This window comes from Punica granatum, chromosome 4, assembly GCF_007655135.1.
Source record: "Punica granatum isolate Tunisia-2019 chromosome 4, ASM765513v2, whole genome shotgun sequence".
In the NCBI taxonomy this organism is placed as follows: domain Eukaryota; kingdom Viridiplantae; phylum Streptophyta; class Magnoliopsida; order Myrtales; family Lythraceae; genus Punica; species Punica granatum.
In genome coordinates, this window is record NC_045130.1 from 39,576,891 (window position 1) to 39,633,683 (window position 56,793).

Genomic DNA, 56,793 nt, shown 5'->3' on the forward strand with positions numbered 1-56,793 from the left:
CTATTTTCTAGCATTAAGCTTGCGTGCCTTTTCTGAACAGTATAAGAAAAAGAAGGGACAATAATAAAAGAAAAATTAAAGTTTGCAGGAGAAATCATAAAAATTAGAAAACAGAGGACCAAAATTTAGAAAATGAAAAAAATGGCAATGTATGATGATTTATTCCTCTGCACCGTCAGAATTTTATTTTTTTAAAAAAGGAAAAATGTATGTGCTTGAAATTTCTCCGACTCAAACAAGAATTTTTGTTTTTATAAAGATATAATGTGAGTACAAGTTTTTATCCATGAAGTATATGGATATAGGTAGTCTTTTTTAATCTTTTTTTTTTTGGGGTAATTCGACCAATTGGGCTCAAATAGGCTGCAACGAAATATTACACAAGTGGGCCACGAGAGTAAGTTTATTACGAAGCCGCCCGTTGGACTTGGGGGAATTTAGTTGCTGGTTAAACATGGACGTGATAATGTTCAGGGGAAAGAGAGTGCTAATAATTAATTTAAAAATTCTCCTAATTCAAATTTTCACTCACAATGACATGAATTATGATTTACACGATATTCAAGGACTATCGAAAGATATGAGTGAAAATTTACAGTGTGTTTGATTTTAGAGTTAAGTAGAATTGAATATTGATTTTAATTGAGTTGTAATGATTGTATTGTTAAATTATGAGAAAAAATGTGAAAAAGTAATGAATAATTGAGAAAAAATAATGATTGTATTGTTGAATTGTGAAAAAAGTAATGGATAGTTGATTGAATTTAAAATTAAAAATTGAATTGAATAGTTAAAAAATTTAAAAAAAATGAAAAAAAGTAATAATTGTATTGTTGACTTTTTGTTATATAGTGAGTAGAGTTAAAGTTAAAGTTAAAATTTTAAAAATATAATTGTAAAACTAATGGGAGTATTAATTTTTAGTCAGCCACTTAAGAGAACCATGCTCCAGCAGCCTCCGTGGGGGGTTGGGCCGTGGATTTTGTAGTTCTTTCTATATTATATTTGGGCTTTCATGTTTCACTTCAGGCCCCTTTCTTACTTTTTTTTTAGCAGCCGAAAAAACTTCTCAATGCTTCTAAAGGGAAAACCAGACCAGTCTCAGAACCAATATTACCAAACCAATTTTATTAGTCGTGGAATTGGAACTAAGAGGTCCTTATTGGATTCTCATTCGTGGAAATTATATGTTCATTTATTTCGAGAATAATTTCTTATCTTTACACTAGGTGATGAACCCGATCCCTTATAATGAAAAAATAATCACATATTTTATTTTAAGGGTAAACTGATGAATAGATAAAGTTGGCTTTCATGAATACAGGAAAAAAATAATAATTCAAGATCATTAATAGTAGTGACGTCACCCTGTATAATTGGATATGTAAGCTTAAATCTATATATAATATATACTTGCAAAACGGAGACAGAGGATCATTATCGTCGATCTAATCTTTAAATCCTCAGCTCTTCATGGCCCGACCCTTCATATATCCTATGACATTAATTAAGCACTTTCATTTATTGCATTGTTGACATTTATTAACCCGGCACAATAATTGAATTTTGAAGTTTCTCAAAAAAAAAAACATTAATTAATTATTTATCCTATGCACAATATGATAGAATTATTATCTAATAATCTATATATAAAATATATAGTCGAATAATAATTACGCGCAACGCATGGATGATGTGACTAGTTTATACTATTTTGAAGATTACTAGTGCATATCTGCTCTCTAACATTGCCATTGTAACCTTTTAAGAAACCCCTCTACAAGAAACTCGAGATTTTGTCATAATTTTGTGTTCGTGTCTAATATATATATATATATATATATATATATATATATATGAATGTATGTTATGAGGGAAGAAACTATGAAGGATTGGGATGTGATTTGAAGTACGCAAGGACCCCTACAAAGGGTGCATTGATGTATGTCGTCGGTTCAGAGTGCGTAAAATGGAATCGAGAGTCATTGTATTGGTCTTGTATGTCAGGTCCCCCAACAATGGCACCGGTCAGCACATTTGGGTTTGGAGAGTAACTCTCGAAGTAGGGCGTCCCGTCTACGCAGCCTAATTTTCCCGGGTGTTGATCGAGCGAAGGTAAGGTAGACCCTCGGTGGTGTATCTTTTGAGGGAACTTGTTTCCATACCCTACCATGTATGACATGTTTAGGGGGTTACTTCCTAGGATATAGTCAACCTGCATTAATTAGAAAAAAAACATTATTAATTCCAAGCCCTTCATAAATTTTCTTCTGTTATTTTTTTTTAAGTATGAAAAAGTAATTAAAATATGTATATATGTATATATGTATATATATATGTGTGTGTGTGTGTGTATAAATACCTGGCTTCTAGCAACTTGTATGAGCCTTTGTGGAGGCACGAACATATTGTTACCACATTGGACTGTTCGATTTGAGTTATCAAGATACTTGGCATATACTAGAAGAAGGTACGACAGAGTGGTTGCATGCTGCATGTTACTTCCTCCAGGTTTGAACATGAGCCCACCTGAATCAATGCATGGCTTCAACAATGTCATTTATTCGGGGAATCGATTGACTACACTAATTCGGGGAAAACTGCATGCCTATCCCAGCATCGGAGAGACATTTAAGCAACATGCGACTAACCGGCAGAGTACTCGACGGACTTAGTCGGAGATTCGGGTAAAATCGTGCACACAAACCAATCTGCATCGGGCAAGAAGAGGCTGGAAGACCCTCGTTTCATTAAGAACTGCAAGTACAGAAACCAGCAAATAGAGAGGGATTGATACGTACGTACGTTTGGAGTATTAAACCTAACGAATCAAGATCTTAAATATATGGAATTTAATCAGGTGACCTTCGAGAGTAGGACGTTAATTCCGGCATTCTTCACATCCCATCCGAATTCAGCAGAGTTGGCAGCGTATGGACTGTGGCTTAAAGCATGGGCGTTCTGAACGACATATTGCAAGTAGGACGGACTCTTAGTCGCCTTGAACAGCCATGCCGCGGCCCAGAGTAATTCATCCTGCAACAAATTAAGTTTCATATCACTATATATGATTCGATTTAATTAATATATTTATCATGCTTTGCAATCACCAATGATCGATGAAAGAATTAATCACCTCGTAGCCACTGAAATCGCAGTAGAATGGGCAGACCCAAGGACCGAGAGTTATGTTGTATGATCCTCTGTACTTGTCTGCAAACTCAAATACCTGATAGATCGAGTTCGAACGAACAATATATACTCTAGTAAGATAAGATATGGACCCGCCACAATATAAATTCGATAAGACAAAATGGCTTAGGGGCGATTTCCGTACCGATTTGGCCCTATCAAGTAGAGTCTGAGAGTATGCAGGATCAACGCTTTTGAACACCAAGGAAGATGCAGCTAGGGCTGCCGCGATCTCAGCTGAGACCTCTGAGCCGGGGAGCTGGCTGCTGACAGCATAGGGTGTTCTCGGGGTGTCCATGTCCTCGGGCCTCTGCCAGCAGTAGTGGTCAGCATGGGGATCCCCGACCTGAGCGTATACGATCCCAGGATGGCTCGTGGCCTTGAGGAAGTAATCAGTGCCCCACCGGATCGCATCACGGGCATGGGCCTTGTCAGGTCCCATCGACCAGCCGAACTCCAACACGCTCCACGCGAGCATGGTCATTGAGAAGGCCATCGGGAAGTTGAACTTCACGTTGTCTCCTGCATCATAGTATCCTCCCACCAAATCTACCTGTGAAAATTCAATTGAAATTAAAGGTTGTTTACTGTAAGGCATTTAATTAATTTTGGTCCAGGATACAAAGTACTCCTATATAATTATTAATAATTAAGCATATATACGGGAAGTCCAATAATGGGCTTTGATTAATTTAGTTCGAGTCGGGATGACTCATTATTAGGGGATAAAACTTTTCTAGCGTGAATCTTCTCTTTTTACAATACTCGAACCCGGGATTTATTTAAAGGGAACAAGCATCGAACAGATTGAATCAACTCGCATTAGTTATACATATATATATCATCGTGTGAGAGCATGAGATGAATGAGTGAACTAATCAAATTGATCCCAGCAACTGCACTACTACCAGTCATGAAAAAACAATGAGAGCAAAGAATTAATAATTGATTTCACCTGGAAAATTGAAGTTGGTCTGATTTTCTTCATCTCAATCACTAATCATTCAATCCCGGCCCGATTAATTAATAAGTTGATTAGTTAACTCTCCATTATCTCCAGATTAACGGTTGATTAGTTGTTTGTGAGCTTAATCAACAAATATCATAAACGCTTCAAATTAACGAGGAAAAGAAAAGGAAATCAATAATTTGGAAAAGAATGATATAACGCAGAAATTGAACTATTCATATGAACCTATAGCTACATCCTGTCACTAGATCGCTTGAACCACAATCTTGCAGATCAGAGGGCCAAAGCGTGTGCGTATGTATTTACTTTTATCCCAAGTCTTTTTGCATATAAGCAAGTATACATATAGTATTAGTAATCTCAACTCGAAGAATGTTTTTATTGGATAGATAATTGATGAGTGATATGTATAATACCCATAATTGATGTATTAAATGATGTTTAAGGTACGTCTTTATCAAAGGACCGGAGTACGTCTTTTTTCATCCTCGATAATCAAAGGCACCAGACTTCAATAGAGGCTGAACTAAGTGCATGTTAGATTCAATGCTCAAAAGTAGAAGTATGTTTTATATGCGTATGCCCTTAAACGAACTGTGACCAATGACCTATCAAGCTTTATATGGTTTAAATGACTCTTTTCTGGATTTGGTTCGAACGAAACTCGTCGGCAGGGAACCACTCGTGCATGAGAGAGAGAGAGAGAGAGAGAGAGAGAGAGGGAGATCGGAGATCAAGCGACATACGTACCCCAACTTCGAATCCATCCCGGAGGCCGGAGTCCTTCCTCCAAGTCATCCTCTGGGTCGGAGGCAACTTCCCTGATCTTTGGCCCTCGAAGAAGAGGATACTCTTATACAATGCTTCCACATAGTCATGCGCAGAGCCCACCTTCTTCACCATCATCATCATCCCAATCATCAACAGCAACAACCCGTAGGGCGCCACATTTCGAACCCGAGCCAGACTTGAAATCGCCTTCGCCATTATTAATATCCTTCCTCCAGTGTGGTAATAACTAATTTGTATAAGAACTATCAATTAATAACGCTTTTATACAAGCTGGGGATAGTTAATTTTTCGCTGAAATTGTATTGGGAGAGGAACAGTCATAAGTATGAAGAAAGGGACCCTATATATATATATATATATATATATATACGTATGTGAGTGTGAATTGGATTGCGATGACATCAGAGTCTCCTTTTAGTGAACATGAGGGACATGAAATATTGAAGCATACCCTTAATAATATTTTCGTGTAATATAATAAGGGTTAGTGGGGATAAGGTACTGTAGCTAGATAGGGTTCTTTGTATTTGGAAAGTGTAAGTACGAATAAACGTATCCCTTTTTCATACGTAATGTGTCCCATTAATAAATAAATGAACAAATAATTAAGATCCTTATCAAAGGAATGTTGTTGGCCTACCATATACTTCACTATATATTCTCCCATGCATGACATTCGCATAATTCCACTTATTAAGGTATCGGAAAAGAGAATCAATTGAAATTCCCATATCTATTGAACCTTTCCTTATATAAATATGAATATGTATTTATATATATTCCGGGCGGTCCTTTTTATTATCGGTAACGACATCGACTGTCTTCCAATCCATTTGCTTTATCTCACGAACACGAGAATCGTACTTCAGATCACCGGTTAATTTGCCGATTTAATTAAACCTTTTTTTTTATTTGATGGAATGATATTCGATTTTTATTTGCTTATTGTTTTTTGACACCGTTTCATGTGCTTTTATTTATAGGAAGAAAACAACATTTAAGATATTCCATTTAACTAGGAACATATTGCAAATTTTTTACGGGATTTTTGCATTTCAATATGATATATTACCAGTTTTAAGCTACTATTTATGTATATATTCCATTTAGCTTTCCATTATAGGATTTCTTTCTACCATAAAATGTGGATTGACTTTGGGGAATATCCAGTAAATATTGGACAATTAATTAGTGATATGCTTGGAGTTCGAAAATCAAACGGATCTTATATGGTGATATTATGTTACGGTGACAAGTGCAACGCAGTACTACACTTGAAAGTTTCAACCGTACTACTACAATAGTCATGTTGATAAGATAACGTGGCCATATAAAAGCCCATAATTAAAGGGTCTTGCCCTTTTGGTACATTGCTCAATTGGGCCGAATAAATTTCTCCTTACATAAACAGCCCACAAAGGAGAGTTTGTTTCGAAAATGGGCTCATTGGACCAGTGTAATCAAGATCCCTTTGGACCCCCACTACCATTTTATTCCTCCAAAACGTGACTCCATGGTTGTGCATCCCTTTTTATTTTTTCCTCGATCAACATACGAGATACTCTTGTCGCATTAGTTGAGATTAAATTTTTTCGTTTGAACGTATGTTTGGCGCTGACATATGCAATTTACATCAGTTAACCAGGTAAAGAAAATCAATAATATCCTTGACAGGTTATTAGATTATTGAACAGTTAGTTCAATTCTCTGGCACCAAAAAAAAAAAAAAATTCTGAATATCTTGACCCATGTTTTTCTCTGAACCACGTAAGCCTTATCGGCTATAAATGAAGCTAATTCTTGTGGTTGCAATCCCCTTTTGGCCAATTCAGTTGTAATCCTAGGTAAAAGAAAATATGTATACGGACAATTTTAGAATCTACCCGTGTATAAAAGGCTCCAACTCTCCTTTTCCTTAATTTCCTCTTAACCAATTAATAAAAGTTCAACAGGAGAAGTGAAGCCGGAAATGGCCATGAACAAGACAACTGCCGCAATTTTCGTCCTCGCAGTGGTTGTTATGCCTTTCGTTGCCACCGGTGAATCAACCGGGCAATGCCTGAATGACTGCATGGCGATGTGCCTGCAATCAAGAAGCTCGGCCGATAAGAAGTATTGTCACGATGCATGTGAGGAATATTGCATATATGGAGAAGCCAACCTCTCCAACACCGACGATGCAAGGCCTCCTGTCGCAACCGTCCATCGCATGAATGCATAATCGTCCGTACGTATACGTGCGTGCTCATAGGTTCACTCTTTTGATTATGTTGTCCAAACCCCATATTAATCCCTTAATAAAATAATCTCCATGTAATATATATTCAAATAAATATATATTTGTGAATGATATTTAAAAAAAAAAATTTCTTTCACGAACTACACCCTAAGCAAAAATGTTGATATTTACAAAAATAGCTGATAATTAATCATAATCTATTTAATATATCTGCGATCACACGATTATTGCTGCCTTCCCCAACTCTTCCAACTCACATGATACAACCTACGAGAATTGAAGGCCCTGTTTGGATTCGAAGTTAAAATCACCATGATTTTAACTTTAATTTTAACTCTACACTACACAACAAAACACACATTTGAAAAGTCAAACTGGTGGATCCCATATCTTATTCAAACACACAATCTCATTATACACAATTATCTACTACATCCATTTATTTTATTTAAAGTCAAACTGGTGGGCCCACAAACCCTTGTCTTCTCCCTCAGTTAAAGTTAAAGTTAAAGTTTCGTTGATTTTAATTCCGAATCCAAACGGACCGGAAATATATCTTGACATTCGAGGACTCTCAAACTCATTCATTTCGAGCTATCGATGTTACGACTGCTTAATCATTGTTTTTTTTTCCTTACTTTTTTTGACTTTTGTTGTCTGGTCTTTTCATTTAATGAATATTGTCTGATCTAGTTAATATTCTAGTTGTTAAAAAAAAAAAGGAACTATATAAAAAATTAAGAATAGCTGGCGCCTGCCTAAGTTATTTTTTATTTTTTTCCATTTTATGGGGAAAAAGCTGGCTAGAGTTTGCGTAGCAAAGAAATTACAGAGGCACATGGGGGTATCCCGAATATGCAGGTTGTTTGGCCAGCAGCCCATTCTTTTTTTTTTTTTTTTTTTTTTTTCGATTACAAAGAGGCTCAAAGTCTAATATAATAAAAAAAATTATAAATAATTAACAAAGAGACAATGATTGTCCCATTCCAACCCTTTCTTTAAATTTTTGTTATTATTATTTTTTTCCCTTTTCCTTTTAGCACCAAAATGAAATTCGAGTAATTACTAGTTAGGTATGTGACGATATTTTGAGATCATATACTCGATATCCGTACACGAGAACATCAGGTTAGTGGTTAATTAAAACATATAAATGGATATATGTAGCACTAATTAAGTTCTTGACGTACATGAACTAAATATATGTATATGTATGTGTGTGTGTGAATGCATGTTGAGTCAAATGATCTCTGAAATGAAAATATGGAATGTATATTTCTTTGAAGGTATAATTTGCTTCTGACCGGCCCATCCGGCCGTCTCCTAAATACTTGAGAGCCAATTTACTCAATCCCCCTGTGAAAAATTATTAATCGCCATAGGAAATAAAATAAAATAAGTATCTGATAAGCCATCCTTAGTACGGAAAAGAATACCAATATTCTGTTCAAAGTTCGACCAAATAATCGCACACACCATTAAGGAATTTGACAAATTAATTGAAGGTGGAAGCAGCTGTCTTTCTTCAGTTTCACACATCCATTAGTATATATTATCTTCGAACCCGCGGCTTTTCTACATTGAATTTTGTTAATTTGAGGATTTTTCCTTCATTGATTATAAAAGATGTCCACGCACTTTGTATAAGGGAATGAAACTCTAGATGAAGATGTATAAGTTGTTTTCTTATCGGTGAGAATCAAATTTGAAACCTATTGATTATTAAGAGAAGGCGTATTACACTGCATTATGCCATTTTCTATGTTAATTTTGAAAATTAATCAACTTGATTAATTACTTGAAACAAGCTCAAGGCATCGCCGACAATCAATGGAATTTGACAAATTTATTTAAGGTAGAAGCAGCTGTTTATCTTAATTTCGGGACATCCTTCGCCCCCTCCCTCCTTTTTCTCTTATTTTTCTGAATGGCAATTGAGATAATATATGTTTGCTAAATCATGCTCAATTGGGGGGTTCGGCACTTGTTACATTTAAGTAAGGTCTCGAATTCAAATTCTTGTGAATGTAAAAAATTAACGCTGTGAGAGCTTTATCCCTTAGCAGGACTACTCAATTCGGCTAGATTAATCGAGGCCCAATTGGACTTCCGAATACAAAAATTCAGACCGAAAAAAAAATCATGCTCAATTATACGTATATATATGAAACCATTCTTCATTTTAGGTCCACAACTTGGAACAAGAAGTATGCGTATTAATCATTATTTGAATTCAATGGACAGGCGGCATTTAACAAAGCATAGTAGTATATATTCGCAATTCGGGCATGTGGGTGGGTCTTATATGACAGCACTGGCAACAATATATATGTAGAAACCTTTTTGGACAAAACCATGAAATATCATCGATATATTGACCGAGACATTAATCATTTTAACGATGTTTTCAGTGATGTTAGTACGCGCTCTTTTGAGCTTGATCAATTTAATAGCGAAAAAATAAAAATAAAATGAAAGTATCTGTTCAATATGGATCATCTTATCACTAAATTAAGGCACATCATGGGAAGACATATTATGATGCTACAAAGTGTCAAGCTATATATAGTTTCCGGAGCCTTGAACAGAATATAAATCTTGAGAATCACAATATTGGTGTATATGCATGTTGAAAATAATATATAGTTTCTGGCTCTTAATCTCCCTGCCGATGGGGCTTAGCAAAAAATGTAAGCAAAGAAAAGGGGAAATGTCACGTACACACAACACTAGGTAAAGACATCGATGATCATGGAAGATATATTGCCCAAAAATTAATAATATCACTTATCTTGCGATTGCAAATTCCGTTCCTTTGATTTCTTGTCAAATGGGTACCGTGTCCACAGCTTTGATATGATGATGATGATGATGATGATGATGATGATGATGATCAATGTATCCCAACTTCATCATATCCCTCTTCCCCCACTACTTAAATCAAAGAAGCCTCAACTTTTTCACCTCCCACATCTTGTCTTGCGTGATGAAAAGAGTACAATATGGAACTACTTCATGACATCAAGATCTCTCTATTATCTCTCCTGTTTTGCCTTGTTATTCCAGTCATGTCGAATTCTCAGCTGGATTCCGGCGATATAAACTGGTGGTGCGACCAAACACCACACCCTGAGCCATGTAAGTACTTCACGTCCCATAGCCATAACCACCCCTTGCCCCAGAACCGGTTTGATTTCCGGAAGATTATGGTCCAAGTGACCATGGAGAGAGCCCTCATGGCGCAAAAGCAAGTCCTCCGGTTCCGGCCTAAGCGCAACAATAAGCGCCAAAAGGCGGTTCGGGCCGACTGCCTGAAGCTTCATGACAACACGATTCTTCAGCTCAACCGATCCCTGGATGGCATCGCTGGTGTGAACCAAACATGCTCTGACTTCGACATCCAGACGTGGCTCAGCACTGCTCTCACCAACATCGAGACGTGTCGGTTGGGTTCCCGAGACCTGAATGTCTTGGATACCATGATCACGCCTGCGACATCGACCAACCTGTCCCGGCTCATAAGTGACAGTCTGGCCGTTAACGGGGCTCTGCTGGGATCTGAAGATGAAGACGTACCATCAGGTGGAGAGGAGTTCCCGGGTTGGGTTTCGACTAAAGATCGGAAGCTGTTGCAATCTTCTTCCATCAGGCCAAACCTCGTGGTGGCTAAAGACGGCTCGGGGCATTTTCGGACAGTTCAGGCGGCGATCAACGTGGCGGCCCGACGGCGTTCTATGAGCACAAGGTTCGTTATATACGTGAAAAGAGGTGTCTACGTAGAGAACATAGAGGTGGGAATCAATAACAACAACGTTATGTTGATCGGAGATGGCATTAGATATACCATTATTTCAAGTAGCCGGAGCGTACGAGGAGGCTATACCACCTATAGTTCTGCCACCGCAGGTACGTGCCATATATAAGTACATACATATACACATACATGCACATATTGTCCTCATATTTCGTGAGACTAGGAGGTATCTTTTGCAGTTTATTCGCTGAGACTATCGTCCCTTGGACATCGATTTACCCCGGTCACACATTGAAATACAACTCAACTCGATAACTTTAATTTGTAAACTCTTGCATATGTGATTGATGGCCGGGACTTGGTCTAGGAGTAGTTAGTTTAGATGGCAAGCAAGTTCATGTGCATAGCAAAGCACGTTCACCTACTTCAAAAACTTACGGCATCACTCCGCAGATGATTTTTACATACGTTTGTACGCATGCATGATTAATTTGCAGGAATTGATGGTCTTCGCTTCATTGCTCGTGGCATTACATTTAGAAACGGCGCGGGCCCTTACAAGGGCCAGGCTGTTGCGTTACGTTCTGCCTCCGACCTTGCGGTCTTCTATCGATGTGGATTTGAGGGATATCAGGACACACTCTTTGTCCACTCCCAACGTCAATTCTTCCGGGAATGCTACATCTACGGCACCATCGATTTCATCTTTGGGAACGCAGCCGTCGTCTTCCAGAGCTGCATAATATATGTCCGGAGGCCACTGAGGGGCCAGGCCAACGTGATCACGGCCCAAGGTCGGAATGACCCTTACCAGAACACTGGGATATCGATCCAAAATTCACGGGTCATGGCTTCAGCTGAACTACGACCGGTGGTTCGAGCATTCAAGACGTACCTGGGAAGACCCTGGCAGCAGTACTCGAGGACGGTGTACATGAAAACCTATCTTGACTCGTTGGTGAGCCCGTTTGGTTGGTCGACATGGGACGGCTCTGATTACGCTCTCAACACATTGTACTATGGAGAGTACAAGAATTTCGGGCCCAGGGCTTCGACGAGATACAGAGTGAGATGGAAAGGATTTCATGTCATAACAAGCGCAGCTGTGGCCTCGCGTTTCACTGTGAACAGCCTCATTGCCGGCAAATCATGGTTACCATCCACGGGCATACCCTTCGCCTCCGGTCTCTGATGGTCATTAAACTCGCAGATCCTCTAGAAGCTAAAATGTCGTCTCATTAAATCTATTTGTTAATTATTGTTTTCTTTATTGTTTTCCGGTTAAGCATATGATTATTGGGTCCTTGATCTCTTGTACATTGTGGTACATAAATGTGATTATTTATTAAATTTATTCTTGCACTGATGAATCTAGGATTAAAATCTAAGATGAAATATGTTACAAGAGAGATCTTTTAGAACACCATCATAAGTATCAATGGGCCAGGCCCAGTAAGATTCTGATGAATTGATCATCAGGCCTAGCTCATAATTGCCATGACGCGGTCATTTTGGGCCGTGAATTAATTTCGACAGTGTGAATTGCGACTTATTACTTTCTTTTATAACTGCGGCTAGTTATTGCAATTTGCAGTTTTTTAAAGCATTCTTACGATATACCAATGTGGATTGATACAAGCAATTTGATATTCATTTTCTTAAATAAAGAAATTCAGTTGGGAGAGCTTTACTCCAGTTACGATATCCCGTGGATTGAGTTTTGTGAATGGATAAAATCCAGTTGAGAAATCTTTACTCCTTAGTGAACCCACTCGACTCGAACTAAATTAGGCGGAATCTATTGGATTTTCGGATACTGAGATACATGCCGAAAAAATAAAATCCTTACAATGACATCTATAAATATGGATGTATGTTCCGATACCTTCTCTTAGAACTGGTAGCCGAGACGAAGTTATTGAATTTTACATATATATATATATATATATTTTTGGGTGGATTGAATTATATTAGTTTTTGATGGTGCAATGTAATAGAGAAGATCATACAAAATCTTAGCATATCTTGTATTTTAGGAATGTATATATGCACATTGATGTATTTCCTTTTCTACATTCATGTATAGCTTCTATATAATGCAATACACTCCACCTCACACATTCAAGTGAGATTCAGTCATTCTATAGTTCAATCTTTATGGCATTAGGGCCATACACGGATAACTCTGATTGGCTTGATTGCTTCTGCTCACCTCTCGTACTTTGTCTCTCATCATTGTTGACTCTACTTCCTCACTCGATTCTTCCTCATCCTCTTGTCCTTTCATTTAAACCCCCTAATATATCCCTACCATCCCCGTCAAACTCAATGGCAAGAACTGCCTATATTGGAAGGTTGTTATGAAACCTCTGCTCGCTGCCTATGACTTGTTGCACCACGTTGAACAACGAGCCATCGCCCCAAGCAAGACTATCACCAAAGCTGATGGTGTTACAATGCCTAACTCCGACTATCAGAGATGGAAATTCTGGGATAATTTCGCTCTCACTTGTACGATAATCGCGGTCACATAGGATATTGGAGTGACTATTCTTTCTGCCAAGACGTCCCAAGAGGCCTGGACTTCAGAGGCAACCTCGTTCTTCACTCAAACTATTGCACAAGAAGATCTCCTCGATCAAAAGTGGAGAGACCTGAAGAAAGGCAATCAACTGATGGCTAAATTCATTGGAACCGTGAAAGAACATGCTCTTCAATACGCCCAAATTGGAAAATCAAAGACACCAACGGAAATCAATCGTCGTATTTATACGGGTCTCGGTCCTAATTGGGAGTCGATTGTCCTAGCACAGTCAAAAAAGTGCTTACCATGTGTACCAGCGAGCTTCAATCCTTGTTGGTCGATCGTGAAGAGCATCGTCTTTATGATCAAGCGCCACCATCAACTGCCCCTGCTTCTGCAACCACACCTCTATTTGGGATTATCGGCTTTACTCCAGCGGAACCTCTCTACCTAGAAGGTCGGAAGGGCAGCAGTAGCGGCAAAGGCAACTTCGGAAAGAACAACGGTGGCAAAGCGAAGAATTCCGGTGACATGGGGACCTCTGGAAGCTCATCCGATCGTGGTCAAGTAGCGGGGAAATTCGGGAACCCTTTTTTGGGGGAGGAGGATACGAACATGGCGCATGATACGGGCACGGACAGCAACTTTCGAGTTATTTAACTCAACTCCACTTATTTTCAATTCAACAATACAATTATTACTTTTCCCTTTTTTATAATTTTTTTAACCATTCAATTCAATTTTTAATATTAAATTCCCTTAACTATTCATTACTTTTTCCACAATTCAATAATACAATCATTACTTAATCATTACATTATCTCAACCATTCATTATTTTTCAGACTTTTTCTCATAATTCAACAATACAATCATTACAAATCAATTAAAATCAAAACTCAACTCTAAAACCAAACACATTCTAATGCTGCGTTTGGTTTGTAACATTTTAAAATCAGATTTTAATTTTGAAAAAGAGTGGTATAAATGAGACCCACCCTTTGACTTTGTATGAATTATTTTTTTTTATTGTTGGTAGAATTTTATTTTGTTATTGGTATAATTAAATTAAAGTAAGATTTTAAAATTCAATTATGAATCCAAACAGAGTATAAGTATTGCACAAGCGAACCATTGGATCGCAAAATAATGTGACATCTTCAATATTCAAAACTCCTCATTTTAAAAGCAGTAAGAGTCAATATTCAAACTGCACCACCAGAAAATCGTACATAACGATAATCCAGCTCTATAATTAGTTAGATCTCTTCTCGAAAAAGTAAAAAAATGAATAGAAAATGAAAGGAGTGGGAAGATGATGATGATGAAGAAGATCACATTGACATTGTCACGCAGCTTTCTTCCCTTCCAAGGGAATGACCGGATTAGGCTTTGATTGGCAAGTGATCTACAGATCGAACTAACGAGGTAATAATTCCTCCAAGTCAAACATACTTTGTTCAAAAGACAATTCATCTAAACATATTTACATATATTTACGATAAAAACAAAAAAAGAAATAAAAAGTCGGCTCATACATGGCGCGCCGCGTGTGCATGGACTGTTCCGGTTGTAAGCTTCTGCAGCTTCATCCCATCGACATCAGCATGAGTATTCTATAGTCTCAACGAATTCGAATCTAGTTGGGGGATTAATTGGAAGTAGTTATTATGAATAAATCGCAGCAGAATATTGCAGATAATTTTAACACATAATGTAGTGGGGGATTTTATAAGGATCGTGGAATGTATCACCGCTGGTTTCCGACAAATTATCCTATCCGCAAAAATAGATCGTGCACACGAGAATTTCTTTCCGTTAATGGAGAAGTGGGGACGTCCGCCAGAAAATACAAAGTTGGAGTCAACGATATCTGTGTGTGCGTGTACGTATATATTATGCTGGACCACGCTGATCGATGAACATGCATTTCTGATGAGGAAATTTTATCTAGTATTGTTTTATGCATATGTGATGTATATATGTATTACAACTAGCTTTGTCTTGGATAATACCACCATATATAAAAATAAATAAATAAATCTAATCTAACGAAAACGAATCTTTGGCCCCAGAGAAAGAAAAAAAATGAATCCACAAAAAAAAAACAGAGAATAGATGTCAGAATTCACATTAATTAATTGCTCTCAGAAACACTAGCCGCTTTTCCCGTTTCTTGATCTCAATATTCACATTAATTAATTATTTAAGCTCACGATGATCCACGTTTGTTCATTATCTATGACAAACAGCATATAACATGTCGGTTTTTTCCAATTCTTTAGTGCTTCATACTTAAAAAAAAAAAAAATGTGTTCTCTTCATGCAGTGGGAATATCAGCAGTTAGCATTAACTGAATTTCTTTTCATAAGAAACGTTACATGTGAAAGTACGACAGAAGCGTGCATCAGTACGAACTTGCAATAGCCATTTTCATACACTGGGAGTATCAGCATTAAGCATATACCACATATAGTTTGAATTTTCGTGACATAAGTTGATGAGACTTGAATTTTATGCTACAAGTTCAGCACAGTGGGCTCGAGTAAAATTATAATTAATAAGTATCCCAAAGATAATCATCCTCCGTAACTAAATCCATCAAATTGTTTTTTTTTTATAGAAAGAATTAAAATCCTTCAAATTTCTAACCTTTATTTTCCACCGACATATAATGATCTTTGTTGAAACTGAGCCTTGGGATTTGTTGTACTTATTCAATATAATCAAAAATTAAATATAGTTAACATTTGTATAGAATTCACATGCAAACATCTTATCATATCATATCATAAATAAAAAGAGGACGCTGACCATTTTTTTGTTTAATTCCTTGTTTTTCTTATAATATTTTCTTCTAGTACTCATATAGAAAGAAATGCATCAGTGTTTGGAATTTTTCTGAATTTCAGTCCAATAAATTTTATTTTGAATTTTTCAGTTTTATAACGTTTGCTCCATCAGACTTTTTGATTCTACCTAAATTGACAGTTACTATTGTTGACATAGACTTCCTATCGTCAAATTTGTTCCAAATAACCATTAATTGTTCATGTGACAGTGAGGGACCCCCACCCCAAGATGAGGTCACGAGGGATCAGAGAAAGGGGGCTCCCCTTTCTGCTCCCCACACAACCCCGATCCGAGAGCTCCCAAGTCGCTTGGAGAGAGGGGTGGCTGGAAGGGAAGCCCTTTTACCCCAAATCCGATCTCCTATGTTCTCCCTCTGTTTTTCGAAAGAAAGAGAAAGAGAGGGAGGGAGAACGATGCCCTCGGCGAGGTCATCAGTAGTGGGATGGGTGGCTGGAAGAGAACCCTCACCAGCCATAAGGCAAAACCATAACAACTTATATAATATAGAGTAGGACTAAATATCTTTGACAGGACAAATGTTATAGGATCAAAATATTCAAATTGAAATTTATAAGATTAAAGTTCAAAAAAATCAAACTTATAAAAATTACGTTGAATTTCTTCTTACTCGAATGGTATAAGAGTACTAAAAAAACTCGACCAAAAAAAATCATATCCATAGAGTTAATTATTGGACAGCCTCGGCAAATAATCGGGGCGGCCATGCGCGATGCCATCAGCGAGGCGGGAGGGGTGGCTGGAAGGGAGTCCCCAGTCTCGTCCAAGCCACCAAGCCATAAAGCAATTCTGTTACGACCAATTAAGAGTAAGACCAAGTATATCTGATGAGGTAAATGTTTTAAGATTAATGCCTTGTTTGGTTCGTGAATATAATTTTAAAATCACAACTTTAACTTAATTTTATCCGCAATAAAACAAAATAACTCATATAAAGTCAAAGAGTGGGCCCTATTTATACCATTTTTTTCCACAACAAAATAACATAATTTATACAAAGTCAAAGGGTGGACCCCATTTATACCACTCTTTTTTAAAATCAAAATTTGATTTTAAATTCTATTATGAAACCAAACACAGCGTAAAAAATTCAAAATGAGATTTATAAGATTACAGTTCAAAAAAAATTCAGACTTATAGAAATTTTGATGTATTTCTTCTTACTCAAATGGCATGAAAATATTTTGAAAAAAATTTACGTTGGGAGAACTTTACTTCTTAGTGAGTCAATCCGGTTCTAACTAGATTAACCGGGACTTATTGAGCTTCCGGATACCATGGTGTATATTTAAAAAAAAAACATGAAAATACTTAAACAAAAATTCAACCTAAAAAATAAAAAAGTATATCCATGGAGCCAATTATTGGACAGCCTCAGCAAATAATATGTTTTTATTCCATATTTTTTTTTTCTGGGGGAGGACTTAATGATAGTCACCGCTCGCAAAACCTGACTTCCTCTTTTATTAACGCGTTCGAAGAACTCTGCCACCCTGTCCCCCGAAGACTTTCACCACCAGCTTATAGTATATAAGCCTACCATAAGGTCGTGTTCAACAATAACATCGAACCCATCTCACTCAGATAACGTTAATAAAAATGGCGACTAATCTAGTATGCTCCTTGCTCCTGTTATTCTTTACTTTAGTCTTATCAGTCCTTTCCCCAGCTCGATCGGCCACAGGCTCCTCCCCCTCCACCACCCTGATCGACTGGTGGTGTGACCACACACCGTACCCTGTCCAGTGCAAGTCGTCCCTACAGAATGTCCAACCAACCATACTCCCTAGGCGGCGGTCTCAGTTCAGAAAGATGGCGATTGATGCTGCAATGAAATGGGCCCTACAGGCCCAGAGCCATAACAAGTGGCTTGGTAGCAAGTGTCGTAACCACAAGGAACGCGTCGCATGGGCCGACTGCATGATGCTATACCAGTCAACCATTGCGCAGCTGAACCACACGACCGAACCGGGGACCAACGCCACGCCCTTTGACATACAGACATGGCTGAGTACCGCCCTCACGAACCACGATACCTGCCGTGCTGGGTTCAATGAGCTCGGTGTCTCTGACTATGTGCTTCCACTCATGTCGAACAATAACAATGTCTCAAAGCTTATTAGCAATGCTCTGGCCATCAACAATGCCACCCTTACGCCTCAAACAAATAGCAGTACGTTATATATGTTAGATTTTAGAGTACGTATATATATCATGTAAATATTTATCATGCTTTCAGCTAAAGTTGCTTTTCATCACATATATCAGCTACGACCAAAGAGGGCTTCCCGAGTTGGCTATCGACTGGTGATAGGAAGCTACTGCAGTCGTCAACACCGACAGCAAACCTCGTGGTGGCCAAAGACGGGACGGGGAACTTTAGGACAATTCAGCAGGCCATCGATGCAGCAGCGAAGAGGAGCAGCAGCGGGAGGTTTGTGATAAATGTGAAGCGTGGGGTTTATGAGGAGAACATATCCATTGGCAGCGGAAGCGGGCTGAAGAATATAATGCTTGTTGGTGATGGGCTGCGCTACACCATTATCACCGGCAGTCGTAGCGTCGGAGGCGGCTCCACCACCTTCAACTCCGCCACCGTGGGTAAGTTTTCTATTTTCCTTCTTGCTTTATCAAAAAAAAAACTCAGAAATTCCCGCAATAATCATACATGAGATGGTTTATTAGGGTCTTACCTTATATGTGGTGACTTAAAATGATCTGTTCGCTTTCAGCTGTGACGGCAGATGGATTTATTGCTCGTGGAATCACCTTCCGCAACACTGCAGGACCACAGAACCACCAGGCAGTGGCGCTGCGATCAGGCGCTGATCTCTCGGTCTTTTATCGGTGTGGCTTTGAGGGATATCAGGACACGCTCTATGTGCACTCTCAGCGGCAGTTTTACAGGGAATGCTACATCTATGGCACCGTGGACTTCATATTTGGGAATGCCGCTGCCGTGCTCCAGAACTGCATGATCTACGCAAGGAGGCCCATGAGTGGGCAGAAGAACGTCGTTACAGCTCAGGGTCGTACTGACCCGAATCAAAACACAGGAATCTCAATCCATAACTCGAGAGTCATGGCTGCACCTGACCTCATGCCGGTGCTCAGCTCATTCAGATCATATCTAGGTCGTCCTTGGAAAGAGTATTCTCGCACAGTTTTCATGCAGACCTACCTCGATACCTTAATAGATCCTGCAGGGTGGTTACCATGGGACGGTAACTTCGCCCTGGACACATTGTACTATGGAGAGTACAAGAACCTCGGCCCAAGAAGCTCTACCACTGGTAGAGTCGCCTGGAAGGGTTATCGTGTCATACAGAGCTCTACAGAAGCTTCCCAATTTACTGTCGCCAACTTCATAGCCGGTCGATCGTGGCTACCTGCCACTGGCGTGCCGTTCACTGCAGGCCTTTAAATATGAACTTTTTTTTCTTGGAGTCGTAATATGTTTTTTTTTTCGGTTACAAGGAAGACTTATGGACCTAGTGAATTAAAATAGAAATCCTAAATATCTAATAAAAGGGCACAAGTAGTCCCACTGGGTATCGAACCTAAGACCTCTTGATCACTAGGTGAGAGGTGTACCACTGTACTATTCCCTCTCTTGATACTCGTAGTATGCCATTTTGAAGTGTATGTTCGTACCAAATTTCTCATGACTCTAAGGTGGTGTTGATCAATTAATTGTTTAAAAATTAAGTACTTAATTAGTTAATGGAAGAAATATATAGAAAGAAGTATTGGAAAGAATAAATTATATGAATTGATATGATCTAGGAGATTTTATGGAATATTAATTATTATGTAATATTATGTTTCTATATTGGTTGTAATCATGATCTATAAATAAGAACAATCTCCACACAATTATGCGTGTGAGTTTTGTACAAATTCCCTATATCATTTATGTTATCAGAGCGGGATGATCTTGGTACTGATTGAGATTTCGCTAAGTACATTCTTTGTCGGCACGTCTGGCTTTAACTGGGTGTGCTCATCAACCTCAATTTTGCGTAACACTTCATATTTGTTCTACCTCAATTCTCTCAGGGCAACCAAGCAGGGGCGAAGCCAGGAATTTAACTCGGGGGGGGGGGGGGGGGGGCAAAATATAAAACGAAAATAGACTTATATATGAAACTATATCAAATGTATATTAACGATAGAAGTTCATTGAATTAAAAACTAAATAATTACAAATGTCCATTTTGAGGTCTCATAACCTGAAAGCTATTTAAGATTCTTTCATTGTCAATGTTACAAAAAATATATTTCTCAATATAAGTAATCAAATAATCGTTCATCCAAGAGTCTCCCATCTTATTACGGAGGAGGTTTTTCACAATTTTCATTGCTGAAAAAATTCTCTCCATCGATACAGTAGCAACTGGTAATATCAACGCCAACTTCATAAGTAAATCAGTGGATAGACAATATGCCTTCTTGTGGCAACCAACTTCTGAGAAAGATCTCCGATACTCTTTAAGTTTAAGAACTCTTCATGAGATCTCATATCAAGAATGTAAGTCTCAAGTTGATTGTCAAGCAACTGAATATCAACCTTAGAGAACTCCGAATGATAAAAACGAACAAGTTGAATCAATTTGAACTTATCAAAAGAGGCAAACGAATCATTTGGGCTTAAGCAAGCCACGCAAAGAAGCAAATTTGTATTCATCTTATTGAAGTGACTGTTGAGTTCTTGAAATTGCCAATCAATCACACTGTTAAAAAGCTCAAAACGGAAATAACTCAAGTTTGTCAAGGCTTCACCTTTCCATCACGATCGTCCTAGAGCAACATACATTTCATTCATATTTATGATATCAATGTCATTTCTGTCAGAAAATATAGATACTTCACTAATCAAAGAGTCTCATCCTTCATCCCGCATATCTTGCAAACGTTGCTTTGCCACTTCAATCAAAACCATAGCATTCACAATATCTTGATCTTTCCTTTGTAATGCTAGAGACAACTCATTCGTGATTCCCAAAATAGTTTTCATCAAGTGCAAGATGAACACAAATTCAAAAGTTGGCATAACACTCAATAAGGAAAATGCTTCACCTCTTTGATCTACAGTTGAACCATCTTTCTCAATGATTTGGAGAACTTCCATAACCGATGAGAACATGAAAACCAAACTTATCAATGACCGATAATGAAGTCCCCAACGTGTATCACCTCCTCTTTGAATACTTCTCTCTTGATTTGAACCCTTACCCATTGAGCATTCACCAATTTCAAATGCTTCCAAGACGTTGTTTTGTTGCTTCTCTCGAAGAAGATCTATACGCTTGCATGAAGCTCCAATAAGAGTAGTTATAATAGTCACTGAGTTGAAAAATGCAGCAACTTGCGATTTCTTTTTTGCCACGGCAACAAGAGCTAGTTGAAGTTGATGAGCAAAACAATGAACATAATAAGTAGAAGAATTCTCTTGCATGATCAAAGTTTTGAGTCCATTAAATTCCCCTCGCATATTACTTGCCCCATCATAGCCTTGCCCCCGCACTTTAGACAAGCTCAAATTATGCTTTAGAAAAAGAAGCTGAATAGCCGCTTTTAATGAGGAAGCCATAATGTCACTAACATGAACAATGCCAAGAAAACGCTCAACAATACACCCTTCTGAATTAACAAATCTTAGAGCAACGGCCATTTGTTCCTTGACCGAAATATCACGAGATTCATCAAGTAAAATAGCAAAGAATTCATCCCCTAACTCATGGAAAATAGCATTAGTGGTCTACATAGCTCAAGCACGGATAAGATCCTTCTGAATATCAAGGGATATCATTTTTATATTTCCTGGAGCATTATTCAAGACAACATTTTTTATAGCGTCATTGTGACTAGCAAGAAAATAGAGGAGCTGAAGAAAGTTGCCTTGATTATGCAATTCTTCTGCTTCATTGCGGCCACGAAATGCCAAGCCTTGAGATAGAAGAAAACGAATGCAGTCAAGTGAAGCAGTCGGACGAAGCCGATATTCTTTACGTGCTTGTTCTGATTGCTTCTCAAAAGCAAATTTGATATGTTGTTGTTGATTCATCAAATCTTCGCATCTTCTCCAAGCTTTGTTATGAGCACTATTCGGACCTCCAACATGCTCACTGAATTTTTCTTTTTTCTTCCAATTTGTATATCATTCCGACACAAATACTTCACCACTTGCTTGCGCTCCAATGTCCGACCTATAAAGATAGCAACACAAACAAAAGGAGGCATCTTTCGCAATACTATATTCTAGCCAATTTTTATGCTCCTCAAACTATTTTGAAATAAAGCGCCGGAATATATTTCCGGATTTCTTTTGAGGAAAATCGTGTCCTTTCGGTTGACATGGACCTTGTTGCAAATAATGCCTTCTAATTCTATCACGATCATTAGGATGATAATCAGAAATTTTTTTCCTAAGCTCGGGATCCGAAGGGAGATCTTCCAAATTGATTTCCACATGTCTTCTTTTTGAGACGTCATTATTTGCTCCAGTCGTTGATGTTTCTTCTGTGGTTTATTTCTTCTTTATAAGATACTTATTCATATCTACACAAGAAAAAAAATCAATCTAAATATAGCACCCAAAAAAATTCAAAGAGACAAGGCGGAACAACAAAATCAACAGCATAGTCACTAATCATAAGAAATTCTGCAGACAAACCTAACTTAGTGGGCTAGATAGAGTCCCTGAAGGACTGTTTGAAAATGATGAAAACATTGAGTGTGTGCAACTCTTACAGCTGACTAAAGTGGGACAAAGACCATAATGCACAATCTAATGATTCCTGTGCGTAAATTACTCTCTAGACAACTATTCATAGATTTTTCGGAATAAATCAATTTGCAAAAGTATCAACAAAAAAAGCTTTAAGATGTCCCAGCAGAAAGCTTTAAGATGTCCCAACAGTCAAGATACAGATATGAGGGGTTAAAAAGAAAAAAGGACATGCAAATGGAAAACAAGGAATGGGGGAGATCCGAGACTGCCTCCTTTTGCATTGTGTTGGAAAAATCACGACTCATCCGCTTCATAACTTCTGCAAATCACTATGTTTACCGAGAAATGCCATGAGCTTGACACGACCTAACACTACAGAAAGGACTTCGCAACCATAACCAAAAGAAAATAAGTGCCACAACCCACTAACTTCCAACGAGAAATGTACGAGCAAACAACCAACCAAAACCAAAGTCAAATTTGAACGAACAAACAACAGAACGGTTAACCCTGACACAGCAAGGTTAACTCTAACGCGCTGATTTTACCGACGGACAAGATTCGACAGACTTTGAGGATGTGGTCAACCACGAGATCAACCAGTGCAAACAAGCTCGAAAAGCCAAAAATGGTGCTGAATTACACCACCGAACAGGGAATAGCATGGAAACCCCTCCATCCGGACAAGCCATGACCATGCATGATTAGCGTTGTGTGCAACGAAAGACAAAGCTTAGGGGCCTTAATCTCCGCTCCCGCAACCCCACACCCACCCCCCTAAACCACACACACACACACACTCTCTCTATCTCTCTGAAACACACAGACACACTACACACAGAACAGAAACATAGCACGACACAGCATTTGCTTAGTGGCCCCTTTTGTCAGCCTCTAAGAAATTATAATTATCATTTATTTATTTAAACTGAAAATTAAGAAGAGAACACATAACGATGGGAGAGAGAAGTTAGAAGAGTGACCCAACCCAAGCCAAGAAGAAAGCCCTTTGTCTTATTTGATCCTCATTTCAGCTGCTTACATTAACATTTCGCCCATTTTTGTGTCTGTCCATTTCTTTATTCATTCCCCAAGATTAAATAAATAAGCAAAAGATATCCCCCCATTATAGCGGCATACCCAGAATAGGGTTTCCGAGCTAGAGCAAGAACCAGAGCAATAGAACAGACGAAGTAGATGGGTACCTAGATGGGTCACTGCTTCACCGGAGTCTGGTCCGTCTAAAGATAGGGCCGGCGAGACAGCGATGCTCTCTTTATCAAGGTCGTGCCTTCGGCTTTAATAGTTGCAGAACTTCCTCTTCTTGTTCTTGTTCTTGTTCTTCTTCTTCTTCTTCACCAACTCCGTTCTCGGTTGTCAGTTCCAATCAACCTTCCAAGTTTGCTTCTGAGTTGTGTCAGTGAGTGTCACAGTCACAGAAGTTCTGTGGTTGGGGTTTGGTTCTTGACTTCTTGTCTAACTCTAAGTCTTGTCTCAAACTCTCAGTTTTCTTCCCGCTCAAGTTAAGTCAGTTAAAATTAAAACTGATTTTTTTAATAAGGGGCTTGGGATCTAAAGGGGGGCAACAAGGCATATTTTAATATTTTCAGGGGGGGTAAATATTTGACAAAAGTATATTTTGGGGGGCATTTAGGATTTTGGGAGAATCTCAGAGGGGGCAATTGCCCCCCTGCTAACTCATTGGCTCCGTCCCTGCAACCAAGGCTCTTCCATCATTCCAATTCTCCAAAACCTCTTTGATTCAACAACAAGCTCTCGTGCTTCCTTCCTCCTTCTCCCCCATACATAAGCATATTATAGAACCTCTACTATTTTTCACTCACTCACGGTGGTCTTAACCCTCTTTCAGGGCCATCCTCTCCTTCCAGGCCGCTCTTTCATTCAATGGCCGTCTTTGCCGACTCTCTCTCTCGGTAAACTCATCAACCTGGCCCTCTCTATGTTAGGACTCAGTCTTCTATTATATCTCCTCTCCTGAGTTTAGTTGAGCTATGCTCCTCATTAATCTTTCACAGCGAACAAAGTTCCTTTCTTTTCTTCTTGTGGGCCACTCTCACTGCTACTCCCGAAATCTAGCTACGATCTTATCATCTTGAGCTCCCTCTCAATAGTATCCCTTCTCATCTTTATTTCGACATCTCTTTCAAGCCACGATGGACCGACCCATACCAAACAAGTTCCAATCACAATTTCAACCTCTCTATTTCAGGGACTGTTTCGCTTATGGGGAAGCAATACAAGTCATCACTTCATATTGCATTTCCACTGGTCTAGCATTTTGATTTCATCACTCTCTCTTCACAACATGTTTCATGGGACAAATGCAAGCTCAACGTCTGACGTCTCTCATTGTGCTTGTGGGGGAGTATTGGAGAGAATCAAGGATATGGATTGATATGATCTAGGAGATTATGTTGAATCTTTTATATTTATGGGATGTTAATTATTACGTAATATTATGTTTCTATATTGGTTGTAATCATGATCTATAAATAAGAACAATCTCCACACAATTATGTGTGTGAATTTTGTACCAATTCTCTACATACTTTAAGAAGGAATGAATGAATAAAGATGAGAAAATTTTTGTAAGGGATAAATAATATCAATAAGTGAAGAATGTCTCATTTCATTAAGTCAAAATTCTTTACATATTTAATTAAGATATTTTTTACTTAATGATTAAATAGTTTTGATCTTTATCTCTCATGTTTCCCTCTTTCTTACGTTAATTTTCTCTTATAACTAACTTGTAATTAACTTTTAAGCACTTATTTAATTAAGCTGAAATAAACACACCCTACACACAATAAAGGTGAGTCATAACTAACTTTTAAATACTTATTTCATTTTGTCTGTGTTAAATAATTCACCATATTCAATAATAACATGTATATATAATAACCCTCAATTACATTTATACATTAATTTCCAATATAATTATATAATTGATTGATTTTTTTCCTAGTTGTACATTATTAACGAGGGTTAATACTGTGATTTGGTCTATAACAAGAACAGAGTCAAAAATTATGCTCGAGGAGGGCAACACACGACTCGCATACCTTGTAGCGAGGATCGCATAGAATGCTTAATTTAATAGGTGGGGAATACCCGTAATTTTACCAGAAAAACGAAAATGTTACATTTAATTTAATAACATATCTTCTAAATTGATAATAAATTTTTTGAGGAGATATTAATTTGTCTCGGACAAGGGTAATTATATACTAATCCTTGAAATTTCCAAAACTCAATATTAAAATATAAACTATTTCTTTATTATAACAAATTATTAGAATTTCTATTTCATTTTACTAGGTTCAAGGGTCTCCCTTATATCCGGAAAAATACAAATTATTTCTTTATCAATTAAATAGGATATGTCATAAATTATCAATTTTTTAATAGGATGCAATTAGAGATATATGTACTAAAGTCAAATTCTCGTTCAATGAAATTTTCTGAATTTTCACTTTTTTTCAGAGTTAAATCTGAGTCGTTGAACACATGCATGTACCGTACATACATTTAAAGTACATATATCATAGAATTTTTCGCTAATGCTTGGCCCCAAATAATTAGAGCTAATACTTAATTACAGACTTTTTTTGGTAAGATTAATAACAGATAGCATAAGCTGGAAGCATGGACCATTTCGGTTTCCAGAACACAAAAATTAGACCGATTGCCATTGAAGATGGGCTTGTGGGCCCATGGCGTAACATATCTCACTGATCTCCCTATCCATAATCCCAAAATGGGCTTTCGGCACCTTAGCCCACTGAATATATTGCAATATCAATAAACAGTTATTACTTTTTTATATATAAATAACCTTATTTCTGAACCAATTTACATTGGCACCATTTCACAGCTACTAAATGCAGAAAATCCACCGCATTATGTGTACTAGCTTATTGCCGGTGCATGAGTTGCGCAAGCATATATTTTTTTTTTCAATCAATTTGAGTTGCACGAGCATTAATTTTCAAAGTGAAATACATTAGAGTGGCAAAAGAAATGCAAAAAAAAAAAAGAAGAGGAATACGTTAGGGTTAAGCAGGATTTTCTTATTTTCTCCGGTTAGAGATATTATATAGACTAGGGTATAGTCGTACGATGCCACACTCATAATAATTTTTCAAAAAATTAATAGTTTGTGTAGTAACTAATATAATAATTACTTATGAGTAAGATTATGAACACTTGATTGACAGTAAATGCTCCAAAATTTTCAAAGATTTTACCAATTGATATTTCATATGATATAAAAACTAAAATTTCTTTCAAATCTCTTAATTGGAATTTTCAATATTTTCAATTGCAGTATTATGACCGCAATATAATAGACCTTAAGTAGTCCGCTAATTTTAGGTGGACGACCTTTCTTGCAGTAAGTTTGATATTTATTAAAAACATATTGTAGCCAATGCCAACAAGTTAATACCCAAACAAGAATTAAACTTATTCAATATATTAGTCTAACATTGCATTTTACAGTAAAAATAAGGATATTTTTGTCGTAACAACCTAAAAGAAACAACTTAAATATGAATTTAAAATAGACCTTTTTATCAACATGGATTGATTTTAGGTGAGTTGGAGCTTATTATCCTTAGGTAAGACCTCAAGTATGAGTCTTGTGACTAGAGAAAATCATGATCATGAGAGGTTTATCTCCTAATAAGTCAAACTCGTTTGAATCTAAATTAATCGAACCTAGAGAATTTTCAAAAATCAAGTGATACATATCAAAAAAAAAGCACAAATATAAAGAGGCTATTTAAATTGTAAAAAATTGAAGTAGGCTTTCATGTTTGTTGGTTGATTTTAGGTCAATTGACAGTTTAAGTAAAGCGTCGGGAGCAGGGACAAAGGCAGAGTATGATGGGCGAGGGGCTATATACAAAACAATATCAACGTAATATATGCAATTATATATTTTTTGGTAGACATATATGCAATTATATTTAATTCATTGAAAGTCAAAATTGAATTTTGCACTCTCCAAACATTCGTTAGTGTATATATAAAGTTTTGAAATTTCAGTCTTTTACCCTATAAAAAGTGGATATGCCCCCCTCATATTTGTTATTATATAATCTAGCCCCCAAATTTTCTTATTTGTCCTAGTGAAAGTTACAAATTTTTTACTTATATCCCTACTAAAAAAGGAATTCTTGTTTCAATTATTAACGTTCGAAATTCCAAAGACTATTAATAAGATTGTCCTTCCTTAAAAATGAAATCTCTTTTCCAAATTTGTCAATATATAATCTATAAAATTTGTTGTAAGATAGAGGATATTTTATTAATTTAAATGTAATTTTCTTATTGTTTGTAAAGATTTGGAAATTAAGTCTACACGTTATTTTGAGAATGCAAAATTCAATTTTTACTTTCAATAAATTAAATATAATTGCATATATGTCTACCAAAAAATATATAATTGCATATATCACGTTGATATTGTTTTGTATATTGTCCCCCAAGAGAAATTTCTAGCTCCATTCCTGATTGAGTGAGTTTTATGATTGGAAAAAATTCACGATCGGGAGAAGTTTATCCGTTAATGGGTCGAGCTCATTCGAACCTAGATTAGTCGGATCTAGTGGACTTCCAAATATCAAGTGGTACACACCTAAAAAAATATATTGATATACTTAAATTTAATAAAAATTTGAAAAAGGAAAAGAAAAAAGAAAATTTTAATTTATTTAAAATAAAAAGGAAAAAAATATGAGAGTGACACATAACTTTTCATGCAAGAGTTTTAGTATATAGAGATGCAGCGAGTCTCCAAAAAAGTTCTCAATCAATAGTATTTTCATATGATAGAAATGCGAGAAATGATATTAGTAATATTGTAAAGCATAAAAAAATTAGAAAAATTAATATCGTGTGACTTATTTTAAAATTAATATAACACGCTAAATTCGAAATTGTCTTAATTTAATGAACATATAGACGTGGAGGAAAAAATGAGAAACTTAATTAAATGAAGTATAAAAAGACAAAAGTCTAGTGAAATATTAAAGATAGTGATTAAATAATATCTACATAAAAATTAGGAGAGAATTATATATAAGTATAGAGACATAATTAAGTTTATAAAATAAAAATATTAATTCATATTTGTTTGTAATATGTATTAGCATGTAATTCTAGCTAATTCTTCTTCATTAAGTATCTCCTAATTTTTTTATAGGTTACCATTATAGCTTATCATTACTACAATTTTTTTTTTCGATAGATGCAATATACTTCATTTGATCCCGATACTTTTTTACACATAACATCAGTCTAGGATGCACTCAAATATTATGAGGATTCTTTAATTTGGTATAGAAAGCAAAAAATATATGGGGGTGCATCATAATGTTGAAAAGATGCGCCATATTATAACAATACAACAAATCTATAAATACAAAATATTAAAGTTATTGTAATTTTTACTAAGTGCAAATTTAATTGAAATTTCCAATATTAATCTTATCTCGAAAAGCATATGTGAATGCGGGAGAAAAGATCAAAATCCATTTTAATGGTATATGGAATGAATATAAAAAGGCACAAATGCATAAATAACTAAAAATTTAGTTGAAAAAAACCCTTGTTTGAATCAAGGATCCCTCTGTATACTGTTCTGAATCCTTTAGTTGTTCTTATTTCATACTCATTATTATTATGGGTATAATCATCAGTATTATTATTCCGAAGGAGACACATAAACCAAAATTGCAATCATCTATGGTATTGCCTGCTGGTAGGCTATTATTAAGTTTTCACGATAGACCTTTTCCATTAGGATTAAAGGGTACTATCATATAAAAATGCTCCATATATTCCTATCATAATCATAGAATCATCAAACATACTAGTGCCCATAAGCGTGTGGAGCAAAAAAAGTTGAGTGATTTCCCGATGTGGATTGCGCCATGCATCAATGCGTTTTGTATATTTTTTTTTCAGTGAACAATGCGTTTTGTATTTTGAGCTGGACTTTTAGCTAGGAGGGCATCACTTATGTAAATACTGAATGACTTAACTAGTTTAAATATCTGATTCATAGATGTAGAGAAATCGGATAATAAGCTTATATCTGTTGCTGTCGAGTATACATAAAGTTCAAAAAGATGGAACATCTTTTATTGGACTAAAAGGTTTGAGAGGATGTGGGAAATAGGTAAATTTTCTTGCCTTATGCACACACAAATATATATGTATGTATATAAGGCTGCAGGTTAGATAGGGCTGGCTCATATAGATTGACGTATGCGTATGGACTACGGCTACGGGTATTTCATACTCAGAGCTCGAGTACAATATACTCCTTGTAGCTGGCTAACTCCTGAAGCTTTTGTTTCTTCTCTCATCTCACTTTCATCCTATATACATAAACTAACATGCAGATTGCATGTTATGTTATATATTCTTCTGGTGGATATTCGATTGCATATGTTCCTAATTTTCTTCGGGTAAGTTTACATATGTTGCAATAATTTCTCTACGTTTTTATTATTTCTATCTTAATTCCCATTTTCTAAAGTACATCTTCGACTCTTTTTTTTTTTTTGCGGTAATATGATACTGACTTTGACTATTTCCTTTTTCAACTTAGCAAACGATATATAATGGATGTCGGATATATATAGAGTAAACTCATATACGTGCGTGGACAAATTTCAAGATAGATACTTGGTCGAGCTCAAAAGAATTAAAGGAGAAGAAGAGAAAACATTGCCACCTTTTTCTTTAATTTTTTTTCTTTGCATTCCCTCAAGGCAGATTTATCACGTGTCAATTGTAATTGATTTATAGAGAGCACTAATTTTAAGAAAGTGTATGTATATATACACATATACACATATATATATATATTCATGATATATGAACATCACGATGTTTTAATTAATTAAGATGAAGAATGATTTCATTTATCGAATAATGCATGGCTTTTCGAAACTAAACAGAGAAAGAGAAAGAGGAATAGACAAGTTCTCTTAATTAAAGGCTTCCGAGCTTCATTACATAGTGCCTTCCCAAAAAATTGTTAAATTAAACTTCGGAATCGAGTGAAAATAAAAAAAATTAGAAATGAAAAGAAATCGTCGTATAGGGGTTCGACAACAAAGACATTGACAATTTATCAAAGCACACGCCCTCATCTAATAATAAAAAAATTTCAGATTAGCTACCAATGAAACTATTTTGTGCCCATTTATTAGATATTAGAATTTCTATTTTATTGTACTAGGAAAAAAAGTAGTTTGACAATTTGATAACAAAATTTGTTTTTACTTAGCTTAACTTTTCTCTCAATTCACTAACACATTCATTTTTTTAATCTTTTTATTCAAATTCTCTCTCATACTTTTTCTTATTTATTATTTAACTTAATTTTTTAATATTAAATTCTCTCAATTATTCAATATTTTTTCTTAATTTCAACACTTTTTCATCAATTCAACAACACAATCATTAATTTTTTATCTTTTTCTTCAAATTCTTTTACATTTTTTATTTTCTTTTTCAAATTCTCTCACATACTTTTTCCAACTACTTTTATCTTATCAAATTAAATCAAACTTAATTTCATTATCAAACATTATATAAATATCCTAAAAAGAGAATTACTTTTTTCCCTTGCTCGATAATAAACACGTGCTAATTAAGCTTGAACGGGGCAGAGCATCAAAATATCAGGAGCACGTTTTGATTGGGGCGGGGCCTCTCCCGGACCTAACGGGTGGGGCCCACGGTTGGACCAAATGGGCGAGTACAAGTGAGCCAAGTCACTTCCACCCCCACAAGTTGCCAGCTTAATAATGGTGGCTAGCCCACGCCGGACCACAAGCCGCCACGTTCTGAGCCCCCATCATTCTTTTCATGTGGGACCCACCAGCCACCCACACCCTTGCTGGTACCTCATCGGCGCGGCTCCGGCTTCCACCAACCTACGCCGACTCGCTCGCTCCTAATAGGTCCACCGGTCGGGATTCACCGAGAAGATTCTCTTCTACCGTTAAAAAAAGAAAGGGAGAAAATGAAGAGTCCCTGTTTGGAGAATTGTCCTTGTCTGTTGATACTCTTCGGAAACTAAATGAGAAATATATATATATATATATATATATATATATATTATAGACAGATAGATGGCTCTAGCCTCTAACTACGATGGTCACGGGCGGATATCGTTTGCCCAATTTCCCTCCCCTTTTGTTGATCAATAGATTCACTACATAGGCCATATGATATACCACATTCGGATTATCATGACAATTTCAACTAGCTTACTCCTAATATATTCAATTGTCAAATCTTGTCCATCTGTTACAAAGACATGATCACAATGTTTAGATGAACGTACAGATTCTCACGCATGAATTGCAACTACGGTCGATTGATTAATATGTCTATCCAAACATGTTAAGAACTCAAATTTTGTCAGCGGAATATGCGTGGTGTGTGTATATACAAACACCTTTGGTTTGTCAATGACAAGATGGAAATGTGACCAGAGGACAGGATTGAAAGTTCAAGCTGATAACGACATGAATGAGAGGTGGTTGGGAAGCTTGAGGTTTAAGTAGAAGGAGAAGTCGAGCTCTGTCCAGTAACGGGGTCGACGACTGAGCTGGGAGGTGGATGAATATTAAAACCGGGCTGTGGCTGGAGGGGGATGATAATAATGATGAGGGAAGGAGGGGTGACTGGTGAGTGGAACAGGGAAACGTACTTCTCACGAGCAAATCTGATATGTTATTATACACTGAGGCTACAGACTGAATCATTTGTTATATATATAGCCCAATTATTATAGTTCACGATTTGGGGTTCTTAGGCATGATCAAATTGAAATCCCACATCTCTTTTTTTAAAATTTGTCTTGAATTAATAATCCTTCAATAAAAGAAACCGAGATTATATAAATGTAGTTCATGAGTATATATTAATTACCTTCATTCATGACAAAAAGACTCGATCGGCTCACAATAAAAGAAATGAAGAGCCAGTATTAATATTTTAAAAAAAAAAACTTTAGCGAGATATTAAGAGGTGGTGAATGGAAACGTTGGCAGTAAAAGTTTCTTTTTCCAAACAAATCCATGCATATTGAGTTTTCGGACGTACATACACATAAGATATGTGTGCATATATATATAGTTATATTCATCATAATGCAGTGATTGATTCGAAATTGGCTAGATAAAAGAGGTTGTGCTTGCTATATATATCTAGCAGCTTCTTATAGAAAAGTTAAGACTAGCTTTTTGAGTAATATGCTATATGGTAGGATACTAAAGGGATTTCATCAGCTTTTTGGGCTCCTCAAGACAAATCCTGAGAAAACCGAGTTTTACGGGGGAGGACTTAGTGCAGAGCAGGTTACATCAATTCTTGACAGCATTGGGTTCAAGAAAGGGGTCCTCCCTGTGAGATATCTCGGTGTTCCACTCACTCCAGGTAAACTATCCACTCAAGATTGTACCGAGTTCGCTGAGAAGACAACCCAGAGGATTAAGAGTTGGACCGCCAAGCACCTTTCCTATGCAGGAAGGGTACAGTTGATCAATTCCGTCTTGTTCGCTATGGCCAATTATTGGCTGGTGTTTCATGTCCATGCTTCCCAAGAAGGTTATCCGTTTGGTTCGCCAACAATGTAGAGCTTTCTTGTGGATTGGAGCTGAGAAGCCAAAAGGACAGGCTAAAGTGCGTTGGAAGACAACATTTTTTTTTTTTGCTAAATAAAATATTTCATTAATGAGAAGTAGAAATTACAAAAGACAATGGATCTAGGTTTTGATACCCTTCAAAAGTATATAGTGAATGAAAATTTGATATTGAGCCAAATTGGCCCAAGTCATAAGTAAGGGTATTGTATGTCATAGGAATCCATGAGCATAACCAATCCGAAAAGAGTTTGAGAATGGAAGTTATATACGCTATTATGTTCCTAATCTCCCACGGAGAGTTATGGAGGTGCAAAATGGCGTCAATAAGTAGCAAGGCATCGCTTCATAGAAAAATCTTCATCATTCCTCTTCTTGCAGCTAATGTTAGGGCGAGGAGAGTTGCTCGAGACTCTGCCTCAAGCGGCTTGTCTTCATTGGAGATCTGGAACCATGTAAGTATTTGTGAGCTATTCGGGTGTTGTATGACACCCGAGAGGCATCATCTACTATTGTTCTAGGCTGCATCTGTACTGATGATAAACCATTCCCGCCCTGTGGGTATTTGTGATTCTGTGAGTTGCAGGGGTTGTGTATGTAAGTTTCATTCTCCTTGTTCCGTGTTGCGTCCACTCATGTTGTACTCCATAAAAGACCATTTGGTTCTTTTGATGGTTTCATGGAGGTCTGCTGGTTTACCTGCATGCAAAACATCATTTCGTGAGATTCATAATTGGTAAAGGATAATTGCAGCATATAAAGGGAAACTGGTCTTGTCTAGAATGTTCAACATAAATGAAGAAGGACGGCAAGCAACAAAATTAATCAAGTCCCTAGCACTAGTGTTTGGGATAATAGTAGAAAGCATATTCCAGGGTGATTTCCTCCAAACAACACGATACATTCTCCGTATAGGTGATATAGCTTACCGGAGCCGGTTTGGCAGAGAGGACAGGGGGTGTTCTTTTCACTAAACCAAGGGAGACTTTCACTAGCTATTCTCCATAGGTGGAGTTTGAGACATCCATGTATTTTTAGATTCCAAATGGCTTTCCATACTATTCCGCTATGATTTTAGAACGTATGTTGTTGGTCTATGGGGTAGAAATATTTGACAGAATGCTTCCCTAAAGTGTTTGGCGTCCATTGTGCTGAGTCTTCAAGTTCGTCTTGGGTGAGGTGGATTTTAAGAATGTGTCGCACTGTCTCTTGCTCAAAAAGGCTTGTTAGTAGTGGAATATTCCATCTCTTTGGTTGGTGCAGTATCAGGTCGCTTACTTTCAGGTTCACGTCTTAAACTACATTTAATATAGAAGACGGTTTGTGATTGTGCGTACTTGGGATCCATGGATCTAGCCAAGCTGAGATGGTTGTGCCATTACCTACAATGAAGCAAGTACTTGAATGGTGTCTTTGCACCATTGGAGGCCTTTCCAAATTGATGAGGGAGAAGAGCGATTTGTGGAATTTAGAAAGTTACCGTGCTTTGCCTTTATAGCTCTCCATACAAGACTGTTGGTTGTTTTTATCAATGCTTAGGCTGTTTTTGGGAGCATTGCCTTGTTTGAGTCTTCTGCTCTTCGGAAGCCCAATCCACCTTTTGCTCTTGGTTGGCAAATCGAGTCCCAACTCTTTGGCGCATAGTAGGTGCCCTCTTCTTTGCTAGTATCCAACCAAAATCGTTTTGTTACCTTGTCGATGTTGTTTAGTGTTGATTTTGGAAACCGAAACAATGACATGGTGTAGATAGGGGTACTATAAACAATGGAGTTGATCGGAGTTGCTCTACCTGCGCCAAGAGAGTGCTTTGGTCTTCCATGAAGCAAGTTTGGCTTTGATCTTGTCAATGAGAAATTGGAATGATTCTTTCTTCTTTCTTTTAATGAATAGTGGGTTGCCCAAGTATTTTAGATCGTCGTTTAGCTTCCTCATACCTAGGATCGATTTCGTTGTTCTTCTTGTGTTTGCCGACCAATCACAGAATTTGTCTAGGATACTTTTTGTGGCTCTAATGTTTGCTTTCGTTACTCTAGTTAGGATTAGAAGATCATGTGCAAACATTAGATGAGATATCTATGGCCCACCTCTATTTAATTGAATGCCTTTGATGGTGCCATTTGCTTCTGCTGTGTATAGAAGTCGAGATAGGATTTCCATTGATATCACAAATAAGTAGGGTGAAATAGGATCTCCTCGCCTTAAGCCTCTAGATGGTGAAAAATGACCGTGAGGTGAGTTGTTGAGTAGGATAGAGAAGGTTGGAGTTGAGATGCACTGATATATTCATGATATAAAAGTCGAGTGGAATCCTAGTTGTTGAAGGATCTTGATGATAAAGTTCCATTCAATTTTGTCAAAGGCTTTCATAAAGTCTATTTTCATCCTTATTCATCCTCTACGAACCTTTGTTTTCCTCATCGTGTGAAGGATCTCTTGGACAAGTAGACCGTTCTTGTTGATCCATCTCCCTTCAATGTAAACAATTTGGTTCGGGGAAATGATTTTGTGGAGAAGTGGCTTGAGTCTGTTAGTAATGATTTTTTAGACAACTTTGTAGTTAACATTGCACAGACTAATGGGCCTTAAGTCTTTAAAGGTGGCAGCCCCTTGGCACTTTGATATGAGACAGAGAAAAGTATTATTTCACTCCTTGAGAATGTGATTTGAGTTGAAGAAACCCTTCACTGCAGAGAAAATGAGAGGCTTTACTGTTTCTCCTTAGTGCTTGTAGAATAGAGATGGAATTTCATTTGATCCTAGCGCTTTGAGATTTGGAATTGAGTTTAAGGCAGTTAGGATTTCCTTATCATCAGGAATTCGAGTTGAGTTTTCATTTTCAAATTCTGTGATGATTTGGTTGATCAGCCCTTCGATATCCTCGGGAATTACTGGATGGGGGGTAGTGAATAGGTCTTGAAAGTTCCTAAGGAAGTAGTTCCCTATTCCATCATAATTTTGCCTCCATTCCCCATTTGTGTCTTTAATGGCTGCAATGTGATTTGAACTCCTTCAGATGACAGTTGAGAGGTAAAAGAATTTAGAGTTCTTGTCTCCTTCCTTTAGCCATAGTTCCCTCGATTTTTGGTGCCATAGAAGATCCTTCCTGATGAGGTTTTTGGCTGCAATGTGGTTTGAACTCCTTCGGACAACGACATGTTTACCCAAACATGAAGGGGGTCTGGGAATAAGGGATTTGGAAAGCTGGAATAAGGTGGGTGGCTTGGATGCATACTTACTTGATTAAGAAGAGAGGTTTTTGGGCACTCAAAATTCCAGGGGTTTGTTCTTGGAGCTGGTGAAAAATTTTGCAGCTCAAACCAATTGCTCAGCTAATGATGTTTGAACGAGCTTGGAGATGGTTGTCACACTTCGTTTTAGTTTGACTCGTGGCTCCCTGTGGGGCCTTTGATTACTTTTTGTGCTAATGGTGTCCAGTGCTTTCCTACTATCTCGAGGACAGCTACTATTGCATTTGTCTTCAAGGATGGAGCGTGGTGTTGGCCTAGAACAAGAGACCCTCAAGCTCGTGAGATTATCGACCTAGCTACACAGGTTCCTATTGCTGCGACTGATGAGATTGTATGGAGGGTTGATAAAGCATGTAAGTTTTCTCCCTCGAGCACATGGAGTGCCTTGGAGGCCTCAAGGAGAAAAAGTGAGATGGAGACATGTTTTGTGGTGTCCAGGGCATGTACCGAGAGCCGCTTTCATATGTTGGCTCACATGGTTAGATAGATTGACAACAAAGGTAAAAATGCAACGATGGAGACCTAAACCATGTCTTGAATGGGAATTTTATGGTCTTACAGCGGAATCGCAAGACCATCTTCTCTTCTCTTGCCCGGTCACCGGCGGTATATGGCTAAGCATCATGAGCAGAATACGAGTTCATCAAAGCAGCATGTCCTGGCATTCTGAATCCGAGTGGATAATTTCTTTTAAAGGTAGGAAACTTGATAGTATAATTTTGCGTCTCTTTCGGAGATATTATGTATATACTGTGTGGCACGAGAGAAACATGAGAATTTTTAGGAAATTTGTTTCTACAGTCTCTCTGTTAGTGGGAAAGATATTAAATCATGTCAAGGAGAAAGTTGTTTCACTGCCAAATGTTCAATTTAAGTTACCGCGCTCAGTGTTTGCAGATAGGATATGATTAAGTTCTACTCTATAAATGGTTTTGTGGCCTGCGTACCAACATTTTGTATACTGATGTATAGGGTCCAAGATAGGGCCTGCGTGCCTTGAAAATTTTGCTGTTTCGTTGCAGTTTTGATTCTAGATGAGTGTTTGCAAATCTTTGGTTATATGAGTATAATACTGACACTTATTCAAAAAATATGTTATATGGTAGAGAAAAGCCTTTTTGCTGGGATATATGAACAAATTAAATGTACACATTACCAACATATACATATATATATATATATATACATTGGAAACATTTGTCTATGTATATATATTACATTTGCAAAAGGATATTAATTTTCTAATCACCATGACATGCGAATGAAGTAAGTATACAACATTAATTAGATCTTATTGTAGACATAGGAAGTAATCAATGAAGGCAACACTATCTGCCCCCTAATTAACCACAATTAATTGTATCAATCATGGGTGTAATAATAGAACTGAACGACCAGCTTCTGCTTAATTAGGCGTAATTTTAACCCAAAGGTTTATACTCTACAGCAACGAGCTAGCTGGGCCGCCATCATGTCGTTCAACAATTGCATTAGTAGGATGATCCAACGTGTTCTTATTCCTCTTTTCTTTTTCTCTTTTTCTCTTTTTCGATTGAATGAATATCTTTCCAATAATTTCCAGAAACCAAAGAAGCATTATTCCCTCGGGTTAACTGACTACATCATGGTCGTCGTCATCATTTTATTGCAGTTAAGGCATTTAAAGGATATATACATGCGAGGGGAGATTGGAAATGGTGGGGACGAGGAAATTGAGTTCGGGCTAATAATGGGCCCACCCTGCCCTGCCTATATCGAGAGAGAGAGAGAGAGAGAGAGAGAGAGCGAGAGAGGAGTCTTTCTTCTTTGGCTGCAGGTGGGGATGTTCAATAGTGTCATTGCAATTGTCCTCACATTCATTACTGTTGGAACTAACGAAAACTTTTTGAGGGCTTCCACCACATACACCCCTTTGAATTGGATTGGAGAACCAGTGATCCCTCAAACATATGTATTTATATATCTATTTATAGAATATGATTCATAAAAATATGTGTGCTCGCTTGTGTACGTGTACATATTATATATATATATATATATATATATACATGATTAAAAGGCTTAAAATTTTGACATAAAGTATATCGCATAGGCGTTAACTGGAAAATTTACCATACATGCATATATTCACACGGTTTCATACGCTGTATACTTGTGGTCGGGTATATATGTGAAAATTATTTGATGTGTAATTTATAGAATTACACTATATATATGTGTGTAAAGTAAAGTCAATGCAAATGGATTTTCAACCCAAATAATATTTCACATCATTTCTTATTTTTCGATATAATTATGAAAACAATAGCCAAAATCAATATATATATATATATATATATATAAACACACAATGTTTCGACACTTGCCGATTCAGCTTTCTAGCCATGTGTACAACAATAGACATGAGATATTGTAACTATGTACTACATGTATAATTTTTCTAGCTATAGCTCACGATAGATCAAATATTTGTTGTAATATTAGCCGTGTTCCGAAATATGTACAAGGTCCGTCACGATGTTAATGTTTAGGGATTAATAAAAGTCTCTATCAGTAGTTGCTGGTGAAGGTGGCACGAGAATATTAATCCACGCCAAACATATAGTTCTCTCAGTCTCTCTCTAATTACTATTGGCTGAAGCCCTATAAATTTTGCCACAACCTTTTTTTTTTTTTTGGTGCAAAAATCTTGCCCACCAATTTAGCTGAATCCGACAGTGAGAGACATTGAGAGGTCATATATATATATATATATATATATATATCGAACAGTAATGAAACAAGCCAAAGAAAATCAAATGAATAGATCGAACAGTAATGATGATGATGATTGTACATCATTAGGGTTCGTGTTGTTCTTTTGCTTCCATCTTTCCCTTCCTATATAACCCCACTTGTTCTCCATTCTTCCACCCTTTCAACCTTTTCTGGCAGCCCCCCGGGCATCCTTTTCCCATTTCCTTCATTCTTCTAATTTCCTCGGGATCTGAGCCGACAATTCGACACACAGAGACTGTTTAGCTTATTTTAGGGCTCAATTCCCGAGGATATATATTGCAAGAACAGTACTATGTTTCTGATTATCTTGATCTTTCCTTGTCCGGCAACTCTCTGATCTATTTTTCTTTGTCTCTGTTTGTCCAAATTGGTTTACTTTGGGGGAGTGAAAAAAGTTGACAAAGTTGGTCCTGTGATTCTATTGTTCCTTGTTCTTTGGAGGACGATTCGGCTCCAACAACCAAAAGCTCTAGGTATGTGCATATATACTCTTCCATCTCTTCATGTGTTCCGTTTTCAATCTCGTTCATTTTTTCTTGGATAGTTCATTAGATTTTGTTTTTTTGAATTTGTCATTTTCTAGTTCTTGGAAAGTACCTTTTTTTTTCTTTTCCTTTTTGTAATAATAAGTATGTTTTGAAACTTTGTGATTGCGTTTTTATATTGCTCTTGATCCTCCTTGTTGAATTTCTGATCAAATGGCATATAAGGTTATACATGGAGGATCGACTGATATCAAGCTTTTGGATACATAAATATTAAACCTAATATTTGTCTATAAAGCACAACAATCCGAGTAGATTTACACACCTATTATTCTCTTTAACATCCTTGTAAATTTTCATTAATTCTTGATACATGATTCATATGATCCTAGATATAGAGTCATAACAAGTGCATCTAATTATATCAATAATTACCTACCGAAAAAAAAATTATATCAACAATTAATGTGATTTCTAGCTACATCCATTTTTTTCCTATAAAATTTGCATAAATATATGGCAGACAATTTCTTCTAAAATTTTTTTCCTGATAACTGGTAATATTTGTTTTCCTTATTGTTTTTCAAATATTATAGATCCAAATGATCATTTCAGGTAGTTGTGTGTTTGAGTTACATGCAATGTAAGATTTATCGAGAGGAAAAGTTTCGTTTGGTGTTCATCAATGATTATCTGTTTTAGTCCATAGGGAAACTTTGCTGATCTACGTAGGAGAGATGTTATAAGATGTTCTCCATGAAACAGAAATTTTCAATGAAGAAAAATCCTGATCGCAGACAAAATTCCTCGGTAAATCATCACATTGCAATTAGGGCTTACCGATCAAGGAGATAAGTTTATATATTCATTTATTTTTTACTTTTTTGGGATCTAAGACTGATGTTTGTCTTTTTCTATAATAATATCGGGTATATATAGATATTTATGAATCTTATTCTTTGGGATCATTGCATAATTAACCTTCAAGTGATTATATATTTGATCAGTTATGTTTGATTAAGAGCTCACTGATATATCATCCCTTATGATATAATCTCACCCCGAGAGAGGAGACATAATGATTTATACTGTTTTAATTAAGCTTTAAGAAAAGAACAGTAATGATCTACTTCTCCCAAAACATGCTAATTAGGCTTCAGTTTATGTTCCTAGCTTATTTAACTGCCTTTCTTTTTTTTTTTAATGGGGTACCTGGATGAAGTAATTTGTGAAATCAATACCGATACTTTTAACAAGATTTTATGTGTCTTCGTTCAAATTAACTATACTAGCTAGGGCATGTGATTCTGTGTCCATATATGCTGATTTTATTTCTCCTAATAAATGCATACAGGATCCAAGATCGAAGTGGGTGGATATGAATGCTTTCTCACGTGTCCCCCCGGGTTTTCGTTTCCACCCGACTGATGAAGAGCTTGTTGATTACTACCTCAGGAAAAAGATTAATTCAAGGAGAATTGACCTAGATGTCATCAAAGACGTCGACCTCTACAAAATTGAGCCATGGGATCTTCAAGGTGATGGCATGTTCATTATCCTTTAATAGTGAAATCGATATATCAATGCCATGACAAATCAAACATCTTGCTTGGAATATCGTTTAATATTTTAATTTTATTTTCTGAAAAATTTTGAACAGAATTATGTCGAATTAGCGTGGAAGAGCAGAATGAATGGTACTTCTTTAGCCACAAAGACAAGAAGTACCCAACGGGAACTCGGACCAATAGAGCTACTGCAGCGGGGTTCTGGAAAGCCACAGGACGGGACAAGGCAATATATTCTAAGCATGACTTGATTGGCATGAGGAAGACCTTAGTGTTTTATAAAGGTCGAGCACCAAATGGACAAAAGTCCGATTGGATTATGCATGAATATCGGCTGGAAACCGATGAGAACGGCACTCCTCAGGCAAGAAAAACCCTCAACCAAATGTCCTATATATGTATCCTTTCTTTGTTCTTTGAAATATTGTTTGCATATATTCTCGTGTAATGTATCGATCTTGCATTTGATCAATTACTTATGGTCCTTTGCTCAAAAGTACATATTTGTTGCGCAAATACCCAAGAGTCATATATTATTTGTTTGGTATTTACATGGCACAGGAAGAAGGTTGGGTGGTGTGTAGGGTTTTCAAGAAGAGGATCCCGACGGTCCGGAAGATGAGCGAACACGGCTCTCCGTGTTGGTATGATGATCAATCCCCATTCATGCCCGACCTTGACTCGCCGAACCAAAGCTCAAACCCTAGCAATTTGGCTAACTACCATCATCTCCCTTATGCATGCAAGAAAGAGCTTGATCTTCATCAGTACCAACTTCCCCAAGAACATTTCATGCAGCTCCCTCTCTTAGAGAACCCAAAACTACTCCTTGCACCGTTCGGCCTTGACATGAACCAATCAACTGCCCTTCAGTCTTCGTCATCGCTCACCCAAGAACAGAACTTGCACTCGCTCTTTGGCAACAACAACAATAATAATCACGAGCAAGAGGTTGTGGATCAAGTCACTGATTGGCGAGTTCTGGACAAGTTTGTAGCTTCTCAGCTGAGCCAGGAGGATGCTCCTAATGTCAACACTAACGGGGCAGCTGCTAGACAACTGGGCAAGCAGGATATGATCACAGATGATGGGTCTCTACAAACCTCTACCAGTTGCCAAATGGATCTGTGGAAATGACCCCCAAGATACATATTTAACGATTAAATTACTCTATTGATGCATGGTATATACTGAACATAGGATAATATTGATTCTACTAAGATGATAAGAGGAAGTTGTGCGTATCAGCCAACACCTTGTACATTACATAAAATCGAGAACCATATATTGCAACCCTTATTTTAATTGTTTTGTCCAGCTTGCTAGTCATTGTTTATGGTAGTTGTATTGTCTCAAGCAAGATTTCTAACTTTAGCAGCACAAATTTACATCCATACAGTCATTGGATCATATGGGTTCCACATTTAAAGTACGGGACACTTTCAATATATTGGGGGTGGGAATAATGCATAGCTGGTCCTGCTATATATAACCTGTAGGATCTTAAGTTGAAATGCAATTTGTATTTCTATACAACACGTTTTACAATTTTTCCTTTTGTCAGTGAAAAGAATTACAGATTTTTTAGGTGTAACGAGAAAGTGTCTGTTATACTTATTGTACTACCGGAAATTAATGAAAAAGTCACATCTTTGCCAACAAAGTTTATATTGCTTGCTGATCAATCTTCTTTTTCTATTTTCTTTTTCCTTTCTCGGCGAAGTTTATTGTCTATTAATCGCAAAAGCATGTAGAAGACACAGTTCTACTTGTCTGATCAAATATAATAAGCAGACCGTGTCTATGCAGTGTACATACGATATGAAACTTAAAGTACGGTTTGCCAGTTCACCCAAAAAAAAAAATGTTAAGTTTGCAATGATTTTAAGGACAGTTACCTCCCTAAGGAATATGAATTGAAGTAATGTATATAGCTACAGATAGTTAATGAATGAAGTTTGGTATATGGGGTTAAACAAGGCCGTGGATTCCAAGCAAACTCTTAGGATCATTACATATGTCTAACTTTGCTGGGAAGTTTGCCAAGCTCAAAAACATATATATAAAGCATTCACATGATTTCTTGCTCTTTTTTTTTTGGGTGGGCAAATTTCTTGCTCTTTTTAATCTTGGAAGGCACTCAAACCCCAATAACTACTGAACCATCCATATATATAAATATATACATATATATAAGATCCTAAAAAATTATTTAATGTGTATCAAAGAGGATTTAATGCAGTAGTACACGCTCTCTTCTAGTAACCTGGAATTTCAAAATTTGATACTTGGTGGGACTACAGTGTCCCTTTATTAGTTTTAGAGAAATGCCTGGGATCATTCAGGTGTGTCCTCCATGATATATACCTCCAAGTATGAAACCCGGCTTTGTCAGTTAAGATCAAACATACATGCAACGTGTGCTGCTTTCAGTTAATATGATGCAAATGGAAACGTTAAAATCTTATATCTTATGATATGATAGAATTATCACGTACTTAGCAGAGTGAATTTAGATAATGGACGAGTTACCCGGAAACTAGTATAGACAAAGACAATTCATTAAGGTAAAGATGCATATATACGAACCCTCAGGAACCTTAGAAAGACCAAAAATAAGAGGATCTTCGTATATCATATATGCATGGTAGCTATGTGGGTGTTATGTCTATGTATATACACATAAATATATACGTGTCAATTTTAGAAGTATAGAGAGAAAAAAGAAATCCAACCATTGAAGAACCTGCAAAAACATTTTGATCCAGAGATGAGAACCGGATAGGAGAGCAAACGTGAATAGTTGCGTATGCAAAGAGCTGCCCCCGTTAATCTGTTCCCTCGCGACCCGATTTCCTGCCCCTTGCGTTATTAACTCTCGAGGAAAACATCGAAGAGGAGATAAGTCAGAAGCTAAGCTAGTGAGTGAGACTACTGATCTCTTCCAGTTTGAGAATGGGAGTCAATCGCCAGGTCAAATAATCCTTTTTAAAGCAAACAGAAAAGTTCTGCATGCGACATATGAAGTAGTCATGCACTCATTCCGAATGAGTGAATGGTCGGAGAGAGTGCTATCGGAAAGGAATCCAGTGTCACAGAAAGAGAATTCAATGGCCTCGCCAAGTCAAGTCAACGCTTTTAATACAATCATTTTGACTCTCATGATGGATGAAAATTATTTTTTCTTACCAAGCCATATCCTCTGGCCATGGTTTCTTTAGTTTTCTCTTGCAAACTCTCCATCTCTATCTAATATTAATGGCATCCTCCAACACACTGATTTGGTAACTCATAGCATTAAAAAAAACGGAGATTTGAGAATCAGAAATATATTCCTTTTTTCTTTTAATGAGATCATGAGGTGTTATTGACAACTTAACTATTTGTTAAAATTAATATTCTTTAGACGATAATTATCATAATTACAAAGTGCTTATGAGTTTCGAAGTCTTAAATTGCCAGTACAGTAAATCCATTAATAGTTCCCTTCAACTCAATTCCCGCATGGTATGAAAGCATACATGTCCTCTCTCCAAATAAATGCTCTCTCCCCAAATAAATATAAGACATTATCCATTCAACCTTGGCTGATCTTCCGTGAAAATTGGTCGGCTAGAGCTCCTCCGCCTTTTGCAGCGCATATATATATATATATATATATATATATTACTAGCTGCACAGAGATGCATATTTTTTTCTCGATGTGCACCATTTAGTATTCCAAAGTCTATGGATGTCGACTAATTGCAGTTTGAGCGTGGTCAATTCATTAAGATATAAAATTCTTCCATACAATCGTAAATTCTCTCCATTCATAAAACTCAAACCCAATATCTTTATTTAAAGGAAACAGACATTGCACCATCTGAACAAAGTCCAGGTTGGTGAAAGTACATGTTTATCCAATGAACTTGTCGGCCCATTCTTGAAAGTTCTTTGCATAGAGAAAAGATTCAAGTATGGAATGGTAATTCTAATTTATGCTCAATGATGCATATGCATGTGAGGGAGTGCTTTTACAAATAAAAAGATTAATGGATTGTATAGAGAGAGGGGGAGGAGGGGGGTGGGGGGGACTAATAGGAGACAAGGAGTGTATCCGCCGACTGGTTGATGTTTCCTTGGCGTGTCCCAACTTGTCTCAATTATTATATATGTGAATATGATATGCTTATCATTGCTTGTCTCCTTAGCGTGTCCCACAACTTTTGTATCATCTGCTAGTCACCTGTCCTATATATGTTATGCGTCATTAACTGCAGATAATTTACTCATTAATTAGTACTTTTGGGATCGACTTTATATGATCCAGAACAACTCAACTTCCTTATTTCAGATCGAGGAAGCATTGAGGCTCCTTCTTGTCAATGTAAACATTAAGGACCGAAAGTGTTAAGACTTTGGAATCTGTTTGCTTAGTTACTCGGGTTGATTGAGTTTTTGAATATCATGTGGTGTGCGCCTAAAAACTCGCTGGACCTTTGAGTTCCAGAATAATCTTTTACCTGGGCCAGGCCCAAGCTATTCACAAACTTCAACATACAAAAGCTCATTATCTTTGGGCTAATATTCATGAGAAGCCCAGTTATACTGGGCTAATACACATGTAAAAGCACAGTTACATTGGGCTGGTAAGTGATATCCATGACTGATAAATAAATGTATAGGCCCATCTGGCAAGTCGACCCATCTCTTGCGGGCCCTTCCTTTTTGAGGCTATCGTAAATTTGGGCGTTTTGATTTCGGCCTCAATTGAGCCTACCATACATGTGAGATTTTGACATTTTTATTCCAGTCATAGAATCAATTGATCACACAGCAGATGGGACTTATGAACTATTACTTCAATCTTCATGGTCCCTACAAAAATTGGAATCATGAGGGCACCGCAGTATGAATTCAGTTGCCTCCAAGAATACAAAATCACTGAAAAATGAACTGAATAAGCCTACCCAAGGCGATATATAGATGCAATTACATCTCATTGAAGGGGAAAGGATGAATGAACGCAGAGTTCATCTCCCATATCTTGAGTGTTGCGGTCACGTTGAGGTCGGTCGCGTTGTTGAACAAGAAGAGTTTGGCGTTCCCGTAGATAGCTTCCGTTGGGTATACTCGAGATGTTATGACTCTCCTCCCTCCTTGGGCAAAGCTCTCCACGATCGAATGATCGACCTGAATCATCAGATGTTTCCATGTGTCAACGAAGTAATTATATACACTTGTGTACTTACTATATCAAGTTCATGGTTGATATATCGACACTGACCAGAATCCTCATGGTGAACTTTTCTCCATGGAGGACCGGGACAACCGTACCATAAAGCCTCCGGAAGACCTCAGTAGCCTTTGACGACCTGCGCATCGGAGGTAGTTCGATCATACATTGCACATATATATACTTCAAGAACCAGATTAGAATGGGCAGTAGGCGAACCTTGATTCATCAGTGCAGAAGAGTGTCATGAGAGAGCCATTAGCAGTCTTTACGATGCGGAAGTAGATGGGTGTGAGCTCAGATAACGATTCATCAGCAAGTACTGCTAGGCCGAAGGGACCCAAAGACGTCCTGTTATTTGCAACACTGCATTCTAATTCAGTTGGGGTTTCTCCGAGCATTGCCTCCAGTGAATCGCTTTGAATCTCGAATTCGGCGCTTATGTCGAGCTGCCAACATTGACAACAGCTGAGAAACAAAATTTGATTTAGTTGCGCTTAACTAAATCGATATCACACGAACCTGTGTAGCCATGCCAATGTCTAGAGGCACAAGTGACCCTGGCTCCAGTGCAACATCTTCAAACTCGGTGCAGTTGAGTCGCAAGCTCTCAATCTCTTCCACCGGCCACTGGAGGATGTTTGTTCTGGTCTTGTTGTCGTAGGTCACGACCCTCGGGATGGTCTAGAGGAAACATTGGAGGCCTTGGATTTACTTCATTTTGCATAAGATTTGCCTGTTAAAGAAAACGAAACTGCGGGATAACTTATATATACCTGAACTGAAGCCCAACCTTTGGCAAGGTCATCGTACTCCGTATCGGTCTCGTTGATCCAACCCCACAGAATCCGCCTTCCCTTGTTTTGATCATAGAACGTCTTGGAAGCATAGTACCTCCCGTAGTCCACCTGCAGCCCGATGCCAACGTCCATTTCCTGATCATCTGGGGTCCATGTGACATTCTCCGCATTGTATGTCCCGATTGCGTAGTAATCCAGCTTCAAATTATCCAAGCTAGCCTTCAGCACGTGCTTAATCCCAGGCCCAGTGACCGAAGTGTCCAAGCCATTTGTCGAGTTGGTGGAGATCGGGTAGAAGTCGACGCACTCCCACATGCCGGTGCCATTGACCGTGTGGAGTGGGTGGTCCAACAGGTTGTAGGTCTTGAAATCGGTGGTCTCATACACTAGGGCGATACCTATTGTCGTGTTGAGCCTGGAGCCGATCAGGATGTGCCATGTCCCGTTGGGCCCAGCCCAAGCCGTGGTCGGGTCGCGGAACTCGTCTGTCTCAATGCCGGTTGGAGGGGTAATGACTGGGTTGTCAGAGTACTTGACCCAATCGAGGAGGAGTGGGTCAGAGAGGTTCGCAGGGTAAGCCAAGTTCTGGACCTGCAATAACATAATTAATTTGATGTGTCACGTTGATTATCCATGTTAAGTACTCCAAGGCATGCGACTGGGCCGAGCCTAACTTCTCGTATATATGGACCAGTCAAGCCTATATCCTATTTTAAACAATATGGCTAATATCCAGAAAAATGGTTTAGTGCTAATCAAGTGAAAAATCTTGTAATTCCGAACTAATTAATTACCTGGACTGCATCGTTGGTATCACCAGTGTACAGCATGACGATGGTACCATTAGGGAGGGTGGTGGCAGACCCGGTCCAGACACCATTAATATCGTACCAGTGGTCAGGGACCATGGCGAGCGGGAGGTACAACCAATGGATCAGGTCCCTCGATATCGTATGGCCCCACGTGATGTTGCCCCAAACCGCCGAGTCCGGGTTGTATTGGTAGAACAGGTGGTACCACCCCATGTGGAACAGCGGACCTGCATCCCATCGGCATGACCATTGCTCAAAACTAACATGAATTGAGTGTGTACATGTCTTTCTGAATTATCTTTCGTTCAAAAAGAAAATATATCCGTAAGAAAATTTTTATAAAGTAAAAAATCGTTACTCACTCCTACATGACCAAATAACCGCAGATTTAGTATTCTTTTATAATCAAGTATACATAATTCCCAGTAAAAAATAAATAAGTCATATATTCTAACGCTAAAAAATTAAATTAATAGGACTGAGTAAAAATTTAGGTTGTTCTTGTGCGATCTTTTCCGAAATCAAACAATCGGTTCTCAACCGAAAGCAATCTAACTTGTTGCCCCGGTCGGGCAAGACAGGATCTATTCCCTTTTTTCTTTTTGTGTTCTTTTTCCTCTGGGCATGAGTTCGGCCAATAGAATTACTTGTCGAAAGAAGAGTTGGGTGACAAATACATATATCATAGATCAAACTATAAGTCCAAGGAAAGTTCTAACCTACAATTCAAATTGTGGGTATAACTTTTTTCCAAATGGGTTAGGTAGAGCATCTTAGATCGATCACAATCTTCCCAAAATCAAATCAAATCAAATCCACGTACGTAACTTATTAGAGGCACGTGATATGCTCCCTATATGTTCATACATATAGGTAGGAGAGAGCTCATACTAATTATTTATAAATAAAGAGAGACAACTAAAATAACAAACAAAAATAATGACTCCATCGCGCAGATCTGAAATTGACATAGCCATATCACAAGTACCGACTGAGCCATATCTTCTTTTTGGTGAGGATTAAATGATCAAAAAGTGACTATCGTTTTTCTCATATTAATAGCCATTCTCTCGGATGTTACGACTTTATATAACCACATATTAATTACTTTCATAAATTTCAGTTGTGTTCTTGGTAATCTGTTAGGCCCATGTGTACGGGGTCCATGGATCCTTCAAGAAGATAAGAAATGCCATAACTACATTCATATGAAAATCGAACCTAAAGTTTTTTCGGTAGGTCCCACCTATCGCAATGGATAATAATTCCCTATAATTTGTTGAGTTGTTATATATATAGCATGGGAATGGGAAAGGCGGTCCCACCTCCACCACTCCAACTTCCAGGATCCGATAGCACAACCACACATTATGTTGGAGGCCTTGTGATTGGTCAATAATTCCTCAACTCTTTTCTCTCTCTCTCTCTCCCTATCCCTTTTGATCAAGCTCAGGCCCAGCTGATATTGTATAAGTAATTACTGGTCAAAAAGCCATAGAGAGGTCACCACCCAATTTATTTTAACGTGCCAAAATCTGACACCCACGTCGATGTCTACGCGTGTGCATACATGTATGAGTATATATAAGAGTGGCCCCAGTTAATAACTACTCCCTATCAAAGAATAATCCACCTAAAGGAATAATGTTATTGTAATAGATCTCAGGAATTCTGTATTAAGTGAATATAAATCCATATTGTATGGCGTTTTAGCATACATTATATTTACAAATCTGGAGTAAATAGTCAAATTATAATATATATATATATATATATATATATATTCAGGTTAGCTGATTATTAACTGAGGGGATGATGTGGTGTGAGAGGACTTACCATCAGGATCTGAAGCCGATAAATTCCAAGTTCCATATAGCGGAGACGGGTGAATCCGAAGATCCCGAGCCAATAAAAGATAAGAATAGAATCAGATATTAGGACTGGAGCAGTGCAACCATAGATATTATATATCGCCAAATGATGATGATGATTATTGTGATGCACAAATTATAAAGAAGTCAATGAAAAAACATTGATCGGGAAGGAAAAGAAGACAAACCCAACCTACCATTAATAGAAAGTTTTTTTTTAAAAAAAAAAAAGGTCATTGAACAGATGGAGGGCAGTTTTAGAAAAATGAGAAAAGTTGAGGGACTTTTGTGAAATGCACCTACCGTTCATCCAGTTCTTCTCAGGCTGAAAATGGTAAGCAGTTCTCTGCCAAGCGAACTCGGACTTGGTCCAGTTGTAAGACAACCTGTCCCTCACCGATGGGTATGACTTTGCAGACACGCCCTCCATCTCTCCCCTCGGTCTCACATTGCTTGGATCCTCCAAATTATTCTCAGGGATGACCATCCTAGACGGTGACTTAGGGTTCTCGTTGACGATCAGGCCGACAAGTGACAGGAGGAACATGACCGACGCGAGGATACCGATGAAGCCCCTGATGGGTCGCCGCTGGCGGCTCTCTACTGGAGGGGTGGCAACGGAAGGGTCCTCCGGGAGGAGTGTATAGGGCTGGTCTGAGGTTCGCGAGGCGTCCATTTTGTTGGGCTTAGGAAACAAATTGAGAAATGTGATATATATGTATGTTTGTACTGTGTATATGTGTCAGAGAGAGAGAGAGAGAGGTTTAGGGCCTCATTGGGTTTATCTGAAGTAAGTGGTTGCTGTTTATATATGTGTGTGTATTGATTGGAGGGCCGGTTCAGTCTTCACTGATCCCATCAGGCAGTTCTCCACCAATATTATGCGCTGGCTTGGTTTTTGTTTGTACGTATGATTAAATTTGCAGAGAGAGAGAGAGAGAGAGGGAGTGAGGGAGGGGAGAAGAAGGGCAGTATATGTAAATATATGTTAAGCATGTGCATGTAATAAAGGGGCGCAGGCAGGCAGGGGTAGTGTTGCATTTGCAGCAGAAGGTAGATTTATTGTTTGAGCACATCAGTTCTTTTCGATTGGTTTGATAGTTATATAATGTGATTTGATTGGATTTGGGGTGAGATAGGTTGCGCATGTGAATGAATTTGTGATGGCTTAACGGAGGAGATAAAATACATTTCTTATTGTTATTATTTTGTGAGTTTCATATGCAAACGAAATGTATTGGTAGTAATGAGAAAATTGATTTAGTTATCCTTTGAAATTACTTGGAAAAGTGGAATAAGTAGTCTGCGCTGGCTAATGATAAGAAGTAAACTACAGATAGATTTCCTCAGTCACAAGGATTGTATCTTCATTTTGTATACCTTCCGGTCAAACCCAATAAGAGTAGATATTTATATGTGTGTGTGTGTGTGTTTGTATGTATAACAAGAACATTAAGCAGAACAATTGGCGAGGGCTTCCTAATATAAGACCTTTTCGGAGAGAGACGGATCACACTTAGTTTAATATAAATCGTCCAAAATTTCGCACTGGATTTCTCAACTACCAAAGAAAGAAATTACTGATGAGATTGATCCAACAATTGTTATAATTAAGTAAATACTCATATACACTTACGCACATACAGGACTTGGATGACCAAATTTACCGATCATCGTGCATTTGAGGACGTACAAGGGAATTTAATTAGGCCTATATTTACATCTTTGCATTGCATTAAAAGAATTCCATTGAGGATCCCATTAATGCCAAGGCAAAACAAATGGATGAAGAGATTACAAAGGGAGTAAAATTAAAAGAACAGACAGATCAAGTATATACATATATACATGCATGCATATTGTGCCATGTTAATAATGGAACTTTGATTGGGGCTCGTATTTGGATCAATGATATTATATGTTAACATGAATAATGGACAATATATAGTTAGATAAATTAAGGAACACTAATATATATATATATATATTATGTAGGAAAAAATGGGCAAGAAATCCAACAAATTCTATCTCTTCGCTTTTGTTATAATACGTACGGTTCCCATCTAATAATATTTATGTGCTTGAGAACGGAAAATCAATAAGTTCCTTTTACGTGTATAAGATAAGCACGTCTGTTCAGTCAAGAAGAAATGGCAGGGGAATAATTTTGAATTTTAGCTTGCGTGCATTAAGACATCTATAGAAACGGAAGCTGCGGACCAATGACTATTCCCCATGATAGAGATCATCGATTATGTCTCTTGGATCCTACATATACACTTGTCAGGTCGAGATTAATTAATTTAATTAGTACTCCAATATTTGAAATGTCCAAACTTCGAGATTGACCTAGAGAACGAAGAGAAAAGCGGTAAAACTGCAAGCTCGGCGGAAAGGGATCGAGTTAACAGCAGTATGACACTCGCACTCATCTGATAATTTAGAGATATATGTTCAATTTTCATCAACAGAATGCCCATTTTTATATATATATAATATTCATTTTCTTGTACTAAGTCACAAATCTCCTTCACAAATAATTAAAAAAAGTCGGAAGAAAGGGCTTTTTTTATTACAATGAGGTTCATGGCCCTTATATAAAAAAATGAAATTATTTCAACATAACTAGTCGCAGAGCGTAGACTTTTACATTTTTTTATTTTTAAGTAATTTTTCGTAAATTGAATGTCTTAGAATTAATTTATTAGATTTTAAAAAAAAAAAAAGAACAATCGAACTTTCTTGAAATATAACTTGTTATGCAAAGTATGGGTAATCTTTCCTAAATTGAATTTTGTAAAATTTAATTTATTAAATTTAAAAGAAACTCAATTGCATTATCTTGGAATATAATGTGTGATGAAAAATATGAGAGTTCAATAAAATGACATGAGAATATGGTAATTATAATGAGAGATTTTGGATCTTTATCTTTCTTTAAATGGAGAATGAAAGATTACTTAGTAAGTTACCTTCTTTTAAATATAAAAATATATTTTTGGTAGATATCCAGATAATGAATATATTTTTTTAATTATAACAAATTAATTTTTTTGTTCAAGGAATTATTACTTGAATAAAAGAGAGTACATGAATCAGTGAATGTATAAATAATGAGAACTTCCATGTGACAAATATATTATTGAGGAGAAGAGAGTCGAGCAACCATCAATAAGGAGTTGAGGAATGACTCGAGATGTTATGTCTCAAGGTCCCGTCTATAGGAGCTATTCCAATATCATGTACATATTTTATTCTTTCTATAACTTTTTTTTCCTCATATTATTTCCAAAACTTATATTTATTTATATATTTATGCATATATATATATTTATATATGAAGAATGATGCCGTGAGTGGGAGAGAGGCAGAATAGAAACTCTTCGGTTTGTGTATCCGTAAATTCATTATCATTAGGACTTTTGTAATTTATCTCCTTAGAAACATTTAATAAAACAGTATAAATACATTACCATGGTTTGAAAAAATAATAATAATAATCTAAGTATATATTAATGAGAAGAGTAAAAAAACGTCTGACCACGAGAAGAGAATTTGTCCTATAAACTTACGTGGAAGCTTTGCACGAATGGAAAATTTCATGAAAGTGCTCTAAAATATATATATATATATATATATATATATATATATATAGATTGTCCAGCTGCAGCACGTATATGATTTCGGTTTCAAGTATAAGAATGACTTTACTTCGGAGTAGACTTTTCTTCTTCTCCGTACAATAATTGTATTTTGCAAACTAATGAAGGGCAAGCCACCACGTGATAGCTTATGAAACCTGTTGTTATCAACTTCTATATATTTAATTACATCAAAGAAAAGAAGTTCTATATATGTAAAGACATCTACATATATACATCCCTTGATCCTCCAAAATCCATTATTAGGCAAATATGACCTATATCAGCTGAATTATTCATATTCGTATACCATCAATATTACATTAAAAAAGAACGTATTAAATGTAGCCGATATATGTTATTTTCCCTCGCGACGTTTCTGGACTTAAGTTCCTGGCCATAGGCTTTGATTATGAATTGACCAATCAACAAATTGGGATATTAAATTAGGCAAAAAAACATTATCCTTATAGGGTCATGAATCATATTTGTTAGTGTCGCCTTGCGAATGAATGAGGCAACTTATATACATGGCCCACTGAAAGAAAAGACTTTTAAGAAATATAATTGATGATCACAATTTCTTTTTCAATTACACGATAGGTTTACGAGCTTATTACTGATGACATTCATTTCTTGTCTACACAATTCGTCTTGTCGCCTTATTAGTTAATTTCCTCTTACACTTTGCAAGTGCAGTTACTAGTTTCAACATTGTTTTTATGTTTTTCATTACAAATTGTTTAATAACGTACGTGCACTTTTTTCGGTGAATTATAAGTTTTTTTTTAGGTTACAAAGAAAACTCAAGTCGTAGTTTAATAAAAGATAAAGTCTAAATAACTAATAAAGAGACATGAGTAGTCCCAATAGTTATCGAACATGCGACCACATTAATAGACGAAAGTGTGCATAACTGTGCTACTCGTTTTCTTACATACACTCAATACAGGAAAATAAAGAGCTAACTAAAAAATCATCCAAAAAAACAAGTAGCTATCTAAAAGGTACTGAAAAGTGCATATATGAATAGTCCTTTATTTTAATCTATTTATAAGAATGCTACGATACACGTATACTATTTGTTCAAAATGAAAAGTACCCACGTCTACGTATCACCTCGATGAGAAATTCTTATATATAATGGGTATATTATGTAGCAATGTCACAAGTCAACAAAAGAAAATAATAAATTTCTATGCGGTGGAGCTTACTTGCGATAGATGTCATCGGATTCCTCGTCGATCGAGAATCGATCATCGCACCAGAGAGCTGAGTTTTCAAATTCAGGGTTGGGAACATGGAGGGCATGTGAATTCAAGATCGATTGTCTCCGACAATGTCTACAACCAAATTGCGACACTTTCCGGTCCCTCAAAGACTGGCTGGTAACAAATCTCGACTCAGCAGAGAGGGGAGAGGAGTTAATAGATGTGGAATGGTTGGTTGGTTGGTTGGTTGGTACAAGGAATTACAGATGCATATATTTGTGTATGTCTATGTATAAATGCCAAAAGAGATGGAGGAATATTAGGTTGAAAATGAGATCTCGCGGGGCAGTTATACCCCGTTTAGTTTTACAATCTAATTTTAAAATTTTAACTCTAATTTTAACTTTATTCACTATATAATAAAAATTAACTTTTTCAATTCAAAAAGGTGGACCCCATATATAAACTCACATATAATTTCATTATACTAAATTTAATTTTTAATACTAAATTCTCTTAATTATTCAGTACTTTTTCATACTTTTTCTTATAATTCAACAATAAAATCATTACAACCAAAGTAAAATCAAAACTCAACTCTACTTAACTTTAAAACCAAATACATTTAGATTTGTAACGCATGCAAATGGGACGTTGGACGTCAAAAGAACAAACAGATATAGGGAACAGTTTGAATTATGTTCAAATTAAATGTTTATTTTATAGACCTTTTATCGTGGAATAACTTGAACCTCGAACACGGATCAATATCCCGATCTTACCCATTTAGCTTTCGGATTTCTTTATGTTTAATGTGACGGACTGAACTCTTACTTATGTATATATATACACACATACATATAACTACATAACATGTCAATGGGGTGATCAGTGCATTAATCCCTTCTGAAGTGATCCATATGGACCTCATCAAATTCCGCTTTCAATACAGAACATGAATTCAAAATGGGATCTGGCTCTAGCTAGTTACTAAAGAGCTAGCCTTAGAGTCATTAGAGTCTAGAATGGTGTTTGATAAATTAAGTGCTTAAAAATTAAGTACTTAATCAATAAAGGAAATAAATATATACGAAGAGGAGATGATTAAATAAGGATAAAAAAAGTTTTGTGATGTGTTATTTTGTAATGGTTCGACTAAGTTATTAACTAGTCAGATTGATATAATATAATGACATACGTTTTCATCTAATAACTAAAAAGATCTTAATTTAAATGCTTAGGACTATTCTTATTAATTTATTAATTATTAAATTTTATTATTTTATTATATTAAATCACAGACTTTTTTTTAGTATAAAATTAAAAGAAAAACACACACACGTGTGAGCCCCACATGGAGCTGTCAATTCTTGAGATTACATCTTTTTG

The 56,793-nt window shown here is 36.9% G+C and overlaps 5 protein-coding genes and 1 long non-coding RNA gene across 8 annotated transcripts; 4 read left to right on the forward strand and 2 right to left on the reverse strand.

The window, feature by feature from the left end:
* Positions 1 to 1,882: 1,882 nt before the first annotated feature.
* Positions 1,883 to 5,089, reverse strand: LOC116205377 (endoglucanase 6-like). The gene is made up of 7 exons (XM_031537969.1): positions 4,913 to 5,089; positions 3,338 to 3,745; positions 3,137 to 3,229; positions 2,866 to 3,036; positions 2,652 to 2,757; positions 2,363 to 2,529; positions 1,883 to 2,215 (listed from the first exon to the last, which is right to left on the reverse strand). Exons 1-7 carry the CDS (start codon positions 5,081 to 5,083, stop codon positions 1,883 to 1,885), a joined length of 1,449 nt encoding a protein of 482 aa, XP_031393829.1. The 5' UTR covers positions 5,084 to 5,089.
* A 5,063-nt stretch (positions 5,090 to 10,152) lies between these two features.
* Positions 10,153 to 12,455, forward strand: LOC116205374 (probable pectinesterase/pectinesterase inhibitor 60). Its single transcript, XM_031537965.1, has 2 exons — positions 10,153 to 11,099; positions 11,445 to 12,455. Exons 1-2 carry the CDS (start codon positions 10,196 to 10,198, stop codon positions 12,137 to 12,139), a joined length of 1,599 nt encoding a protein of 532 aa, XP_031393825.1. The 5' UTR covers positions 10,153 to 10,195; the 3' UTR covers positions 12,140 to 12,455.
* Positions 12,456 to 17,897: 5,442 nt separating this feature from the next.
* Positions 17,898 to 20,031, forward strand: LOC116202971 (pectinesterase-like). Its single transcript, XM_031534608.1, has 3 exons — positions 17,898 to 18,515; positions 18,611 to 18,943; positions 19,075 to 20,031. The coding sequence occupies exons 1-3, from the start codon at positions 17,942 to 17,944 to the stop codon at positions 19,764 to 19,766; spliced, it is 1,599 nt and encodes a 532-aa protein (XP_031390468.1). The 5' UTR covers positions 17,898 to 17,941; the 3' UTR covers positions 19,767 to 20,031.
* A 19,810-nt stretch (positions 20,032 to 39,841) lies between these two features.
* LOC116202762 (NAC domain-containing protein 7-like) lies at positions 39,842 to 43,156 on the forward strand. Its single transcript, XM_031534372.1, has 4 exons — positions 39,842 to 40,271; positions 41,638 to 41,821; positions 41,944 to 42,215; positions 42,413 to 43,156. Exons 2-4 carry the CDS (start codon positions 41,662 to 41,664, stop codon positions 42,986 to 42,988), a joined length of 1,008 nt encoding a protein of 335 aa, XP_031390232.1. The 5' UTR covers positions 39,842 to 40,271; positions 41,638 to 41,661; the 3' UTR covers positions 42,989 to 43,156.
* A 3,228-nt stretch (positions 43,157 to 46,384) lies between these two features.
* On the reverse strand, positions 46,385 to 51,481 carry LOC116204778 (beta-fructofuranosidase, soluble isoenzyme I-like). 2 transcript variants are annotated; one of them, XM_031537063.1, is made up of 9 exons: positions 50,856 to 51,481; positions 50,518 to 50,526; positions 48,664 to 48,908; positions 47,846 to 48,460; positions 47,592 to 47,753; positions 47,289 to 47,518; positions 47,121 to 47,208; positions 46,804 to 47,026; positions 46,385 to 46,711 (listed from the first exon to the last, which is right to left on the reverse strand). In XM_031537063.1, exons 1-8 carry the CDS (start codon positions 51,226 to 51,228, stop codon positions 46,826 to 46,828), a joined length of 1,923 nt encoding a protein of 640 aa, XP_031392923.1. In that variant the 5' UTR covers positions 51,229 to 51,481; the 3' UTR covers positions 46,385 to 46,711; positions 46,804 to 46,825. The 2 variants fall into 2 exon arrangements, with proteins under 2 accessions (XP_031392923.1, XP_031392922.1); XM_031537062.1 differs by having other exon boundaries at positions 46,389 to 47,026.
* LOC116204779 lies at positions 50,880 to 51,758 on the forward strand. Of its 2 annotated transcripts, none has more exons than XR_004156403.1 (2): positions 50,880 to 51,314; positions 51,479 to 51,758. It is a non-coding gene; the product is annotated as an uncharacterized LOC116204779 (long non-coding RNA). The 2 variants fall into 2 exon arrangements; XR_004156404.1 differs by having other exon boundaries at positions 51,180 to 51,314; positions 51,483 to 51,758.
* Positions 51,759 to 56,793: the final 5,035 nt, after the last annotated feature.

What these genes read in the sequence shown, in the direction of transcription:
- LOC116205377 (XM_031537969.1), bottom strand. Translation starts at nt 5,083, where the DNA reads ATGATTGGGATGATGATGATGGTGAAGAAGGTGGGCTCTGCGCATGAC. An exon ending in TTAACGTCCTACTCTCGAAG is followed by an intron (nt 2,758 to 2,865) that starts GTCACCTGATTA and finishes CTGTACTTGCAG; the next exon opens with TTCTTAATGAAACGAGGGTC. An exon ending in TACAAGTTGCTAGAAGCCAG is followed by an intron (nt 2,216 to 2,362) that starts GTATTTATACAC and finishes TAATTAATGCAG; the next exon opens with GTTGACTATATCCTAGGAAG.
- LOC116205374 (XM_031537965.1), top strand. Translation starts at nt 10,196, where the DNA reads ATGGAACTACTTCATGACATCAAGATCTCTCTATTATCTCTCCTGTTT. An exon ending in CTATAGTTCTGCCACCGCAG is followed by an intron (nt 11,100 to 11,444) that starts GTACGTGCCATA and finishes ATTAATTTGCAG; the next exon opens with GAATTGATGGTCTTCGCTTC.
- LOC116202971 (XM_031534608.1), top strand. Translation starts at nt 17,942, where the DNA reads ATGGCGACTAATCTAGTATGCTCCTTGCTCCTGTTATTCTTTACTTTA. An exon ending in TACGCCTCAAACAAATAGCA is followed by an intron (nt 18,516 to 18,610) that starts GTACGTTATATA and finishes CACATATATCAG; the next exon opens with CTACGACCAAAGAGGGCTTC. An exon ending in CTTCAACTCCGCCACCGTGG is followed by an intron (nt 18,944 to 19,074) that starts GTAAGTTTTCTA and finishes GTTCGCTTTCAG; the next exon opens with CTGTGACGGCAGATGGATTT.
- LOC116202762 (XM_031534372.1), top strand. Translation starts at nt 41,662, where the DNA reads ATGAATGCTTTCTCACGTGTCCCCCCGGGTTTTCGTTTCCACCCGACT. An exon ending in TGAGCCATGGGATCTTCAAG is followed by an intron (nt 41,822 to 41,943) that starts GTGATGGCATGT and finishes AATTTTGAACAG; the next exon opens with AATTATGTCGAATTAGCGTG. An exon ending in ATGAGAACGGCACTCCTCAG is followed by an intron (nt 42,216 to 42,412) that starts GCAAGAAAAACC and finishes TACATGGCACAG; the next exon opens with GAAGAAGGTTGGGTGGTGTG.
- LOC116204778 (XM_031537063.1), bottom strand. Translation starts at nt 51,228, where the DNA reads ATGGACGCCTCGCGAACCTCAGACCAGCCCTATACACTCCTCCCGGAG. An exon ending in ACATTGGCATGGCTACACAG is followed by an intron (nt 47,519 to 47,591) that starts GTTCGTGTGATA and finishes CAATGTTGGCAG; the next exon opens with CTCGACATAAGCGCCGAATT. An exon ending in TTCTGCACTGATGAATCAAG is followed by an intron (nt 47,209 to 47,288) that starts GTTCGCCTACTG and finishes TCCGATGCGCAG; the next exon opens with GTCGTCAAAGGCTACTGAGG.